Raw genomic sequence first — 71,012 nt, forward strand, 5'->3', positions numbered from 1 at the left:
TATGATCCCCTTGGAGCACTTCAGCATCACAACAAGACAAGCTAACTAGGAGCAACTGGGGACAAAGGGGCCAGTTTGGCAAGAGGTGTCCTCAAGCATTAAGGGTGCTCACCAGCAGCAGTGTGACATAAATAGTCAGATGCATGCTGAAAAGACATGTGAGCCACTGTCCAAGAATGATGCATTTCATGGCAAGAGGCTATGCTTTGCTTTCAGCCTCAGTAACTGTTTAGTGAGGCACTCCAGCAATGATCAGCCCTGGACTGGGGTCCCTGTCACATCTCTGCCAGGCTTTCTGGGGGCTCCTTCCCTTTGGTTTTCATAGCTGTGCTGTAACCAGCACCTTGGAGCTGCAGCTCCCAGTCTCAAGGTCACATCGTGGTGTTCAAAATAGCACCATTTGTACACCAGACCCCAGAGGGCCCTGTAGGCAGCTCATATAGCCTGTTGCAGGGAGCCAGGGCTGTGGAGCTCTGACCAGGCACGATGTGGCCATAAGGAAACTGCCCTTCAGCTGGCTCCTCACAGAAGCACTTTTTGTGAGTATTCACTATTTTTATCCCTTTACCTGAACAGAAGCCTACAATCACACCTCTAACCACTCATCAGAACAAATCACACTGATTCAAAGAAAGCCTTGAAGCTTGCATGATCCAGAAATGTGGACATATGATCCAGACTGGAACACAGGAATGGCTTGGCACAACACTGCTTGCTGTGGGGTACTGCTGATAAAAGGCAGGTAACCTGCAGGCCACTGCAAGCATGTGGTCTCTATTTCTGCTGTAGTTACCTGCATGCCTTCCATATATTCTCATTATGATACCTAATACACAAAATAAAATTGCAACAGAATATTCAAAAGGCTCCACAGGTATGGTCTGTATGTGTGTCCTAGGGATGGAAAAGGTAAAAATTGCTCCATATTTTGGAGTGCTTGAAGTATTGAGTAAACATCAATCAATTGGACCTTAGCAACGCTCCAGCTGGATCTTTAAACTGCAGAAAGGGTACTCCCCCTAAAGTGATGGTAAGAACATGCCCCAGGGATCCTGCATTGCCACTATGTTCAGAGAAAGTCAGCCTGAGAAAGGCAGTCAATGAGTCTTTGCTTGTAGGACTAGGTGGGGCAGACAGAATCCAAGTCCTCTGGGACAGATAAACTTTTTGCCTCTGTGTTTATGCATCATAGACAACTAAGGGAAACTGGTCTAGTCATCAAAGTAGTAATATGAAGTAGTCAGAGCTACATCATCAGGATCCACATTTATGGAGGCAGGTAATTCCCACTCCTACTTTACAGATAGGAAAACACAGGCCAAAAAAACCCCATGATTAACACAAGGTCAGAGTCAGTTCAGAGCAGGAGAAAACAACCTTGGCAGTGTTTTTTATGAACTACTGTGCCACCTTACCACCTCCTTAGTCCCCTTCTAACATTGTCACCACACACAGAGCTGCCCCAGTGTGTTCTCACAACTCACACAGCTCCAATACCTGCAGCTGAAGGCACCTTGTCCTCAGCAGTAACTTCTGTCCCTATGGCAGCTTCACTGGTAGAATTTAATACTAAAGCAGCAAAGATGTTTTCTGCCTAACAAAATGACAAGAGGCTCAGGCTGATCTGACACGCTCTCTGTTCCCTAGCAAAAAATGATTTTCCAAGGGTTTTCTGCCCATAATACTATGCCAGGTAGTGTCTCAACATGAGAGGCAGAGAAGGTGTTTCCCTGGGAACAGTAACCATGGCAAAGCCCTCACCAGTCTCTTCCCCTCTCTACTACAGGAAGAAAAAGAGCAGCAGATGCCTGAGCTCTGCCTCCAGCTCATCCACAGGCCCACAAAGCCATAAGCAACCTGATCAAACACTCAGGAAGGAACTTCAGTGAATCCACTGTCTTTTACTGGATACCAGACATTTCTGCCCTGCTGCGCTGAACTCGGAATGCCTCAGAACAAAGAGTGCAGCTGGAAATATCAGTGTTACTGAAAGGTCAGCCAAACACAACAATGCATAGGTAGGCACTGAGCCCAAAGATCAGCATGGATGCATCACCCACAGAAGCAGAGGTACAATGGACTGGCTTTGCAGTTTTCAAACCCTGACATTGTGTGTTAGAGCCCTGTTAAAGAGAGCATCTGCAAAGCCCAGTTTGTGAGCAGTGGCTGCAGCCGATACCCTGCTTCTGGCCCACCTCTTTTTCTACAGAATATTCTCGATTTACCAGATCAAATGCAACTCTCTCTGCTGAAGAGCTAATTAAATCATAATGAACAATTTAACTTCCAAGTACAATCATATTGCATGCTTTTGGGAGTCTTCATCGTGCACTAGTGAATATCTTGTAAAGTTCTAGATTTGAGATTTACTAAGTATCTATTCAAGATTACAGGGCAAATGAAAGGGGGCTCTTTGACAAATGTTTCTCTCAATGACACAGAGAAAAATTGTTCTATGATTCAGCAATCTTGCGAACAGCCTAAATTTCAACTGCATCACTCCACTTCAGAGTTAGCATGCAGTTAGCACAAATTGCTAGGTACCAGTACCTTATACTAGCAACCCACTCAGAGTGGAATACTGCCCTGTACCTGGGCTGACTCACACAGAGCATAAAAAGCTCCATTGTGCTACTTTTGAATACAGGGAAACCAAAATCTTTACAGAGAGGAAGATATTGACCTTCTACGTAGTAATTCAGGAGCACACGGTGACAGGGTCAGCTGGGTCATGACACCCACTGCTCCCGCTCTTTACATTTATTTTTAAGAAGTATTTTCCACGCACAACAGATACCTACTCCTGACATATACAGAAAACTCAGTGTCTTACCCCTGAATGAAATAAACATTTATTCAAAATGAGTCTAACATTCATTTTAACTCCTTTAGGTCAAATCACTGCAAATATCCCAGAAATATACAGCCAAGTCAAATGCTGCAGTCACACCTGAGGTAATACCCAAATCCAGCTAGTTGCCTTTAATTATCACTAACTCCTCAGAGAAAGCATTAAGAATATAATCTCTTTTTGCAAATTGCCTGGGGATGCAATGCAATTACCACTACGAGAAGATGCTATTTTGTTTAAAGATGCTACACATACCTTTCTTTGCCATGTGCTCCAGTCTAATGCATCCTCCTATAAAATCATGATAAGATTTCATTTCTCCTTCTGTTATCCGGACAGCAGTGAAAGGCAGATTCCTGGGTACCTGTTGTCCACATTTCCGACACCGAGAAGCCATTGCCACAGCTCAGGAGACTCTTGTGAGGAATTTGCTCTCTGTTTGCTGGAATCCAGCCTGATTCTTCAGCTGTCAGTCCAGCCTGGTGACTTTATCCCACTTAGTTCATTCAAGGTCACCCTCGCCAGCAGGATGTTCACCATTGCAATTGGCTAAGACTTTTATAGGCTTACTGACTGTGTTTGTTTCTCCCTCCTTGCCTTCAATATCAGTTTACTTTAATCTCTCATTCAGAATGAAAGCTGTGAACCTCAGCGCAGCCCATGCCCTGAATGGCTTCCTTATCATTAATTTAAAGCTGTCTTATAAGCAACAATGAAGAGAGAAGATCCCAGAAGCACACTGCAAGATCACAGAACGACTCTTAATGAGCATGCCAGATATGTTCACAAAGAATTTTTCTTTGAGCAAAGGTTTTTCTTCATGATTTTTGGTTCCTTTCAGGCTTATGATTTTATGATTCTTCATCTCTGAGAATGAATTTTTTTACTTCTGCATTTCAGCTTGGACGGTGCAAGGAGACTGCTCTGCAGAGCTGCTCAACCAATTACTCACACGTCTGGCAGTGGCACTGGGAGGCTGCAACTGTAGAGAAAAGCCCTCTGCTGCTGTGCACAGTCCCTGCTCATAAGATCTGATAATCGAAATGAACAGAGTAGCAAATGGAGGACAAGGGAAATAATGTTGGCAGACATGCTCTGCTAGCTGTGCTCTGCTAACCCCCCAACTAATTTTTTCAGAACAAAGAAGTTGAATCCATTAGTTAGACACCAAACTCAGATATTTGAAACATTCATTTAGAAATCCTCCTTGGAAGGAGCTGGATATTTAAGCTGACTTTTTTTTCCCCTTTTAACAATTACCATAACACAAATCACTGGTTAGAGAGCCTTATGAAGAAACTAGTTACTGGGGAATTGAGTGCAGAGAGCACTCAATCCTGATACATTGAATTAAAAAGGAGCTTTCCCCAGGGTTGGCAGGGGACTGCACAGGAGATGCATAACAGGCACAAGGCCAGCACTGGTGACAGTGCAAAGAATACAGTGAAAACCAAACTAATCAGGGCTGAGCTGCCACCCAGAGCTCAACTGCAGTGACCTGAGCACACAATGAGTTTCCTGCAAGGATCTTACACACAGACTGAGAACCTTTGAACCTTTGCCTTCCTCTGCCTCAGTCACTAACACCTGTTTGCACTTTACACAGTGCCAGAACATCTAGTGCTGCTCAGCTTGTGGCCTGCTCAGATCACAGCCGATCCCTAGATGTGGAGTGGGAAAGCAGAAGGCTAATTAATCCAAATCAGAGAATGACCTAGAGGGGACAAAGATGTCCAGAAGAAAAAAGCCTCCTACGGTGCCATTACTAAAATGCTGAATAACTGGCTGGACTGCACTGAATGCCTGTAAGCTGAAATATACAGAAGTCAACTCACCTGCCCCTACTTCTTTCCCAGTCCACAAACTTGCAGTTTCTCCCCAGCCAGCTCTGCTGCCTCATGCACACAGGGAGAGAGGTTTAACCTTCCTAACCCAGTACACACAAACTGACCACGTAGTCAAACAGCTACCAGACTTGAGAACTGAGTCTCAGAACCTCTTCTTTTGATGAAATGAAGCTATAAAGGACATTTCCACTCTTAAAGGTAAAAAATTTTACAACCCTCACCTCCAAACTTGCTGTATGGTATGAAGTTGCTCACTCTTCTGCTCTTTGCCTTTGCCAAAACCCTGCCTGCAAAGTGAGAACACTGATGTACTGAGCTGTTGAATAACCTGATTCATTAGCATTTGTAAAATATTTATTAGAGCTTCCATCGAGCAATCCCTAAAGCAGAGCAATATTTTACAGACAGGGAGACCAGTGGCACAGAAGGCAGAAATACTTTGTAGAAAACTGTCATGATGAGATAAGAAAACTAGAAACACAACCCTGCAGTTTTATCTTTAAACATTTCCTCCCTCTTTTCTTTCGTTACAAGGGTTCAAGGTGTCCTTCCTTACAGAGACAAACATGATATATCTTGGCAAATAAACTTTTCTGACAATACATTCATGTCTGACATACACAGAAAAATTGCACTTCAACCCTGCACACAGAGATAAACAGTGAGGGAGAATCCAGCATTTGTGGAAACACATTTCTGTCTGCCACCCTTCCTTGTGAATGCCGTTTCCCACCAGCATCCACATGACTTAGGAACAGGAGGATCTCTGACATGCTGCATTCCAAGGGGGAGACTTGATGCTGGAAGTGGATGCAAGAAAAAATCTGCCCTAGATGTGAGCTTTGGAAACACAGGTAGCCACACAACACACAACAGGGAAATGTTCTAAAATAATTTCCCAGTCTTTCCCTAGGAAAGCCAGATCCATTCCAATGCTAAATACAAACCTCTGCTGCCTGGGGTACCACTGCCATCACTCAGCTCCAGACACAAAAATAAGCTGGCTGCAGCTGCTACACTTTTAGCAACAAGGCACATTAGGGTCACCTCAGGGACTGAGTGCTGTGATGGATGGACAGAAGGATCTCTTTGCTCTACTGTAAGTTTCATTGCAATCCCATTCACAAGCTGGGCTAGCTTCTCCTGACACATATGGAAAATCTGACATGGGAGCACTGAGACCTGCCCTGTTTCCTACCACACAAGTGACCTCTTCTGTACTGCTTTGGCTGTCTGCACAGGAGCTGCAGTGAGGGCTGTCTTGCAGGAATTCTTCTATTCTTCTTCTGTAACATGTTACCGAACACATACTCTGTGTGGATGATGGGGAATTCACTAAGTTCCTCCATTAGCTGAAAGGTACCAGTCTATTTGAAAGAAGAAGGTTGTAGTGCAGGGAACAGGTACAGAAAATGGTAGGCATGCTTCCCTGGGTCTTCTCCATAATAACACAGAATGGAAGGGCATTACTTTCCTGCTGCTCCAAACAACCATAGCAAAATGACTGGAAAATCTAAGGAGGAGGATATTTTCTGGTCATGAATTGCCAGCATTGCCTAGCAACATAATCTGGGTTGGTCTGTGAATGAATAAGCAAGTAAATAAATGTAAGAAATTGTCACAAAAAATAAAACATTTTAAAAAACACAAAACAAAAATAAAGAAAAAAAAAACACCCACCCCACAACTCATGACCCAGATACTCTCAGATGTCATTACCCAAAACAGCTTGCAGAACTGCACTAGTTCCTAGTTTCATTAGAAATACCAGTTCACCTTGGAACTGATGCTTGCTGGAAAGTGCTTGCTGCCATGACTGTGTGACCAGAGGACGGCAACAAATTTAAAGTCAGCTCAGTTAAATCCGCTTAAGCCCTATATCTTTTCTCATGAAACAAGATGCTTCTGCCTCAAAAAGCAGTGCTGTGATGGTTGGTATCACTGTTAAGCACAAAACATGCAACAAACACGTTGGATCTCAATGATGCTGAGCCCAAGGGACATAATTTCTTGTGAAGAATCAAGATTTGAGTTTGGGAACAGCATTTATGTGTCAGAGAAAAAAGGAAGAGAAGTCTGCTTCTGCTGCATGTGTAAATGAGGCAGCTAGAAAACACTGTAAAACACTCACTGTTTGCAACTTACCCCACGCAGTCATTAAAGCAATTGAGGAGAAACAGGCGTCACTTTTCCATTGGAGCCTTGTACGAACCATTAATAAATTCAGTGTAGAAGAGACTGAAAAAATTACCTCTCTTATCCACCAATATTTTAGAGACGACAAAACATAAAAACCCAACAGCAAAAGGTGTCTTATTTATTCATGAAGACCAGCAGCTCCCCCCACCTATGTATGTAGTATTCCAATAATCTAATAAATATGTAATCTAAATCCAATGTCACTATAAAGACTGATACAAACAGAAGCTAAGAAAATAATCTATATTTCTTTCCTGAAACCCCAGCATCACATTTTCCTATTTAATTATGTTTTACCTGATGTTTGAACTAATCTTTGATAGCTATGCCGAAACACATTTTCATTTTGCATATAGTTCAATAACCTTCCCTCTGCCTCCCAGATCTTGAATCTGATAAGCTGTGAGGTATTTCAGTAGTTTGACACAAAGGTTTCTTTTCAGAGAACTCTTGGTGCAATGGTAACATCCATTCCAGTGTTCAGCTAGAAAGTAGAAACTAGTCTTTTTTATTAACTTTCATTTATTTTCTTCCAACTAATAAAAAGCAGACCAGGACTTCCTCTCCCTCCTTTTTTAATAAAGGGCTACATCCCAGCCATTGTTTTAAACCCCAAGGAGTTAAAGGGACAAACAGAGGAAAAAAACATTTCTGTTCTTGAAATTCCTTGCAGTGCACAGTACTGTTGCAATTGAAACATGCAGTTTCTGCACTGGAAGGCACTAATTCCAGTGCCATATGGCCTCAGAATCTCATTACACTGATCTGCTTAAAGTGATTTCTTAACGGACAAGCAAAACATTTTTGGTCACCTTCAGCAAAAGGAAACAACAATTCTGCCACTGTTGACGCACAAAAACTCCCACGCAAACTGCCAAAAGCAGGAGTGAGCAGTGAAGATCAAAGGACAGCCTTAGCTAAGGAACTTTTGTTGTCATCTCAAAGCTGTGAAGACATCAAGGGTATTCAAGGACCATTACCATCATTTAAAAAAAAAAAAAAAAAAAAGAAAAAAAAAAAAGAAGAGCTGAGCAAACAAATAAACAAAACTGCAGACAAAAAGAAACCACCAAGCCAATGACATCACTGCTGGATTTGACAAGATTCTCAGGAGATCAGGAGAGCAGAATCTTCACAGGCCAAGCAGTGGGCACGAACTGTTGCTGCACATGCAGAGTTTATTTTACCTGGCTCTCTTGATCTCTGCAACTAAGAGCAGATCACCAAGAACAGAAAGCATTTCTGTCCTGCTAGGCCTCTGCTTGGCAAGATAAACAAACAGATCCCAGAGTTACCAAACTGCAGCTGGCACAGGGGTAAAGAGTAGCTGGATCCAGGGTTCAGGCTTGGATGCAAAGTTATTCCCGTCTTGACAATGAAAATGGTTACAGACCTATGTGAGACCAAGAGCCTTTCTGAGCAATCTACCCAAAACATAAATGGCTCTTGGCTTAAAGTCATGGGAATAAACTGAGAGACAAGTGAATGCAAAAGAAATACATGAGTGAGACACTGGGTAATGCAGAGAAGGCTGTGATCTATAAACCAGGCTTGTCAGATACCCATTCTCCAGCTCCTAAACCCTGTCACCAGTGCACACTCTTTGTGTTATGGCCCTCCAGCAGCAGGATGGCAGCTGGAAAGGACAGACTCTGGACATTAAGAAGGGAACATGTTTTCTCCTCTCTGTACTCTGCCACTGACACACTGAGTCACCTCCAGGGCATGGTAACCCTGATCCTTGCTGTCACCCAGAGCACTGCACTGGATTCATTGCCCTATTCCTCTTTCTTTCCCCCTTCACCTTTTTCTCCCTGCAGGGAACTTCTGGAGCACTCTCAGTGCAGAACAGCTGCTGGATCCATGCAGCTAAGACCACCAGGACAGCCTCTTTCCCTGAGGAGCAGCTGTGCACATTCCCTGATGGAAACAGCTTTTTTTTCTTTTTTTTTTTTTTTTTTTTTTTTTTTTTTTTTTTTTTTTTTTTTCATACTTTTTTTTGCTTGCAATTCTTAACTTGAAACACATAAAGGAGAACCAGAAAGACACAGGGATAAAAATAGCATCTGTGAGCATCACAAGGGCTGTTGATACTCCAGGCTTTTGGACACATGCCAAATGTTAGCTGAACAGGAAGAAAGAGCTTCTCACATTACAAAGTACAGTAAAGGCCTTTCCAATGTTTTCTTGCCATCTCTCAAGCACTCAACATCAGTTACCACAAGGGGTAGGGGACTGGGCCTTGGGGACTATTGATTTTTCCCTGTTTGCCAGTGTGTGCACTGAGGTTCACTCAGTCACTCTGGGCAGTCCAAAGGAAAAATAAGCTCTTGTAGAGGCTTTCCTGGACACTGCTTCACTTGACTGGGCTCTCAGCTGCAGATACACATCAAACACACTCCTTTAACATCCCCAGGGCAGGGCTTGTGCTCATCTAGGAACTGAGGATAAAATCCATCAATTCCCTCTGCTCTGGCAATTGTGAAGTACGCCTCCTTTTTTTTCCCCAGGCCAGGACTACTGTCAGAAACCAGAGGATTGCCCTGAAGGACCTGCCCACACAGGCATTTCTCTGTGCTGAGCACCAGCAAATGAGAGGCTGGAACACTCTCCTGTGTGTGCATCCACAAGTGCAACCACACAGGGCAGCTGGGTGCTTGCACACACCCACACCCAGGTAACAGGAACTTGTCTTGCTCAGTGCATTGTACTGCAAAGCAGTTCCTTCCTCATATCCACTCACAGCCTGAACCCCTACACCATTCCCAGCCCAGTTTACCCACCCCAGCTTTGTCTCTAAGCCACCAGCTGTAACAGATTCAAAGTTCTAGAAAGATACAGTCTACGGGGTGATTTCCCAAGTTACACCAAAGCCTGGTGTGAAGCAGGAAAATACAAGTATGGATAATCTGCTAGCACATGCACTGGTGTGCACCATGTGTGCTCTTCCTTCACCTCTCCCCAGCTGCAGCACTGCATCACACACCAGGCAAGCATGGCAAGATGGTGCCACACACAACCACACCCCAGTCCTCTCCCTCTCCTCCTCAGCCAGCACAGTTATTGGGTTTTGTCTTCATACATAATCTCGAATATGTAAATAGGATAAATTTACACTAAACCAAGATTTCAATCCTTTGTCAAAACCAGGCAAGAGCTGCTAAAATTATATGGAAAAGGGCCAGCTGGGATAGAAAAAGCATGAGCATGAAAGCCTCATTTCCTTTCATACCAAGACTAAAATTATTCATGGATCTATATTAACAGGCAAGTTTGCCCACACAGTAAAAAAATACATCTGTAAGTCAGCTACAGGTGCAGAAAGAGTGAGTATAGAGCTGCACCTGAGTGAACTTTTTCTACAGGAAGCAGCACAAGGGTTTCTCTGCAACATCATACTAATGTTGTGACCTTGCCTGTCAACTCCAAGCATCCCACATGCAGCATTCGTGCTGGGGGGGGCTGAGCACTGTCTGCACAAGGTTAGACCTCCAGCCCACATGAAATAAGGACAGTGCTTTGGCTTCAAGAGCACCATGGACTTAAATTGCCTAAAGCTGAGTGGTGCAGTGTTCTGATGAGATAAGAAATTGCTCTTTAGTCTGTCAGGAAACCTCATTACAAATGCTTTCTGCTGACCAGCAAAGATTTACATAATAAAATGCATCTAAATCCTACATCCATTTATGGACCTTAGTTCCAGCACAAGTTCACTTCCTGGCACGTAGCACTAAATAATGCTTTGTACTTCTCCAGTGATTCTCAGCTGAGCGCTCTGGCACCACAGAGAAATTGTTACTGCCATGAAATAGACTATTGCCAATAAAAGGATACAGTTTAAGAAGAATATTTTCTCTTATATATATTTGAGAATGCATCTGAGAGATATTTGAAGAAAGCTTGTTGGGGAAGGAATAATTTCACCTCAAGCTTTGCCCCACAAGAGCTTAAAAATGGGGAGGAATATGCTAAAAGCACATATCCACACATCTCCCACTGGCTTAAGAGCCCTTTGAATTAGCTTAACAATAATTTCACCCTCTCTTTAACCACTTCTTTGCTGCCCCTTTGTAGCATAAATGCACATAATTCTACACAATATTTTCCTGTCTCTTGTTTAAATATACTTGCTTCAAGATTAGTAATCAATTGTAAAACAAACCAAATAAACCCAATATTTTTAGTTGTATCAGAAGCATCGTAAGAACCCACCAGTGAACTTTAAAATCTCAATACAAATAATGAAGCATAAGGAAAAAATTCTTCAGCTGGGAACTGAATCCCAAGGTATTCATACAGTTTGTCTAAGATCAATTGCAATTACTGCAGGAAAGCTAGAAAATAAAGAAATATCTACTAACATACGAAGAAATATCCCTTTCTTGAATGTAGCCTTAAGCATGGCACATAGAGCATTTCTCAATGTTATTTTATACCATTTGTAGATATCCCCATCTCTCTAACATTGAATTTAAAATAAAGTTCTGCTCATTAAGATTTTGCAGTATTATCTGTATCAGTCTAATTACTACTGCACGTGCATTCAGGGTCAGCAGGTCTCATAGTGAAGGCTGCTGAACTGAAACTGCTAAGAATGAACTAATTAGGTAAAACAAAACCAAAACGCTAACAAGTTCTATAATCAGGCTCAGTGACTGGTTCCAAATATCAGCACTGGCAGTGGACATGCCAGGTATTTTAGAGCATTTGAGCTCTATTGAAAGAGTATTTTGCATTTGGCAGCAGCATGAAGCCAGGGTCCTGAGTACACAGTCAGCCTGACCTGCCAGAGCATTCTCACTTGAGGCTTCCACCAACACACCCTCTACCCAGTGCTTCAGCTACTGCTTTTAGGAGGGTCCCCACTCCCTTTCCCTTATGCTGTGGGTGATGCTGTTTTCAGCTGCTTTCTCTTCTGTTCCTGACCTGCAGATCAGACTTGTTAGATTAATTTAGACCTGATATATTATTTGAATGTCTCCATCTTTGCTCAAGTATTGTAGGACAGCTCTCTGGGTGGGGGGAGGAGGGATGTGAGAATGAACTAACTAATGCCAGTCTTATTTTGCTGTAAGGTATGTTCCTAGGTTTTATATTTGCTGGCAGATGTTTACGACTTTTAATAACTTCTGTAGTGTTCAATCATGTTAGCAAAATCACAACATATTCTCACATTTGCTGAAAGAGAAGCTGTTAAAACATTAGGCTTTCCTATATTTTCTACAGATTAAAAAAAAAAAAATCAAAACAGATGTGTTTAGTCATAAACAGGAAAAGGGATTTTATGTGACACTTAAACTATTGTTCCTAAAAAGATCAAGAACAGCACACAGGTAGTCAAGGGAAGTCCTCCTATAGTATAACCCAGTTTGGATGAAAAGCTTAAATAGAGAACCTGGGTACCCCATTTTCAAAGGTTCAGCCCCTATCTTGATATTTATCTCTGGTGACCTCGGTTCTTTCCGAATTAGTGCAATTGGTATTTTCCATGCAGATGCTGTTGCCGCCTGAGCGGGGAGATGCTCCAGCTCTGCGGGGCTTGGGCCGGGAGCGGGTCCCTGTCGGGCCGGGAGCGGGTCCCTGTCGGATCGGGAGCGGGTCCCTGTCGGGCAGGGAGCGGGTCCCTGTCGGATCGGGAGCGGGTCCCTGTCAGGCAGGGAGCGGGGCCCTGTCGGGCCGGGAGCGGGTCCCTCTCGGGCCGGGAGCGGGTCCCTGTCAGGCAGGGAGCGGGTCCCTCTCGGGCCGGGAGCGGGTCCCCACCCCGCGCCCTCCAGCGGCTCCTCCGCAAACAGGCGGCGCTGGCAGCGCCCGCATCTCTCCAGCAACGGAGAGCAGCTCCTGGGTACCAAACCCGGCAGAGCCATCACATCTCTTGGGAAAGGGGTTTGAAGGAGAGAGGCTCCTCTGCCCAGCTCTGTAACATCTGCCTTTCAGCTGATCCGGGAAGGGCCTGGCCCTATCCCTGAGGGTCTGGAGCAGTATCAAACGGTGCTGCTGTGCCCTCTGCTGCCCTTTCCCCCTCGGGGGAGGAGGCTGCTCTGGCACAGCTTCTTAGTGGGACCAACACATGCACACACCCCTTCCCCAGGCAGCAGCCCTGCTCTGCTATCCTGCTGGGAAGAGGATTCAGGGGATAACTGCTGTGTTTCATTTCTGCTTCCCATTGCTAGACTGCAAAAACCTCGCACCGTGGTGACATCTCAGCTCTGAAGGGAGCAGTGAGGCAGGCAGTGTGTGGCCTGTACAGAGCAGCTGTTGCAGATATTGGGGTAGAATGGGCACAAAATATCACTGACAAGCTCCTCTTTGCTCTGTCCAACCACTTCTGCTCCTCACAGGGCTCTTGCTGCCAGCTCTCTGCTCCCATTCAAGATAAAATTATGCACAGGGCTCTGATCTATAGCCAGAGTGTAATTCAACATGATCCAAAATGACAATTGCACATTGCTGAAACTGCATTCTCCTCTAACTTAAAACAAAACCAGGAAGATGGATTTTTATGAGCTATCAACAAAAATTACTAAAAAGTTTACCTCAAACTGAACTGTGACTTCAAAGCCAGCTGTGAAGCCTCTCCTGGTTTCATCAGTATAGAAAGGGAAGAGATACTAGACACAGATAACAGTACAAATATCTGAGACAGATGAGATGGTGAGAATAGTTTAGAATCTCATTTTAAAAAATAGGAAGATTTTCACAGGTTTTCACAGAATAAGCTGATCACCATAACAAGGATTAATCAGGTTTTCCCAGGAACCTTCCTGCACCAACAACTGGCATGTAATTGCCACAGCTCTCTGATCAGTTATGCACCTGCTCACAGCTCAGGGTCATGCTAAGGCCACAGCTATTTCAGTTTGAAATAACCTTTTCTCTGGATATTGCAAGATCAATAGTATGGCTCCTATGTATGTCATCAGCTTTGGCTTTTATGCTGCAAACACCAATATTGATCCCTTCAAAAATTAAGCCTTGACTTCAGAGACCTCTGAACCACAGTGTAATGGATAACAGTGAACTTCAGACTCAAAGGAGGGAAATATTTATAGTCATGCTTTGTTAGGTGAAGGATTATTGATTGATAACAAGAAAGAAACTCTGCTGATAGTAATTCTAGCCACAGCAATTCGCTGAGAATATGAAATCCATATCAGACAAAAATGCATTTGAAGTATTAAAGTTGTAACATGTATGATTAACAGGCAGCATATTCAAACTTCTCACATGCAAATAATCTAATTTCAAATTATCATTGCTACTAGAGTTGCATGTGTTTGCTGTGGTTCTTTCCTCAATACCTGTCTGTCAGCATGTGCACATCCTTGGAAAGTTATAATTAAACTGGAGATATTGCAGTAATAATAACTGGAGATGCCAGTAACTGTGGGCTAATTGCCTACCTATGTATAACTAAAATTCTTATAGGTCTTGGAATTTAAAGGCAAAAGTCACTCTCCTGAAATACTGAAAGACACCCTCTCTGGGTTTAGATTTTCTTCACCTCTTCACATTGAACCTGGTTTTCTGATGTAAAATGTGAGTACAAAATCTCTGAAGCTCAAGGCATGTAAGAGGAGAGTCAGATCCTATCAGCAGCTGTTGCCAGGCAGCCCACAATGCTGTATATCAGCATTGTTTGTCTTGTATTTATGTCTCGGAACTGCAGATAACTGCTCTTGTATTTGGGGCCAGCTGTAGACAATTCATTGCCCAAGGGAAACTGGAAATCACACAGCTCCCGGTCATGCAGAGGAAGCAAGAGCTAAATGGTTTGCAGCCCCTCATATCTCGTTGCCCTGGGCAACAGTCTGCACTGTGGAAGTGGCAGATTCAGCCTTCCTCATATGAATTCCGTAATTTTTGGTGTTAATATATGGATTGATACTATGACAGCCCCTCTGTAGTACTATTGGGGTGCTCATGCATTAGGTGATACGGGTGGGTGCATAAACAGTCTCAGCATAAGAGCTGCTGGTTTCCATCCAAGATCTTTGAGACACAGATGGAGGTAACTGGAAGCACAGAGATTACAGGCTGCACTCACGGATGTGGAGAATCTGAATCCAGATCCTCTCAGCATGGCTTTCCTTGAGCTCTGACAAACTAACTCAGGATCCTCATGTGAACCCAGGACAATGCTGACAGTAGGTGCTAACTCTGTGCTGCCTCTTATACCTATTTGCAGCAGGGGCTACAGCTGGGTCAGCTACAGCTGAGTGCACTCAGACAAAAATATCTGGTCCCGTGGAGTGCTGAGTACCAGCAGTTCCCCATATCCACATAGAAATAAAGAGCTCTTTGCACCTTTCTGGATCAGAGCCACTTTGTTGTAATATTGATGACAGATCATTTCCCATCACCACTTTGCAATGTTTCAAAGGATTTTGGCTTCTGCAGAAATTTAACCTTTACTCCCATGCTTGAGTAATCCAGGTCAGGAATCAGTGCATTTTAAAATCAAAATAACATTGGACTAACATTCCAAAAAGGACCTTTGTGTCTCTGTTTAAACTTCCACAGAGTCACCTTTGCATCCACTGCACTTATTGCAACTGAGTCCTCAGAGAAGTTAATGTGTATACCTCTGGAAACAGGGAAGCTCTGCAGATAGAAGAGAGTGCTGGGCTGGCTGCCTTGAAGGGCCAAACAAGATTCTGTGTGCTCAGAGCAGGTGAGCTACTACAAGATGGTAGTACCTTACACTGGAGCCAAACCGTGGGCACAATCCACCCTTGAGACAGGCAGAGTAATGGCACTGAAATGAGTAACACTCCCCATGAAGTCATGGACTCTCAGTGCTTTGGCTGTGCTTGTTTAGCTCCTGACTGCCCAAAAGATTCAGGACTCAAAGGTCATCACAGCAATGATTTTGGAACAACACATTTTCAACAACACGCCAAACACGATGCACAGCAGGTGCAAAGCTGGTTTTGAGCAGGAGTGTGGGTGTGCGTGTATGTGTGTTGGGCTGGCAAACAAAACAGACAATCATTTCATGACAGCATGGATTATTGATCCTGGTAGTCTGTCCTTCCTCTGGAAATTTTTTTGGGAGATAATATACTGTACTGTCAGGTCCCTGCAATGGCTAGAAAAGATGGAGACAGAACACAGCAGCTTTGTAACGTAAATCCTAGGGTCCATGGAAATTTATGATTTCCATGATTTCTGTCTCAGCTCAGGACTTCATTCCATACTACAGTGCAGGAAATATTCTAATAGAAAACAGGATAAATGCAGAATTATATTCAGAATAATTCATTAATGCAAAATTATTTGCAGGCCTCTACTGAAAAGGCACCAGCTTTCTGCAGTGCTGTACTGCAAAAGACAAGAAGTAAGTGAATATAAATGCAATGTATTTCACCTTTGAATGAATGATGTTGCTTCAGATTTTACCAGCCTGAATTCACATGCTGGGCATGGCCCTCCTCCAGTACATGAGCTCAGTCATTCCTCAGAGGCAGTTATGATTTTGGACTCACAGATGTTATCTGTGTTGTGCTTACATGAAATGGAGCTTGAAAATACTGTGACCTCAACCCAATTGTCCCCTACACATCTGTCCCCATGCCAAAGGTTGCTCTCCTTTGCTCTGCTAAATTCAAGACCTTTTTACAGTGTTCCTGCTCCCTAAGCAGTACCTTCTTCCATGCCATGACTTACAGATCACTTAAGGTATTCACTACTGAAGTTTTTCCATCGATGCATGTAAGAGCTGGCTGTTTCTTCACCCTGTCTCCCTTCTGTTCCTTGGTTTCAGTTCTGGCAGCTCTGCTGCACAGGTTAGTGTGAGTCACTGATTAGCAATGATCCATGTGCCATGTTATCTCTTTCACATCGTTCTCCAGCATTTTCTCACAGGAGCAGGATCAAGCAGCTTTGCAGAGAATTTAGATTGCTCCCAGGCATTGACCCACTGACCACCTGGGGCAATGCAGATGTTACTGTGCTCAACTCTAAAGCAAGGTACAAGAAGCCTGGTCTGCCTGGCCTTTAGCCAGGCTAAAGCACAGCATTAACACAAAACATGTATACGTGTATGGTTTCTCTTCTCCCAAACACCTGAACACAAGCCCAGCTCTGAAGAACAGGAGAAATATACACACAGGACTAGTATAGTGTACCAGACACTGTGCTGTCAAAATTATTTTAGTAGTCACCTGGGCCCGATTCAGAAAAGTTCATCTGAGATCAAACATTAAGTCCAGCCTTGGGACTAAGAGAGGCCTCAAACGTGGGACAGAAGAGGGAAAAGAGTGACAGCAGTGGAACTGATTAGCTTATTTTCTACTCAATGAGATGACCTGGTGCTGCAAGTCCCTCCCAAATCCTGATCCTTTTTCCCTCAGGGAGAAGTCCTCTCAGAGGAACTCTTGGATTTAGGCACCATATGGAAGGCGAGAAAAAGGAATTAAATAAAAGATGAGGCAAGAGGTGGAAAAGGGCCCTTGTATTTAATGAGCTGCCAGACAATGTGATAGATGTCAGCTTAGTTTAATTTCCAGTGAGGCCATCTGAGCTCCCCTCTACCACAGAGATGGGGACAGGGGCTCCTCTCTGCCTCCTTTTGGTCCTATTTGCTTTTTAAGCTTGAGCCTTAGCAATGCAGAATGGTCACTACTGCCTGCCCTGTTAGCAAGCAATGATCTGCCAGCACCAGCATCTCTCATTGTGCCTGGCTCAGAGACCTCACACAGGAGGAGGTCCTGCACTTGCTTTGCCCTGGAGATTCCTCCCACTTCCTCCTTCCAGGGTTTGCCCTGCAGTGTTTAAGAGCAGGCCAGGAAGTGCCACAGTCTGTCTAGCTCGCTGAATTTTGATGTCATTTTCCCCTTGCTTTTGGCCTCATTAAGTTACCTCATCCTTTTTAAAAAGATTGTTATTTGATAGCCAACCCTTTCCCTACCCCCCAAAAATAAAAATGCGCCAAAAAACCCCCTATGACCTAACAAAAGACTACCACATAGTGTTAGCAAGAGCCTGCTGCCAAGAGAGGGCTAACAGGCCTGAAACATAGGAAGCATCAGGAAAATCATGAGAAGACCTGACCCAAACAGCAAACAGACAGACTTCCTTTCCACTGAAGCGTGTATCCTGGAATAACTCATTTGAGTCCCAACTATTTTCCAGACACTAAAAAATGAACTGCAGAAGGCAGTAGAGTTTCTAAGGATGTACAGGACCTGGTGTCTGGCAAGCACAGCTGTGGAAGGGACCATAGGAATCACCACTACTAACAGCTAAACTTGGATCCTGCCACCTGACTTTCCTTTACTAATTTCCTCATGTGTTAAACACTCCTCCATGCCAACAGACAAACACCTACAAGTCATTACTAAGGTAGATTAGAAAATAAAGGGCAGAGGGAGAGTGCTGTAGCATTAGATTTAACAGCAGCAATGCAGAGGCTTTTGAAAGAGAGAGTGACTGAGAGATTGACAGATTGGATCACGCCTCAGTTCCATCCAGCCTAGTTCCCTGCCTCCAACAGTTGCCATCACAACATGCGTGAGTAGAAAGTGTGAAAACCTTGCAGCAAGCAGATGGCGGATAGCTACTCCTATTCCCTTTTCTCCCCAACATCCTGGTCTCTTACTGGCATGACAATGAAAGCTCAGGGTGTAACAGCTAGTTTTGGGGAGGTTAATCAATAAATGAGACAACAGGGCTGTAAGCAGCCTTTCAATTCTTTGGGGCTTTGCATGGCTCTCCTTAGGGCACGCCACTCTGAAAGAAATTAGTATCACACCTGGATATTGCAAGGTTTTTCTTAAATTCTGTCAAGGATGCCAGGATCACTTCCCATACAAAAAAGTATTCACCTAAAGTAAAAGATGGGATGTAGAAGAGGGACATCTCTGAGCTGTTCTCTCCTGAAACTGGAGCAGCCTTAATGCATGCTACTGTTTCTAGGAAGCTCTTTAGTTACCTCTGTCTTTCTGACCATGAGGCCAAACTACCACATAAATATTTTGCCTTGAGACAAACTAGTACTCTGGATCCCAACTCACAGCAATTTCTTACAATCTTTATTTCTGATAATGTCTCTGCAAACCAGATTAGAATGTGGCCTTTAAACAAGTCTGTGGTACTTGCAATATTCTACATCTTGGAAAGTGCACCATGTACATCTGCACACTTTTCATGGATTTCTGTAAGAGCTTAGTTTCCACTTTTTATAGATAGAAAATTTGCAGCATTAGCAAAACACTTTAAACAGTTTTATTAAACAGTTTCTAGTGAAACAGCTGCACAGAATAGGCCATATAGAATGGGGTAAAATTAATAACCACAATCTATGAACAAAAAAGTAAACAAGTAGGTTTTTTAAGCTGTGAAACTAAAAAAGATAAATTGCTGTTATCTCTCCCACATTCTACCCTCCCACATGGAATCTCTGAGGTCTAATAGAATGAGCTTATTTCCCTTGTCTTCACTATTTTCATCTTTCTCTTCAGATACTATTTTTATACATGGCATGAATTCAATATTTTTGACCTTTATCACCTCACCAAGTTTGGTAAAAATTGGCCAACAGTTCAAAAGCTTTACTAGGGAGCAGAGATAAAGATGCAGATAACATGATCAAAGCTCAATTTTTCATAGAAGTAGGTTAATAGGGAAATTTCAACCTACCATTTCTCATAAGCATGAGATCCCAAGTAAATTTAGCAAACCCATTTCTGCAGTTTTCTACTGTCATATTTTATTGGGAATGCAGTGATAGATGCCCCTCCCATGCCTGTATATTATTTTGGGTGAGGAAATCTGGTGTGCTGTGGTCAGTGGAAAGACCACTTTCCACTTGCTGTGCACCAGAAATCCCTAAGTAGGACAGAAACACAGAATCCGTGGTTCAAAAAGAGTTCCTGAAATGCATGAATGCTCTAAAACAAAGGAAAGAATTTTATGTTGCAAAGGAATTTGATTTATTTAAGCCTTTCATAGGAGTAGCAAAGGGCCTATTTGATATAATATCTCCAAAGTTAATTTCCTAAAATATTCCTTTTTTGTGTCCTTAATGTCAACAGACACATATCAGAAACATTGCAGTTGTCTGTCCAGCTGTGACATATTAGATTATTTGTGGCTTTGTAGCATAAAGCAGATTCTTTGACTTGTGATGCTTAGCCACTGGCCTCGGACAAGTGCCAACTCGGGTTATTCCATTCTGCTGACCTAAATTCCTCTCACACAGTCAGGTGGATGCAGTATCATCCTTTGCTTCCTGTCCCAAATTGTAACACAGCTTCTCTTCACACACACAGGTATTTTACACTGCTCCTCAACTCTGGTGGTTAGCCAAGAGTGATAGGAATTGACATACCATGGTCATACCATAGGAATTTTAAGTCCAGAGATGTCAATCCTAAATTAAATTCAGTCAGTGGCTTTCCTTTTGATTTCCATAAAGTTGTTTAAATTCCTTTCTGTTTGGGATTTTTTTTTTTTTGAATTTTAAGTCCAGAGATGTCAATCCTAAATTAAATTCAGTCAGTGGCTTTCCTTTTGATTTCCATCAAGTTGTTTAAATTCCTTTCCGTTTGTTTTTTTTTTCTTTTTTTCATAAAATGAGAGACTGGGGAAATACAAGTGTGTAAAATCAGATGAAAGCTGACACAAATATATGGGGTTATTTGTTGTATGTAACATTTGTGCAATGTAGTGCTTTCTGCAAATTCACATCAGTGCCTCTCCTATCAGGGACACTGACAGTCAGCTCATCTGGGTCCAGTTAACACTCAAAGGGGAGGAACTCCTACAACTTCATTGAGAATTATGGGGAGCCTCTAACAAAACCCCATCTCCCATGTGCTGTGGAATTCTCTACTGGCAAGAGAGGAGCCAAGCTGCTGACCTTGTGAGACAGCTCACATTGGTTCTGGCAGCTCCATCCTGTCATAAAATCATTTTAAGAAAACAATCTGCAGAAAACGGGGCACTGGGTGGAGGTGCTGGTGTGCGCAGCTGTGCCCAGAACGTTGCCCACACATAGCAAAGCTGGCATCAGACTTCTGGGGGCCAACTGCCAAGTGTGGGTGGGTAGTGAGAGCACAAAAGCCTATTCCTGTGGGCTTTGCAGGCTGGAAGAGCTGTACATGTTCCCACAGGCAAACAATCCTGCTGTCAGCACCAGGCGTGTCACCCTGCAAAGCTCTTCCCTCTCCATCACAGAAGAGCTGCCACTTGCCCACCTACCCAAAGGACACGCTTTTTCCAAAATTGATGAGTGTTTCCCCAACACCTCCCAACAAACAAGTCCAATGAAAGTAGGGTAAACTAAAAAAAGACTCTTGACGCAGTTTTGGTAACAAGATTGGGTGGCGTTGCTGCTAGATCTCAGATAGTAAGCAGAAAGTCTGCTAGCATTCACAAACTACTCCTGTCCTAGGCACCTGTGGTGGCCCCATTCCCTCATCCATACCAGGACAGTCAGGAATAATCCCAGGGATGCTGGGGGAGCACAGGGCTACATAAGAGATCTAATTTGGTCCTCTGTTGTTTTACACTCTGTGACGATGTGCACGCTGGTTCTAGAAAAGTACCAAGTTAAGAGAGCTACTGCGGAGCAGGAAAATACCTTCAAAGCTTTGATTTTGACCCAGGTGAGGCAGGTACTGTATGTATGAAGTCTGTAACAGGATAAGAAGCTTTTTTTGCTAGCACATGAACTGTGTAACACAACATGAGTCAGCTAATGAGGGATGAAAGCTTTTGCCCAGGACAGATAAGCTGAGCCCCAGGCAATTAATTATGTGACACTCTTATTGACACATTAAAAATAAAGTGGTGTGTCATTTCTTCATACAGACCAAAATGATCCTATAAAGGTTTTATTGAAAATGTAAAGGTCTTTCTTTTTAACATTCCCATAAAGCTCTTGTTTGGAATTTTGCAAATTTTGTGAATAAATTTCTTCCCTCCTGCTCTTGGGTGAGCTGGGAGCTGCATTCCCAACCAAGAGCTGGCTACATTCTAGAGACTTTGAATCCCACCAGTCCAAGTGGCAATATGAGGGTGAGAGTTGTAAAAATAGTAAACACAATAAATGGCCAGGGATACCCTCAGTTTGTTAAGGCTGAGAGCCCTTTCACTTGTTTGAGCTGTAAAGATTCCCAATGAACATACAAGAGACCCCTGCAGATTCCCAGGAATTATTCTTCCAATAAGCTACTGCTGATTCAGCTAAGGTACCCCATGTTACAATAAGTGATTCATAAACACAGTGCATCATCATCATGGGTTTGGAAGAAATGTTTTTCCTTCAGCCAATAACAAATATTTTAATGTTCCTTTCTTCCAGTTTTGCACAACTGTTTTTGCCACTTACATGATTCAATAAAAAATGAACTCTGCCTACAAAAAGGCAGGCAGACTCCACAAGTAGGGTCTCATTTGTAGGTTCAAATGGCTGGGGGAATGGTGGGATTATCCTTCCCTGCTGGAAGATGATCAGCTAGGCTCCTGCCTCAGTGTGAAAAGGAGAAAACACCACAATCTGTGATCTTTGCTCCTCTCCCGAGGACTGGCCTCCAGGAAACCAATAAGACTCTCTGGCATCAGCCTCATGACCCAGAAACCTCTCTCGAATTCAGCAGAGAACAGGGGAAAGGTTCACCAACATTTCTAATGTCCAGAATGACTTCCTATTAGACAATAGTATATTACACAGTTGGTAACATAATGCTGTGTTACCTCTAACAAATCCCTTCTGATTTCATGGAGAGTCCTCAATATGGATGATGGGACCTGCATTGAATTTAACAAGAAAACCAGAAGACATACAAATCTTTTTGGGTCTCCTGAAATACTCTTAAAAAAAAAAAAAAAAAAATATGCCTCCTATTGAATTCCAAATCTTCATTAGAAAAATGTGAATTCATGTGACTTCATGTCAATCTGAATTTGCACAATTGCAAAGCAATTCATGTTGGCATTACTGGGTCAAAGAGCCTACTGCTGCAAGCTCTCCTGGCAATCATACTCTCTTCCACACCAAGCTCCTGCTGAGGTTATCCTGGAAAAGATTTTGGGGAGATGGGGCCTGGTCCTAAATATTTTATTACTTTGAATCTGCTTTTGCGTTATGTCTTTAGGCAAGATACTGATTGCATATGCTCTATTAAACTTAGTTCAGCTGCCATAGCTAATATCAAACCAAAGAACAATGTTGGTCTAAAACTTCACTTATATATTGTCTAAAAGCTAAATTTTGGTCACACTCTGTTTCATATACAGATTGAACAAAGCCAGTGACAAAGGCATTTCAGGAACCTGTACAACATCTTTGGCATTCACAGCATACAATCCATTGCAAACACTGACAGCTATAAAATTTGCTCCTATGCAATTCAACTAAAATTGTTCTCTTTATGTGATGCAACACAGCTGTAATCTGCTTTAACTCAACTCTAGGTAGCAAAAAAGGGTCACAAAGGCTTTTCTCAGCTGATATTTTAATCACCAGCATCTCATACTGTGTCAGGTTCCTCAGTTCCTGGTGATGCAGTCCCCAATGCCAGCAGGTGGGTATCCAGCTCAGATGCATAAGGATGTCAGTGCAAAGCACAAGGCCTCACCTGTATTCACTGGCATTTGAATGTTAGAAACAATAAAATCAAGCCTGACAGAGAGAAAAGCTTTTGAGATCCTGTCCCTGTCCTAGCACCTTCCAGAAATCCTAAAACAGCAAAGGCCATGAAAAGATTCTGTAAGAATGGGCTGCTACTCCAGTATCACAAGCAAATGCACAGCACATTAGCGCTGCCGTTGCTCCAGCATCCTCCCACACCCCCTTTTCTCCACCACCTCCCTGCAAGAACTGTGCTCGGGTATTTTACACAGATCACTTCACAGGTAGGGCACGCTGCTCTTACTGTTCCTGCTTTTCAGAGAAAACATGCTTGAAAAACAAATCATCAATAAAAGGCCGTGTAATTGCCCAAAGCCAGGGATTCGCAGTCTGCTGACGGCTCCTATTTCACGCACAGGTGTGATATTGTCACACAAAGGCAGCAGCACCTCCTGGGGGAACAGGGCCCCCAAAACCACACAAATGTAGTAAGAAGAATAAAGATGCCTTACCCACATGGGTGATAACCGTAGTCAGTCGCTGGGTGAGCTCCTGATGTGACATCTCTTCTTCTTTTAGCCAAAAAAGCATTTCACACAGGGAACTACACAGCATCCAAAAAAAGATGCACCCAGAGTGGGAGGCTGCACACTCACTGCCTCACTTGCACACAAAGCAAGGACCACTCCCACGGCACGGCCCTTCCAGCTCTCACATCTTCTCTCAGCTGCTCACCTCTTCCAATTTGCTGCCATCCATGCACGGACCTTGAAAAGCTCCTTCCAGACGGGGTCTTTGCACCCCTTGACGGAAGGAAGGGAGCAAGAGGTGGGAAATATAAAAGGGGGGAAAAGCAGACGAGTTGATTGCTTATGGCTTTTTTCCTCCCTTCTCCCGCGGATGAGGCAAAAGATAAAGAGACAAACCAGCAAGCAGATACCTTCCTCCAGGGAGACTTTTGGATGGTGATGCTGCGAGTCAGGGAAAAATCCTGGAGGTAGGAATGGCATCGGGAGGAGTGGAGCTGGCAGGAGAGCTCGAACAGCCGCAGCTGCTCTGCGACGCTCCCTTCACCAGCGTGCCTGGGAGCGGAGAACAACACGCACACAGCCCCCGATGCTCCCCCTCGGCCCCTGGGGCCCGAGTGCCCTGCAGGCTGTCGTTGAGTGGAACCCCGCAATGCCTGCAGAGACCCTCGTCCCACCCCCTCCGAGAAGCCCCTGCCTGCGGGGCCACCGCTTCCATGGAGGGGGAGGGGGACACTGGGCGTTCTACGTGTTGTGGCCAGAGGCTTTGTTGCTCCACCTGCACGGACAGGATCCCCGGGATCCTGACTGAGCCCGCAGGACCCTGTCCAGCTGCACGTGTACAAGAGGGTGAATTAATCAGGGTGAATTAATCAGCCGCGGGTGCTGGGCAGGGCTCACCTGCTCTCGTGGCCACGGAGCTCAGCCGTGCCCGTGGGCAGGCAGGCACAGGTGGCCTTCAGTGGCCACAGGTCTGTGGGGAGCAGCTGCCCCCGGGTGTCCACGACACAGCTGAGCCTTGCCCGGATGCGTGGCTGCCGTGGGGCAATGGGAAAGCTTCATCAACCCTGCGAGAACAGGGAGAGAAAGGCAGGCAAGGAAGCGAGAAAGGGCAGGACAAGCCAGGGACTTGTATGTCTCCATTCCATCCCTCTTTGCACCTCATCCTTGGAAGCATACCTGAAGCGACACACAAGGCAGAAAACTTATTGCACAGCTAAAATGGAAGAAACAGAGCAGGGCGCAGCTGCCTGCAAGATCTGCTCTATTCCCACAGAATTAATTCAGCTCTAAATCCAGATCCCTACCTATCCATAGAGTTTTGCTGAAGTCCACCTTTCCAAGCACGCCAAAGAACCTGACAATATGTATGCCCAAAGCTGGGGCAGTACCCCTGTGGCCTTGTCAGATCTCACAGCACAGTTAGTGAGGCTGTCCTGGTGTTGCAAAAGGGTTTACCTCTGTGAAGAGAAAATCCTATAATCAGCTGGCTGACCTAAAAGCCAGTCTGAGTACCTGTGCTATTGTCCTCATTTTTGGGTGACTGACCAACTGTGCCAAGAGGTTCCTTGCATGCTTCTAGTTCAGTTAGTTTAACATCAAATCTGTCTGAAAACATGAGGAGAATGACTCAGAGCCACCCACCAGGCAACATTTTGGGATTAAAGCAAAAGCCTTTTGTTTTTTTTGAGATCCAATTTTACTGCCTATCTAGGCAATAAAGGTCAAAATGCAAAGACCTTGACTAATGTTAAAAGGATTCCCCCAACCAGGGAAGAGATGGCGTCATTGAGGGAAAAAATGTATGTGTGAAACAGACTGACATCTAGCCATAATTTTTTGAGGGATTTGAAAGGTCTGGGATGCTTTATTTTTTTCTTGAAGGGTCACAGATGGCAGGTAGGATCATGGCACTAAAAAAGTTATCATGTTTCCAGACACTTAAAAGATTTTTTTCTTTTTTTCTTTTTTTTTTTTTTTTTCCCCTGCAGGCACAGCCACTGTATAAGCCCATTCATAAAGTAAATACACTGAAAAGCAGAGGAGATGATTTGCTCTCACTACTCCTACAGCAAGGCTGTTCAAGAACATCAAGGATAACTAAGAGCCTTTGTCTAATTTCTGGCTAGATTAATTCTCAGCTATTTTAATACCATATGCTCTTATACCAACATTGTTATTCAGCATCAGTAACTGCAGACTTGTGGATATTTGCTATTTTAAGATCCCTTTTCTCTTATTATTTGTTCTTGCTACGTTAATCTGCTTTCTAGCTTTCCAACACACCTTCAATAGCTTTTGAACCTGCCGGTCAATTGCAATCTGGTTCAGGAGAGAGGAATTCTCACAGGTTCACTGAAACTCAGCCAGGTGGACAAAGTCTGAAAGGGGGAAGGATGCAGTAGGGACTCACTAATTAATCCTAGCTGCTCCCTGCCCAGCTTAAACTGCGGGGTGGGTTACATGGGATCAGTCCAAGGCTAAATGGGATTCAGTCCAAGTTATGGTGCTGTCCCTTCCTTATGATGTGAGTGACAACAAACAAAAAGGGGGAATTTTGGTGGGAAGGTTTGGACAGCAGGACACAGCCACGGGATAGCAAACTCCATTAGTTTTACCAGTTATGGGATGATTTCTTTACACTGCCAAGATTCAGTGGTGCCTGCATTAGAAAAAGGCTACTGTTCATTGTGCATATTGCCATTACAAATTCCCAAATGGAAGAGCCACTGGATGGAAGTCAAAAATATTGCAAAAGCACGGGTGAGCCACAAACCCAAGTTGAGAAAGGGAAAAAACAGAAGCCTAGATTATAGGGATCTCTTGGAGACACAGAGAAATGAATGCCCTGTATCTGTCACTTGAGGAATGGTTGAAAGTTGCTGAAGTAACTTAGTCTATCACTGGGATGGTAACAATTTCCAGTGCTGGGAATTTTTTTTGTGAAATTGAGCCAGTACTTTTACAACAAATACTGACTTCCCCTTGGAAGGATAAAAGCCCTTGCTGATAAACATGTTGTAGAGGTACAGAGGATTATGATTTACATTCCAGGCAGGGATCTCACTGAAAACAGAATCAGGAGCTGTGAAAACACCATAGTTCCACTGCTAAGATGATGGCCAACAGGCAAACCAATTTGATTTTTCCACAGAGTGACAGCCTGACAAATCACCAGCTCTTTATTAGATCCTGAATCAAACATCTGAGGCCAAAGCATTGTAAGCAATTTTAGTAAGCAGTAAATTGCACACTGCTAACAAAAAAGTGTATAAGGCTCTATGGCCTGACCAGTATAAGGGGAAATTCTCAAAGGGGGGAAAAATTATCTTTTCTCCTTTTTCATCTTATATACCTATATATGTTCCTTCTGTCACTAAAAAACACTTAGCCACTGAGCCTGAAGAGCCATTAAGAATCAAAATTAGATCCATCCCTGAAACTAGCCTATCTTCCTCACTGTCTTGATTATTTCCATTTTCCCAGTCCTACATAACCTTTACAAACTCACCCATCTTTTAGTTTTTCATTAAAATTTCCTTCCAGAACAAGATTACAACCTGCTGGTGTACAGACTGCATCTGAAGACATTTCCATAGCAGAAAAATAGGCAGGCTGATGGAATAAGAGAGAAGTTTAGAATGCCTTTACCAAGTTTCTTCCTTTGAAAACTTTGGTACTACTTTGATATCATACCCCTTCTCCCTTTGTCTCTAGACTGGCAGGTCCCTGTCAAAAGCTGTGGGTCTGTTACTTGCTGGGAAGAACTAGAACACTTTTGGCACAACTGAGAAAGGTAATTACACTGTCACCACTTCTGAATGGCTATGGCAGTGCCTCAGAACCACAGCACATTTCTGTTAGTAGAAGAAACTGTTAAGTGAGTCAGATACTTCTTTGATTCACACAAAAAGAAGGCACCCAGAGTGCTGTTTCCTTTCTGGAACAGCAGTCACAGAGTAAAGGAAAATAGCACTCCATATTTTAAGTGTTCTTACTTTTATTCTCTTTGGAACACTTCAGCCAACAGTACTTTTGCTTGGCTCTTAAGAAAGTCACAGTGCTGGTGCTTCTTTGCTGTTCTCGGCTTTCCACTGACCTCTTGGTCAGCTCCTGTGACAAATCTGGGCTTCTCTGCCAAAACTTGCAGGAACACTTTTCTCCACACACAGCTCTCCTGGCAATGCCTGAGGCTTTACCCTCACACTTAGCCTCTCACCTAAGCTCTGCAAAGCCTGACCTGCTTTGCCTCAGATGCTGTTTCAGCTACTTAAAAAGGAGCATGTCTCCTTGTAAAATCTATTCTAAACAAAAAGAGGCCACTGAAAACACAACACTAGTTTTAGCAAAATTCTCTGCTCCTCTCCTCTTCCTTCTCAATCATAAACCTTTTTGTCAACATCATTTACATCAATCATTCATTTTCTGTGCTCCAGAACAACTGCAGTGACACAGGCTGGGGCAGTGGCCCATCTGTGAGCAGGACCATTAATATACCCTCAGGAAAGAGTGCATGAAACAGGCCACTTAATGAGATTTTCTCTCCCCAGTATTTCCCCGTCAGATTGCAGTGATCTCTGGTTCAGGGACTTTCTGAACTTAAGTCTGCATATGACTGATAATATTTAATACTCTATTTCTTCAGGAATCTGTCTAGATATTTTTTAATCTACTTATAATTTTAATGGCCATAAAGCTTGATAGTAACAAGACTTGCAATTTAAATGTGCATTGTGTGAAAAAAGCTACTTCTTTTGGTTTTAAATCTGAAGCTTGATAGTTCAGTTTCAGGACTCTGATTCCTGCATCTTGAGAAGGAATTGATAACTTTCCTATTTGCAGTATCCACCTTAGCCATGACTTTTTATGCAGTGATCATATCCCACAGTTACCTGAAGTGAGCTGAGACAAATGCTGTTCTAGTTCTTATATCTAAGGGGGGAGAAAAAAGAAGCCCATTGATACCTTTTTGCCACGTTGCTTTGAACCTTCTCTTGTTTATGCAGCTTGGACAGTGAAAACCTCCAGTGCCAGTCTGCTCTGTGTTGCTTACATAATTCTGGTGGATGTCTTCCAATGCTAAGAGTTAGGAGATAAATGTTTGCTGTTAAATTTTTATAAAAATCCATATGCCTATTTTTATTGCATTCATTTATTTCAACTCTTTCCTCTTTTAAAACAAAGCCTGGATTTCAGACAAAGCTGTTGAACAGAAGTGGTTCTGTAATTTTTAGGCCCAGCTTATTTTTATGAACTCTATGTAGTTTATTTTAAGGAAGCCACTTGTCTACTTTCAGCATCATAAAAATCCCTGAGCTGATCTCCTAGGAAGCTTTCATGTCAGCTGACTGGAGGTCTAGATTGATGGAGGCATGGGGAGGTCTCCAGGGCAGCAGGCAGAGTAACTTATAAAGACAAATGTCCTCCCCCTAATCAATTCTCCTGCCCTGCTATTGTCACTAGCCCCTGACACATTGGTTTTCTGTCAGATGAGCTCTTGAACCTTCATATGGCTCACATAAGACTGGTGTCCTGATTTCAGCTGGGATAGATTTGGTTTTCTTCTTAGAAGCTGGTACAATGCTTGTTTTGGATTCAGTGTGAGAATAATGCTGATAGGAAACTGATGATGTGGTTGTAGCCAAGCAGTGCTTACCCAAAGTCAATGACTTTACATTGTCCCATGTTCTGCTAATGAGGGAGGGCACAAAAATCTGGGAGGGAGCATGGCTGGGACAGCTGACCTGAACTGGCCAAAGGGATATTCCATGCCACAGAATGTTTTGCTGTGTATAAACAGGGGGAGTTGGCCAGGAGGGGCTGATCACTGCTCAGGGATGGGCTGGGCACCGGCCAGCTTTGTGTGAATCACTTATCTGGGGGTTTTATTTCTCATTCTTTCCTTTACATTGCAATTATTACTGCTAGTTTTCTTGTTATCTTCAGTATTATATTTTACTTTGTTTCAGTCATTAAACTGTTCTTTTATCAACCCACATGCTTTACTTTTTTTTTTTTTTTTTTTTTTTTTTCCCTGATTCTCCTCCCCATCCCATCAGATGGACAGGAGAAGTATGTAAGGACTGCATGGATTTAGTTACTGGTTGAGGTTAAGCCACAGCAACTAGGAAAGGTCTCCATTTAGGTCAGCTCAAGGAGCACTGACCAGGCTGGTGTAAAAAACAATCTTTCCATGGAAAATGCCAGACAGAAGCAAATGAGAGCACATGGTAATGGAGTTTGATCTGTTGGACCTTAAGATGGTGAGTGAATGCAATTCAACAGAATAGAGGAAGCATAATTTTCAGTCCTTATATATATGATGGAGAGAGAAAAAAAAAAAACCAAAACAGGGAGAAAGAGAGATAAGCTTGGGCTTCATTATTCCTTTCTGGAATTTTAAACTTTTCTTAAGGTAATGAAATTAAAGTTGTGTTATGAAGTTCAGTTAATGTAGCAGAAGGTAAATTCCACTGCTGAATTGAATCTCAGGCTCATCCAGAGCTGACAAAATGAGAAATGCAAGGTACATTTGAGGTGGCCCCATTAAGGAGAGTGGATTGAATAGAGACCAGTAAATAGAACAAAGCTTCAAAAAGACAGCAAAGCTTTATACAGTTGCAGAAAGAAACTGATTTCAGAAATCATTTGCTACCATGAATTGGAAGTACCAAATATAATCACAGTAGGAAAAAAAAAATAAATTGCATTTTCATCTAGAACAAAACAACTTCAGTAATTATATGTGTGGGCATTTCTTGCTAAGACTACAATCTGGATTTCATTCTTCAATAGAAGAATGCCAGATGAAAGGAAACAACTTATTTAAAATTGCCCAGACAAGAATTACAGGTTTGACTCACTGACAGATTTATGTATTTTCAGCCTACATTTTTTCCTATATCTCTTTTTCGAAAGGCTGTTCTTCTGTTGCCATAGAGACCATTTCTTTTCACTTCCACAGGGTCTGTTCTGGAGGATCACTACTGCAGCTTCCCAGGCCACTCTGCCCGTGTCTTGTGCCCAGGAGTAGCCAAGGGAAAACAGTAAAGCAGAACATCTGCAGCCACACAATGCAGTTCTGCTGGTAGCAGAAATACTTCCATTTTTTTACCCACAAAGCTGGTGTGTAATTGGAAGGATGAGCTACAGCCACCCACCACATGGAAATGTGGGCGTTCATCACGACTGCCACATCTACCAGGATGTTTTCTCGTCATTTAAAGGGATCTGTCACATCAATCACACTCCTGAATTCACTTTTTCCCTGGCTCAGCTGTGATGGATGTCATTAGGAATAATGGGAAAACACAAAGGATTGACTTTCGCTTGACTCCATCACCAATAACCTGAGCCTGCACACCCGGGGGAGCTGTTCGCCCGGCAGCAGCGAGGGCCGGAGCAGGTTTGAGCATAAAGGCCATGAAGGAAATGTCTGTCCCAGGACAGGCCCTGGCCAGCCTCGGGCTCTCCTGGGTTTCACTTCACTTCAGTCGGGGGCGCTTCCAGAGCCGTCAGGAGAAGGGAGCAGGCCCTGTCTCAGGACCGCAGCAGGTCCCAGTGCACACAGAGACCCCCTCATCCGCTTACTCTTGCGCAGCCCTTCTTTTAGGGGGGGTCTTTTTGTCCTTCTTTTCACGCCCGGGGGAGGGGCGTTTGTGAGACCGCCCTCAGGGGCCGCCCTCAGGGGCCGCCCGCCCGCTTCGCGCCCGCGGCGCGCGCTGCCCCCCTCACCCCCGCCCCTTCAGGTACAGGAGCGCGCGCAGCGTGACGTCAGTGCCCGCCCCCCTCCACGGCTGCGCCGCCGCACTCTGTGATTGGCTCTCTGCGGGCGGAAGCGGCTCCGCCTCCGTGCGCGGGCGGGTTGGCGGGAAAGGCCGGCGGGGCCTGAGGGGTCTGTGGCTGACGGGACCGTGAGGGGCCCGGCCCGGTACAGCCCGGCACGGCCCGGCACGGCCCGGTACAGCCCGGCACAGCCCGGCACAGCCCGGCACAGCCATGCAGGCCTTCCTCAAGGGCCCGGCCTCTATCAGCACCAAGCCCGTCGCTGCCAAGGAAAAGAGCGCGGCTGGGAGCAGCGGGGAGGGCAAGAGGACCAAACCCATCCCCTGGGTGGAGAAATAGTAAGGGATGCTCTGGGGCAGTGGGGCGCTGGCCGTGAGGGGAGAGGTTGGCTCCGGAGGGTGTAGAGAGGTACTTGGTGCATGGCAAAAGGGGGTCGCAGGTGTGGGTGTCCCCAGCAGGGAGAAGAGCTTAACTTTCCCTGCTAAGGGGGAACTCCAGGACTGGGAGGGGCTGTAAGTGCCCTTTGTGGCCGGTACCGAGCGGGAATCTTCAAGGGGTGCTGTTGCATCGCTGTGTTTTGGTGCATGGGTGCATTTAATGCTTTGGTTTTTTGAGAAGTCTTTATCACAGAGTGGTAAAATATTGCAGTTCTGCTTTTAAAACCATCTCAGGTGTTTACAACAGAAAAAGGCAAACAGCTTCCTGAGGAATTAGATCACTAGTGGAGACCAGAGGCATTAGACTTCCTGTTGTGATTTTGATTTCAGCTACAAAATTCACTGTAATTCTTCAGTGCCTGATGTAATCAGAAGAATTAATTTTTTTCTCAATTTCAGCTTCTCTCTGAAACTTTGTTAGCTAATAAATTTTATTTAATGTCTTTTTATTTAGTCGTCCCAAAAATGTGGATGAAGTTGCATTCCAGGATGAAGTTGTAGCTGTGCTGAAGAAGTCCCTGGAAGGTGCTGATGTGAGTGTAATGACAACATCTACCTAATCAGCATTTTTAGAGAGACACTGGAGTCCGTGGTAACAAAAATTTCTCTTTTTCCCACTGAGCAATGATTGTTTTTACACTAGTACTTCATGAACAGGCTAAGTGACTTCCCCATGACATATCCTGTGTGATATCCTGTTGTGGTACATGTGTAAAGCCTCTTGTATTCCTAATCCTCTGAACACTGTAGAATTGTAAGTTCCATGATGCACTTTGGAATTTTTCTAGAATAGCTCAAATAGTAAACTTCTTGTTAATAGTTTCAAACCTGGAAAAGCTTTTGTTGTCTCCACTCTGCTACTCCACTAGCACTTGTGACGTCATTATTTAAGACAAGAGGAGAAAGTTTTTCTTTCATAGACAAGTCGGAATTGCCAGTTACTCTTAAACATTTCTAGTGATCTGTCAGTGATTCTGTGGAACTGCTGAACACTAAAAATTTTGGTTGATGAGAGAAATTTAATTTATAAGTGCCAGATCTACTGCTTGGATAGTGATTCCCAAACTTTTTAGGTTAAAGTTTCCAAGTGAGTCTCTTTGGCTTTAAAAAGGTAAATATGACAGTTGCAGGGTTGGCCTGTGTGTCCTAAGAGAGTAGATGAGCAGAGCCTTTGTAGTTGCATTTGTTTACTTGCATGTGCTTTTGGGTAAAAATGTAGTAAATATTTGGTATGTTTGATGGTTATTTCTTCCAAAGCAGCTGATGTGGACGTGAAGGGGCTGAAGGGAGAAATAAAGTACCTAGCCAAGAGATGGCTCTGCTTTTTTCCAAATCTGAACAATTCCTTCTTTTGTACATACTGAGACTTTCTTTCCTCCTCACCCAGGACAATCCCACTTGTGCTTCAAGAGCTCTCTGTTTTCATAGGCTGCAGTTTTGCTTTGCTCTGCAGTGATAAGAGTCTGTCTATCTCTGAAAATAATAATTTAATCAAAGCTTGCAAAACACTTACCTTATTTGTCTGAGCACATGAAGCCAAAATCAATCAGGTACATCACAACTGCAAAAGATTTGTGCTTCTTTCTTTAGCTCCTTTCTCCCTTCAGTTTGCTTTGAGAATGCTCTTGTAACGTGACCTTGTCTGGTAATGTTGTACCCCAGAAATCTGTGTTTCAGCAGCAATGCTGCTGGATCACAGTATTTATAGAGTTGAGGTAATTAGGAAGGAACTGTTAACAGCAAAGGAGAAATGAGCTGCTGCCACCTATTCTGTCTGGACATATCAGTTGTGTAACATTGCTTAGGTGATGGGTTGGGAAGTTCTATTTTGAGCAACAGTTATTTAAAACCCTACAGCTTTTGGATCAGCAGTGTTTCTTGGATTCTGAGCCTAGTGCACTTGTGTTGACTTTTGGCCTCCTGAGCTGGAAAGGCAAATTATAATTCCTCCTTATGGTTAGAGGCTCTGTATTTCACCATAGCTACCCAAACTCAGCAAGGCATTTGAGAACAAAATCATGCAAGTACTTTAAATTATTTTTTAATTTAGGCATTTTTATTAGTTTCTTGAAAGGACTCATTCTGTCAAACAGGCAGAAGTGTAATTGAACTCTGAGGTGGCTCGTACTTACTGCAGTAAGTACACATCAGTGCAGAGGTTCTTACTGAGTTTGGTGATCCAGTGAGATCAAAGAAACAGCTGTGACAATGCTGTAGGGCTGGGTAATGTGCTTTATTTAAACCACAATGTTGGAAATGCAAAGTCAGTCCTCTGTTGATTGGCCTGCGTTTGTGGGCCTTGATTTGGGAGCTGCTAAATGGAGCAGGACTTGTAACTCCCTATAACCAATACAGGACTTGTAACTCCCTGTAGCCAATATACCTCCATCTGTAAGAGCACACATCATCCTGTTATAAACTGGGGACAGCAGAGTCCAAGGGAGTTTGAACTGGAGAAATTGATTTCTGTCTGCAAGGAGTGTTGATTTGTTGTTTTTGGCAAAGAAACTGAAATCGGTCATGGTATTCTTTAGTTTTCATTTGCTTCATGATACCCTAATAAATGAAAAGAGAGCGTGGGATTATCATTGCAATTTACATCTTCACTTGTACTGAAACTTCTGGAAAAGCATCTGAGATTTGCACTATATGAGGTAGCTTTCCCAGGAGCAGAGTGATGCCTGCAGGTATCCTGCTTGGTCCTGGCAAGCATGGAAAAACGGATAACCAGATCAGGTTGCAGTTTATTTTAAAATACTGCCACAGTTACATTAAGGATTAGGTTGTGCTTGGTGAAAAGTGGTGTAAATACTTCAGTGAGAAACCAGCATAAATGAGGTGGAAACAGAAACAGTGATAAAGTTGTGGTGTAATGGAATTAGGAAACATTCTAATTAAAACCTTTTACTTGCTTACGTCTTTTTTGAGGACAGTAGTGTGTGAATTAGCACAGAGGCATGAAATTATGAATCTCCTCACAAACATCTACCCTTGCAATGTGCCAGCCTAGCACAGAGATTGGTGAATTTTCAGCTGTCATTCAGTACACTTTTCATCCCTCTGGCTGTCACAAAAGAGGGGGATAATATTATTGTGGTATCTAAACTTGAAAAGGTGTTTGTTAGTAGGGGGTGCTGTTTGCTTATTAGTAATTAGAGAAATGAGCAACAATTGATTGGCAGAAAGAGCAGGCAAAACTTGAAATTCATTTATTTACTGGAAATTGATTGAAAATTGAAATTCTTCTATCTCCACTTTTGGGTACATACACAGTTGAGTCTGTGCACTGTGTCTTGTCTTAGTTGTTAAAATAGAACGTTTGTTACCAAACTGATTGTCTCTGTTTCATTTTCTGATTATGGGTTGTGTATTCCTGCATTTTCCTCTGCTCTTTGAATGGTTTTGGTTTTGCTGTTCCCATTCTGTCTGCATTACATGCTATATTCAGCATAGAGTTCTCTAATCTAATTTTAGTTGACTCTTTAAAAATAGAATGCTTATTAAGGGCTAGAAATCAAGTCAGACTGAGAGGTTTGTCTTTTTGCTATTGGTTGGAGGGAACTTTTGGATTCTTGTTATAAGAATGTAGAAGTGGAACATCCCCTATTGTCAAAAACAGCAGTTTTAAAGCGATAGTTTATAAAAGTGATTGCTTGAAGTAGTAATATAGAAAACTATCACTCCTATGTCAGCTGGAAAGCTTCTTGATTTTAGCCAAAATTCAGTCATGGCTTATACAAATTTTGTTTATGCCAGCTTTGTTCTTTGTGTTGCTCAGGTGTATTTATGAAGATCAGTCATACTCCCTCTCACCTTTTGTTTTGCTGAGCTAACTAAATCAAACTCTTCTAAATCAAGCTCTTCAAAAAGTCACTTCTCATAAGATAGGCTTTTCACTTCTTTAATCACTTCTCCCAGTTTGGGTTCATTATCCTTGTCTAAGGATGACTTGAACTGTGTGCAGCTCATTACCTGTTAGTATTAATAATTTACATCTGCATTAAAAGTGCACAGTTCAGACCACCATGTTACACAGGCTTATATTGCTCCTCTGACAGACAAAACAAAACCAGCTGATGTTTCATTCCACCTAATGAATTTCTGATATTTAGCAGATACTTTGTCATGTTCTCAAATTGAGAGATATTTTTGCTTTGTGCTGCTAAATGTCATCCTAAAATTATTGCTGCAGTCTTTGCTGTGCTCCTCTGATCTTCCTGTGTCAGCATATCTCCTTAATGCAATTGTATTTTTCATGCTGAGGTCGTTAATTAAATTTTTTGAAAGATCAATTAACCTAATTTCTTTGTGAAATGCCAGTGCTCTCCTTTGAAAGCTCCTTGGATGGGTGCAGGAGTTTGCCAGGGCTGTGCAGGGAGTTGGTGGCACTGTCCCCGTGGTCGCTGTGGGGCAGCTGGTGGCAGCACAGAGCCCTCAGCCCGGCTGGACAAGGCAGGCTGAGGAGCTGAGACAGCAAAGGATGCTTTCATCTGCACTGCTGCTATTACCCAGGCTGTTTAAGGCCATTCTTGGATAGATCTGGGTGTCACTGCAATCAGAACAGTAGCTCTGTAGGCTGTAGTGATCTCAGACATGCCCTGGAGTGTGTATATAAAAATAAATATGGATTGGAATATCAGTTTGGAGAGAACATGGGATGGTGCCACCAAATAACACTTGTTCATGTTGTGCTATAAATGGCAATTGTTTGTCCTCCTTTAAAGACCAGAAGAGAAAGGCTTGCCATTATTTACTGTGAGGAATAGTTTCTGTTCTGTTAGGTGCTCAGATTATCAGTAGGTTTTCCTGTTAGTGGATTTTTTTTTTATTTCCTTTTCTAACAAATGATGTGTTGCTGTTTCAGCTTCCCAATCTGTTGTTCTATGGCCCACCTGGAACTGGAAAGACTTCCACTATTTTAGCAGCTGCTAGAGAACTGTTTGGGTAAGCTGGAATCAAGTAATCAACTGTCACATGTCTCCTAATCCTGTGATGAAGTGCCTCTGGTCATAGCCTGCTCTTAGGTAGTTCCCAGCACTTTTTCAGCAATATCTTCATATTCTAATTCAATTCTAACATAAGATTTCTTTCTCATTTGTCACATCACAAGTCACCAATTCCTATTAAGTATGGACTCCAGACTGGCAGCCATGTAACCCCCTAGCAAAGACTATGGAAGAAATATGGTTTGCATATGATTTACTGAACTCTGTAAAGGAATTTTTGTGGTTTATTTAGTAAGTTGTTATCAATTCCTATTAAGTACGGACTCCAGACTGGAGCCATGTAACCCCCTAACAAAGATTATGGAAGAAATATGGTTTGCATATGATTTACTGAACTCTGTAAAGGAATTTTTGTGGTTTATTTAGTAAGTTGTTAGCTACACATAGATCTCAAAGTGCTTCATAAAATGTCTGACTTTTAATCTCTCTGTTATGCACCATTGAATTGTGTCTGGAAAGTAGTGTTGGGACTCAGACTAAAATTCAGCTTGTATACATTAATTAACTCAGTTGTAACACTTGAGAGTTTTTGAATAGCAAATTCAGTGATCTGTAAGCAAAAGATGGATGAGAAGGTGTTTTGATGTTTTGATCAAATGTAATGCTGAATTTAATACCTCCCCCATCCCATTTGTCATTTTTAATCTTTGACTCACTGTTTTTTCGGAGAGAACCACTTCTGCTTTAGTAGGAGGAAGACAACTCCACATTGTGAGTCCATTTTAATTCCCAGGATTTAAAATCCAGTGTATTAATTGTTGGTTTGTTTCTTTAAATGGACTACAGTGCTGCAGTTCAATACTGCATGTCTTCTACTTTCTGGATATTTCATTCTGCCAGTACTTCTAATGAGTGTATTGTGGCATTTTAATTGCTATTTCACATTGCTCACGGGCTGTAAGAAAAAGGCATATAACATAGTGCTCTGAACATATGAAGCCAACTTCCTACTTTTTTCTTTTTTCCTGGTTAACTGATATAATTTTATACTTCATTGTTTTCAGTAGCCCGGGAGGAGATTCTAAAAATATCTAATGGAAATTCATACTTTATGATCTCAACATAAGTATCTTTTAACAATGTTATTTAGTAATGCTGATAAAAATAAACCCTGCCGTTCAAAGCAGCCAGAAGGGTTGTTGTTACATTTTATAACACATCATTACAAGGGTTAGCAGCTAACGTGTTGCAATAAAAATTTTGCAGGCCTGATTTACTCCGGCAGAGAGTCCTTGAGTTAAATGCTTCTGATGAGCGTGGGATACAAGTGATTCGGGAAAAAGTGAAGGCTTTTGCTCAGCTAACGGCGTCTGGAAGCCGTTCAGAGTAAGTGCTGGGTCAAACCCCTCCTGCTTAGGACAAAGCATGTGGTTGTTTTTGTTTCTAATATAAATGATGGGTCAGCACTGCCCAGAAATTGGCAACACACAGTGCTTTGGCTGAGCTTTTACTTAGTGGAATTTCACATTGGGAGTTTAAATACCCAGGAGGATTTTTACTGTTGCTGTTAGCATTGGAGGCAGACGGCAAAAACTCCACAAGGCCAAGACTTCTGGGTTTGGGCACATCTTGTTGCCTTTGCTGATGTTGTCTGACTACCACAGAAAAATTTCTTTGGGTAAATTGTGCCAGAAGTTACTTCCCTAGTCCTTCTAATCTGCAGGAATTTCTACAGCATCGGGTTGGTTTCGAAAAGGATTCTGGTGTGAGGTGATGGGAAGCTCAGTGCAGGTCAAGCCATGTGTATGGACTGTGGAAAGCAGCAGGAAGAAACTGCATGCCAAGACAGCCTGACTGGTTCCAGTACAATATTGTGTACTGGAATCAGCCTGTTGAGTAGTCTTGGGAGTTTAGGGAATTAGGAAGCCTGTTAAAAGAAGAGCTACATAAGGTGTTAAAAGAAGCATCTTGCAGTAAGAGTATGTGTTTTAGAGGACTTCTGCAGTATTCAAGTGTTGGTCTTTTTATGGGAACTCAGTCCCTGCCTTTATTACAAATATTAGTCTTTTATCTAAAAATAATTTTTAAAAATATTGAACCTCTGAATCTGTCCTATTTTTCAAAGATACATGCTTAAGTAAAATATTACTTGATATTTGCGGTGATTTTTCTGTGTATGTTTTTCATTTTTTCCCCCTTTGTCTGTACATTTCATGTCTGCTGAATAACAGATTTCTAATTTTCAGTGGTAAAATGTGTCCTCCTTTTAAAATTGTGATCCTGGATGAAGCAGACTCCATGACTTCAGCAGCCCAGGCAGCCTTAAGACGCACAATGGAAAAAGAATCTAAAACAACACGTTTCTGTCTTATTTGTAACTACATCAGCAGGTATACCTGGAATTTGTTGCTTATTTGGATTTGCTCTCTGGTCTGTAGTCTCTTTTTTATTTTCCCTGCTTAAAAGTTGATATCTAATTTTTCTAGTTTTCAGTTAATAGAGAGGTCACTATATGCATGCAAGCCTGAAACAATATTTAGATTTCACTTTTAATTTTCATAATGTTGCAGTTTTAGGGTTATTTAAACCATAAGGTTTTCTGCCTTTGTTAGCTTTTTCTGTGAGAACTTGACCAATGCATTTATTTACCCCTGTCCTTCCTTTCTTTCAGAATAATTGAACCTTTAACATCTCGATGCTCCAAATTCCGCTTCAAGCCTTTGTCTGACAGCATCCAACAGCAGAGGCTGTTGGATGTTTCTGAGAAGGAACATGTGAAAATCAGTAATGAGGTAACTTTTTGGTTGCCATGTAATTTTACTGCTTTATCCAGTGCATAATTGCATGGCAGCGAAAGAGGCCAAGTCAGCATACTTTTCCAGGCTGCTCAGTTGTATGAAATAAAATATATAAACTCATTTATTCTCCTTCTATAGATGGGATGAATTTTAAGTCATCCTAAAACCAGAGAAATATCCACCAGAGAAAACTGAAGCCAAACTGCAGGGCTTTTTGTTCTCTGCTGAGTGTACTGGCAGAGAACCATGCTTCTTTCTCAAACTGCCAGCACACATTTGTGTTAATAGAGAAGTTGTTTTGTAACTTCTGTGTTGTGCTTGGCTCTGACAATCTGCTTTATGCACTACTTGGTGTTTTAAAGTAACTGCTGAAAAAGTGTATTAGATTTTAATGAGCAGTGAACATTTAACTTAGCATTTTCTGACATTATTTTTCAGGCAGTATCATACCTGGTGAAAGTGTCAGAAGGGGATTTAAGAAAAGCAATTACTTTTCTTCAAAGTGCCACTCGCCTAATGGGTGGGAAGGAGATCACAGAGAAGATAATCACTGAAATTGCTGGGGTAAGCTGTGCCTTACAGTTTCTCCTGGAATTACTCTGAAAAGCATTTTTCCTACCTCTATCTGCCATTGCTCAAAGTTTGGTTAAAAAATAGTTGTATACTCACTAGTATTGCAGCATAGTAATGATGCTCTATCTACCAGAATTTTAAAGACTGCCTGATTCTGTACACTTATTACATAGCAGGTTTCTAATAACTTCTTCTGTAAATCATGGAAAACTGTAATACAGTCTTATAGTTCAAACTGAAGTTGAAATAATCTGCCCATAAGTGCAAACTCTGGGGTGTTTTTTTGTGAGAGAGTAGATTAGAACATTGGTGCTTTTCTGTGTGTGTGTGTGTGTAAGTACAGATAATTGCAGTACTGGTTTGGAAGCACAGGGAAATGACTTTCAGTAGCAGCTCATTTTCAGCTTAATGTTCACAGTGACAGTGACAAGGATCTGCCTGGATCCTGCTTTTTAATGAAACAGCACTGATTTGTTCTAGAATGACATGGGTAATACTGAGAGGCACAGGAGAAACCTGAGAGAAAATGTGTTTAATAAAACTTGTGTGAAGGTGTTCCTATAGCAACACAGCACCCCTGAAGAAGGGAGAGGGAGATTAGGACTTGAGGAGCTGAAAAATAGATGGGCTTTAATGATGGACACACTTCCCATGAAGGTGCTGCCATCGTAGCTCATTGTAGGGGGTTGGGAGGTTTTGACTTTGATGAAACCAGAGGCAATTGCTGCTGTGCAGTTTACAGAACAATTTTAAACAATTTTGACAGTGAAGTCACTGTTCAGTTTTGTGTATCTGTAAACCAGCAGGTATCTGAACAGATATCAGACATCTGAAACCTGGCAGAAATTGACTGTGACAATAAGAAAGAGAAGCATGGCATTCCATTGTTGAATGAATAATGCTTGTATAAGCAAGGGAACCCAACTTTACATCTTCATAAACACTTGAAGTTCTTGGTCATTCACAACTTTCATGACCCTGGAGTGATCTTAGTACAAAAGCTTCATAAAGAAGCTTTGAAACCAAACTGTCCAGGCACTCAACTGACAGGAAAGACAATGAGGGAAGGGGCAGCTCTTCTCTGCACAGAGTGACAGAATGACATCTGTCAACTCTTTTCTTCTGATTTATTGTCTGATCTTGTTGCATTGGGCATTTTTTGGATTCTGTTGGTTTGTCACTGGAAATAAAACCCATTTGCTGTGTTGTTTAGATGTAGAATGGTACAGAAACCATTGGCTGATCTAACTGTTGAAGAATGTTCTCCTCTTAGTCAGTGTCCTGAATAAGCAGTTGGATTTAGGAAGGTGACTTTGACAGTCTACTGTTGTGATATGGTTTTTGTTTTACTATTACCAGTAAAGGACAAATATCACAGCCTAGTTTTCACTTTTAAAATTTATTTAGTCTGTCACACATACTTGTTAGAAGTGGATGGGTGTGTAGAGGAATGAAATCCTGAAATGCCCTCTGCCATGAACAGTTTGTTACTGTAAGCATCAACACCAATTTTAAGTTTACAAAGTTGAAATTAACGTCACTTCTTGTTACAGGTCATCCCTAAAGAAACAATTGATGAACTGCTATTGGGCTGCCAGAGTGGTTCCTTTGAGAAACTGGAAAAACTGGCAAAGGTAAAGTTCTCTTAGTGCTAAGCCTGGGTATTTCTCTCAGTCAAGGCCCTGTGAATCCTTTGTTCCCAGGCTACTGCTGAGGAACATTTGGCCTCAGTCAGCTTGTGTGCACATTTGGGAAGTGTCTTTTACCAGTCAGGACTCCCAGTCTTTCCCTTCTGAGGAAGGGCTGTCAAAGTTGCAAATGAATTTCCCTAGCATTGTGGCTCTGGCTTTCTCCTGGGTTAAACTGATGTAGATCTGTTCAGCTGAACAGAAAAATAAGGATGCACCAACGCTGTTTCTATTTTCATAAATTCTCTCTCCCTAAATAGCTTCACTGACCATTGTTCTCAATACTTGACATTTTTGTAATGGACACTACTTTTTTTTTTTTTTTTTTTTCCTTAAGCTGTCTTTAGTTGCTGTGGGTTTTATTTTATTAAAAAAGCTTTGGTCTTAAAGATCTCTCAATTCCTGAGACTAGCAATGACCACATGAAGAAAATCCTAGAGTAGGTGGCCCTTTAAAATGTGCAGGCTGTGAAACTGCCATCTGACGCTGTGGATTCCAAGCCCTCCTAATTTTAGAATAGGATTGGACAGGTTCAGTGGAGGTTGTTAAATGTTTTAAATATCTCATTTAATTTCTGAGATGTAAATTGTCAGGAGCTGGAAGAATGTTTGGACAGAACTGCTTCTCTGTGCCTGCCTTGCTCTGCAGCCTGTCACTGTCGGGCTGGGTGCAGGGCAGGGCTGTGCACAGGCTGAGTTGTCCTCTACAATGCACAAGTTCCATACTGAATTGCAGTGCAGTCTCTCAGTTCAGACAGAATTTTTCAAGATTATCTTTCCAGTTTGTGGTGTTTCTGCTGCTGAATTACTTCCATTTTCCTCTCTCCCTGTGCAGAATCTCATCAATGAGGGGTTTGCTGTTGCTCAGCTTGTAAACCAGCTGCATGACACCATTGTGGAGAGCGAAGATTACAGCGACAAGCAGAAATCTGCCATGGTTGAGAAACTTGCAGTAAGTCTAGCTTGAGTAAAAAAACCCAAAACACATTAATCTCTCTACAGGTTGATTTTTGTTTGCACAGTCCCTCCCAAGAAGTGCATGGTGAGTTTTTGTTCTGACTGTTTCTTGGTTGAATGTGAACTTCTGTCCTGAGAAATTTCATGAGAAGGAATTGAAATCTAGTTAAGTGAATTATTATCCATATTATGTTGTTCCAGTGGATTCCATCAAGAGGTTTGTGGGTTTGGTTGTTTTGGGGTTTTTTAATATAGTGTGGAAGGGAAAAATTAAGATGAGAATAAGTCAGCACTTTAAAAAAACTTAGGAGCTGCAAAATGGAAGTTTTTGTTCTGGTGAATAAAATATTCCTTTCCAAAAAAAGAGAAGATTCATTAACTTTCTCCATTTTTGATGAAGAAGGCAAGCCAGCTGGGTGGAGGTTTTACCTAAATCACTGCAGCCAGGCCGGTGGTGTGGATGCCCTGCAGCGATGCTCCTGGCTTGCAGGGCCAGTGCCACACCCTTTGTGTACGGAGCTTTGTGTGGTGGCCTCCTTTAGAGGGAGAGCTCATGGTTCCATTGAGAGGGGGATGTGATGTGGCTGCCAGAGAATCTGTGCTGATTAAGAGAACAGCTGGCAACCTTCTTGTTCTCCACTGTACCCCAAGACACAGCTGCCTTGAGCACGGCCATTTTTAGAGGGTTTCCCTTCTCTGTTCCCTCTGCAGGAAGTGGACAAATGCCTGGCAGATGGTGCTGATGAATTCCTGCAGCTGATGAGTCTCTGTGCCCTTGTGATGCAGCAGCTCACACAGAACATCTGACTCCTCCAGCAGCCCTTTGTTCCAGGGCTGCCTGGGGCTCTCGGAGCAGGGACCTGTGTACTTTTGTACTGGTTTTTTGGGGTTTTTTTGCAATAAAAGGACTGCACTGCAGTTGGAAAACCTGAGGCTGTAATTTTTCATTCCATTTTTTACACTGGGTAAAGAGCACTGGGGTCTGTAATACTCGTACTGTGTAGTTCCTTGTTGCACACTTACACATCCAAACAAATTATTGGAAGTGAGCACATCCATGCTAAAGTCTTCATCAGCTGCAAGCAGACAGGATTAGTCCTTGTAGCCTACATTGGCTTAGCAAAATGATCACATCCCTACAGAACACAGCTTCAGGCTGCACAGCCCACCCCTCCACCATCTTGAATCTGATCCTTTAAACATAGCAAAAAATCACTTTACTGGCAAACATTGCAACTTTTATTCCACTCAAGCACTCCAAGAAAAAAACATGCAGCAAAGGGTAGGTCATGTTCTGAAGGTGTCACTTAGGCTTTCCTGTTCCCTCACTCTATTCTTGCTCACAAGCCATTTTAAAGCTGTGACCTGGGCAAGTATCTTTGGGACATACTCTTTCAGAGATGCTGTTTTGACCACCGGTCCCTCCTTCCTGACTGGGTTGGGGAAAAAAAACCACCCTTGACAGGTATTAAGCATAAATGATGCAGTGCAGCTTTTTCATCAAGCCAGCACCAATTATTAAGTGAGCCATTTTCTACCCTGATGAAAGGGTGTTTCAGTTTTGAGGACACACGTGCAGCACCCCACAGCTTGCTCACTGGGGCCACACTGGCACTTGAACCACCCCTGCAATTAGTGACAAGGTACCGGAGCTGTGGCACAAAAGGACACACGTGCAGCACCCCGCAGCTTGCTCACTGAGGCCACACTGGCACTTGAACCTCAGCTGCTCCAGAGTCCAGAACCACCCCTGCAATTAGTGACAAGGTACCGGAGCTGTGGCACAAGGCTGCAGCAGCTGCCACCTTCAGCTCCCAGCCTCAGACAGTGCAGGGTGCTGTAACCCTCCCCTCAACCCAAGAAGCGACCATTTACAATTTAAGTGAATATAGAAGTATTTTATTGAACATTCAAACTTCATTAAGACATGTGCAATATGGCAAAATTTACTGGGTTTAACCCTAACTAAGACAATAGTATGATTGCTTGCTTGCTGGGGCTTAGCAACAGGGTCCAGATCACACTTACCACTAATTAAATACTTTATTGAATAAATACATATGAAACAAAAATGCATTTTAATGCTCTTATAAAAGTTTAGAGATTTTGAAAGGCCTTTCCAATTTAATCTGAGGTGTAAGTACATACAATAAAGGAAGGTAGGCTAGTTTAACATAATTGGCTGACTTTATACAGCACTTATATCTTTTAGTCCATAAGTAAATTATTAAATGATAAAGAACATCTAATACAACCACTTCTATGGAACTAGGAAATAAATTTCTAATAAAGAAAAAATTTACAGACCCCATGACTTTCCACCCAACCCCAACAGTCTAACCCTAAAGTGGACAAAGCCAATGGCCTTCCCCACAAGAGCTCACGACAGAAAGTCGCTTCTCTTATCAAAAATCTGTATTTCTGATCCGTAATGAGCATTGAGACAAGATTCAATGTATCCCCGAAGAAAGAAGCACAATGCGCGTTGTGAACCGCCTATTCAGCAACAGCGAGCACTGGATTCACAACCGCCTCATCCCGGGGACTAAATGAGATCAGCCACATTCATCGGCATCTCCTCCACTGTGGTATTGTAGAAAGTCTCAATGTCTCGCAGGATCCTCTTGTCCTCTTCAGTGACAAAATTGATAGCCACGCCTTTTCTGCCAAAACGGCCACCCCGACCAATTCTGCACAAAAAGGAAACACATTTACACTCAAGTTAACCTCACCCATCCGCTTTACATGTCTGCAAAATCCATTCTTGACTGCTGCTCTTATCTGCCACTGGCCAGTCTATGGTGCCTTAAGAGGGCCAGCTGCCACCCAAGTCACATCTGGTCAGGAAAACCAGCAGCTGGTGCCAGCAGCACAGCAGGTCCATCCCGTGGCAGGCAGCAGAGCACAGTTACTCTTTGGCTGAAAAGTAAGATCTTCATTTAATGCCTGGTGCTGTGTTCTGAAGTCCCAGGTCAGTCTCTCCCCTCTGTTCAACTATGCACCCACCCTCATGCATTCACTCCCAAGCACAGAGCACACGCTGTGGCTTAACAATCAGACTGTTACCAAGTTAATCCAGTAACGTGGAACAGCGCACTGAATTTCAGAATTTCAATTCAACCTAACTGTTTCCAGTGGGAAAACTTAGGGTTTGTTTTTTTTGCTTTAGAGACTAAAATCCAAGCTCAACATTTGTGTTTAAGCCCGTATCAGTCACTGACACATCAGTGCATGCGGTTTAGTTACACCCACCATGAGCTCCACCTTCCTACAGACTGCACAATAGAGCACCTTGCCAGCACGAGCTAAATACACAGAAAGGGCTCACAAAACTTAGGGGATAATCATGACAAAATAAATGAATAAATACCAACTCGCTCTTTATTCAAACTGTGCCGCTTACGAATCCACGTCCTAAATTACGTCAACGTCGTTTCTGAGCACCATCTTGTGTCATCAACTGCTGCTATCGACTCCTGTATTTTTTTATATCAAGTAACAAAGCACAGTTTACTTAATTTAGGGACAGTCACTAGAAGCAGTTAACTAAACCTAGGGAAATAAACTGAAATTGCTACCAGAAGACACACCACAGAGAAGAATCCCGCTAAGGAGCCACCAAGAGCAAACATGGCACACACAGCATGGACACAGCTGAACCTCCTCAAGCAGCCCTACAAGCCAGGAGTGAGGGTCTGTCTTGTCACTGAGCAGCGACAACTCCACATCAGCCAGAAGCCAGACTGGGCTGACCCTGCTGTCAAGATGCTGCACCACTAACAGTGTCACACTTGTATGTCACAGCCTACATGACAAGGGGCAGCTCAGTTGCTGGCACTTTCCCCACAACTCCACGGCTCATCAATCACTGAACCTGTTACATATCTAAGTTTTCCCACTGCTTTAAGTGTTCAAAAGTTTGGCTTCTCCCTTGTTTCAGAACCACTGCTGTGCAAGGCAGGGCTTTTTTAAAGCCAATCCCCAAGTGGTTGTACTCCCTGCTAGCTCTGAGAAGCAGTTTATGCATGGATGCTGACACCTCTGGTCTGGTGAGGAAGGTGTGTGCCAGTGCCCATCCAGCACAGCACAGGGACTGACGGGGGCAGAGCCAACTGACCTGTGAATGTAATTCTCACGATTGGTCGGCAGGTCGTAATTGATAACCAGGGACACTTGCTGCACATCAATGCCACGAGCCTGCAAAGCAACACCAAGTCTTTAATATGAGTTAGGGGCTATTTTCAAATTTATCTACATCAGGCTTTTGTCAACCACATCATTAGTTATGAACTACAACTGCGTAGTCCATAGTGGAGCGTGGTCTTTGCTGTTCCAAAAAGCTTCCAACAGTTCAGGTTACAAAAACCATCACTCAATTAAGAAGCTTTTGGGACAAGGCTGTAACAGGAACATGTTCAATGAAAGACAATGCTCACCAGCAAGTCAGTGGTGATCAGGACACGGCTGGACCCTGATCTAAACTCTCTCATGATAACATCCCGTTCCTTCTGGTCCATGTCACCATGCTGGAGAGTGAAAACAAAACGCTGCAATTAGTACAATTCCAATGCTCCAAACCAGAATGTTCTTCAAGGAGCAAACGCATGTATGAATCCCAGCGTCCCCACCTGCTGTGGCAACTAAGCAGGTAGGGATAGAAAGGAAACATTTTACTTTAAGCAGGGGGAACGATAATACAGCACTGCACAGCTATATTATAACTTTCCTGCTTCTCACTGATATCCCCTCCTCACCATTTCTTCTCCAGTAAATACACAGCACTTCAGAAGTGATTTGGAGCAGCAATTCTTACCAGAGCTGAGACTGTGAAGTCCCTGGCATGCATTTTCTCCGTAAGCCAGTCTACTTTTCTCCTTGTATTCAGGAAAATAACAGCCTGTGTAATGGTCAGTGTCTCATACAAATCACAGAGAGTATCCAGCTTCCATTCCTGAGCGGAACAAAGATCATCAGGAAACACATCATGACACAGCTCAGTACATAACACGAACTTGAAACAAGGAACTGAACTCAAATACAACAACCTTAGATTAAGCCTGCTTTGTCACACAACTACATTCAGTATAACCTGGAAATTAAGTCAAGTTTTTGCATCAATTGTTGCACCAAATCTTCAGACACAGGACACTGGACATTAAGAAAGAGGTCCACCCTAGTCCTTTTTGATCTAGTGCATAGTTTTTCTTCTTCTTGCATTTACTCTACTAGCATTATTGCAGAAACTAAAGCTCAGCCTTGGTTTCCGCAATTTTAGCACAGTGCTTTAACAAGAAGGTAAGAGAACCCAACTCCTCCTGCCAGAGCACGTGTAACCAGTACCAACCTCTCTCTCAACATTAATGTAGAACTGCTTGATACCCTCCAGAGTCAGTTCTTCCTTCTTCACCAAAATACGGATGGGATCTCTCATGAACTTTTTGGTCACTTCCAACACATCCATCGGCATTGTAGCTGACAGCAACACAACCTAAAATACATTACTGCATGTTAGCGCATCGCACGAGAATTTTCATTGGTGCAATTCAGTTCTCAGCCACACCATAACCAAATCTGCATGCATCACTTCACCGTGTGAAAGCTTTTTTACCTGGATGTTTGTGCTTAGTTTTTGAAAGATCTCATAAATTTGATCCTTAAATCCACGGCTCAACATTTCATCAGCTTCATCCAGAACAAACATTTTGATCCATTTTGGTGCTATTGGAAAAAGAGAAGCATCTCATGAAGTTCCAGAAATACACAATCCTTTAAGAACACCATGCTTCTGTACTACTAAGCTTCCCAGCACAACTCTCTACAGCTCTTGGTGGGTTTGAGGCTTTCACTGGAAATCTATCAGCAAGGGCACAATGAGGTTGATACTTACAAAGATAGCGCCGGTTCAGCATATCAAACACACGGCCTGGAGTTCCCACCACGATGTGGGGAGCCTCAGCCTGCAGTTTCTGCATTTCATTGCGCACATTTGTGCCACCAATGCAAGCGTGGCATGTTGCTCCCATGTAGTCTCCAAGGGCCAGGATTACCTTCTGAATCTAAAATAGAACCTTCCATTAGTAGCTCACAGGACAATAAAGCTTAAGCCCCTTTATCAGTAGCTTTTATGGGCTTTGGAAGCCTAGACACCAAATAGGGATTGTGGAGCTCTTGGAACTGAGAGCTGTTAGAAAGACTGCCCAATTTCACATAACTCCAGTTGCTAACTAGAAACCAGAAGGCAGAGCACAGTTAGGTTACATTTTTGTTTTTGCTGGCTGAACTTGCTGACTGAGTGACTGCCACGAGACAATTACTAAGCTGAGAGCAGAGGCACCAGAAGTGAACTCAAGCTCTCAGGTGCTCAGGCCTGCATGTTAAGCACTCAGACACTCTGCAGCAAACTCTCCCCAATGGCATCACTACAAGCCAGATTTCAAAACAAATCTCACCTCAACACCTTTAGAGTAGAACAAAGGCTTAACATTCTAATAAAAGGGCCCTTCATCAATTCCTTTTGTTTTCTGTCTGATTTAGTATTTTTAGCTTTACGGTGAAGAATTGTCACATAGCACTGACATTTTAGTATAGTCCAGTTGAAAATGACAGTAAGTTTTTTACTTTAGAGTTGGTTCAACATTGCATTTGAAGACCCCTTATTACTGACAGTTATCCTAAATATTCAAGTATTCTTGAAGTTATTACCACACCCCCACTTAGCATAACAGAATACCCATGCAATTACATTGTCAGGAAAACATACAATGATACAAAACCATTTAAGTAACCAAACGTGTACTGCAGTTTTCATGTTGCACAACTGCGTAAGTTCAAACAGCTTCCACACAAAAGTATTTGTTTCCACTCAGAATGCTGTGCTTTACAAGATGCTCCCTCCACTTTTACAGAGCACAGCAGCTGCCTCCTGCACCCCTGCCCCAGCACTCCCTCCATGTTTATTAATTCAGCTCTTCAAGGAGCCAGAGGACTTGTGGGACAGAAGCCAGTTTGTATCCCCCATTATTTGACACACAAAGGGTTCCGAATGGATATTTATTACAGCCCCAGAAGAAGCCTGGTCATGTCTCACAGTTGTGAAACCTGAAAACTATGCAACACACAAGGTTTTTTTGGTTTTTTTTTAAACTACTCTATCAATACCTGTTGAGCCAGTTCTCTGGTAGGGGCCAATACTAGTGCCTGGGACTCCTTGAGATCAATCTCCAACTGCTGCAGGATGGAAATAGCAAATGTGGCTGTCTTGCCAGTACCTGACTGAGCTTGAGCAATCACATCATACCCTAAAAAAAGTAGGATACACATTTACTGCTCCCACATGGGTCAATCATGTTAGTTTTACTTAATTCCCCTTGAAGTAAGTGATCAGTACTAAAGAGGTCTCTCCATTTCAGGTCAGTCCCGAAAGATGGTGTACCATCATATCACTTGTTCAATGAAAATTTAAATTAGTTATAACTGCATACTAATGAAACAACATAAGCATTTCACAATGCTTTCCTAATTATCCGATGTTGATATTAATGAATCTACTGCATACCTTTGATGCATGGAATAATAGCTCTCTGCTGAATAGCTGAAGGCTTCTCAAAACCATAAGCATAAATGCCCCTTAGAAGGGATTCTTTTAAATTCATATCATCGAAATTGTCAACAATCTCATTCCAATTGCTCTGTAATAAAGAAAGAATTAAAAAAAATAAATCCAATACCCCTGTCCACCAGCGATTAAATTCTCAGGTCAGGTCGTAAGTGCTCACCTCGATGACACCATCGGGCTCCATTCCCTCTGGGCCGCCATGGTCTCTGCCATGAGAGAGAACACGTTGTTAGCACGGCAGCCGCCACCACGCGGAAGCGAGCTGACACGTCGGCTAAGACAGCGGCGGGACCCGCGACAGATCATTCCAGCAGGTGCTCCGAGCTCCCGCCAGTGCGGAACTCCCACCCCTGTTGCTCAGCGGCCCGGGTGCCACCGCATCCCGTGCCCGTCTCCCGGGGCCGGGCCCGGCGGCCATGGGCGCACCGGGCACGCGCTCCCGCGGCGGCGCGCGGGAGGGGGGCGGGCGCGCTCCCGGCGCTGCAGCGGATCCCCCCGCCCCGCCCCGCCGGGCAACTCTCGCGAGAGCTCCACCCATGGGATTGCGCAAACCGAGCGCTGCGGGCGGACGGCGCCGGGTGATCGCCCGGGGGGGGGGGGCCTCCCCCTCCCCCCGCAAAAAAATTATAATGGTCTCGCCCTCAGCGCGGCCCGAAAACCCGGGGCGAACCAAAGGCACGAGGGAGAGTAGAATGTAAAAAAAAAAAAATATCCACAGAAAGGCGTTTAAATACTTAAGCTACAACACAGCTATATACGAATTAATTTCCAATAAATCTTTTTTAGGGCTGACTGGATTGCTAAGAAAGTCAGTAACGAAAATCTAGCCCCGAGGACTAGAGCTAAACCGTTTCTGAACCGCGAGCAAGGGGAGCGCAGGGACCGAAACGTCTAGAACGGGAGGGGCCAGGGCGCAGGGCTGACTGACCACGGCTCCCTGCCTCCCCCGGGGCGCTCCGGCTCCCGCCCCTCCACCTCTTTCGACTTCTCCTCTCTCCCTGGCCGCCCTCGCATAACCCACGAAGCCCCCGAATGTGGAAAAAGCCCAGGCCCCCGCCATACCTGCTATAATCCGCGGAGCCCCCTGACATGTTCCGATCACCAGCTCTGTCCTCAACTGAAAAGGCAAGCCCTCCGCGGCGCCCGCCTTATATACCCGCCCTGCTGCCGGACTCGTTGCGCTCTGCTCTGCGCATGGATATATACCTTACACCACGCTCAAAAAACCAAGAATCCCTCCAGTTTAAGCCCTATGTCCCAACAGATTCCCGTTACGCGACCTTTTCAGTTAGTCCGAAGGTTGTGTGTGAATCTCTGGGGTCTAGGAGGCTACGTGGAAGATAGAACTACTTTTTTTTGTCCGATCGCGGAAGGATATTGCACCATTGAGTGCGTCACAGCGCCCCACTCCTTCCTCCCTCTGCCTCCCCTTCCCCCCCGCGCGCACGGGGTTTCCCGTCCGGTCCCTGCTGCAGCGCGGGGCGGGAGCGGGAATGGCGGCGCCGGCTCGGCCGGGCTGAGGGGACAGTGAGCGGCCCTGCGGCAGCGGCTGGGGCGGCACAGCGGCCCCGTTTCGTGACCGCGTGTTCCCCGCCGTGTTGGTTGTTTTTAAAGCCCCGGAGTCGGGGGGTGATAGGAGAGAGAAAGAGGCTTCCTCGGGCGGGGGCCGGCGGCCGCGCATCCGCCCCATCCGCACACAGAAATGGCTCCCGCCTCCTCCTCCTCCCTGGCAGGCGAAACACACCCCGAGCTCTCCCGCTGCGTTCGCGGAGCCGGGGCAGCGTTGGTCATGAGGGGGCAGCGCTGGGAGCTCACGGACAGGCCCTGAGGCGAGGGGGGCCGGTGGAGGCGGCTGTGAGGGCTGCCCGGCCCCTCGGCCCCGCGCTCACCCCAGTGCAGGCCGGCGGGCCCGTGGCTGAATCCCGCAAACTTGTCCCGAGGCGCTGAGGGGCTGAGGGTAGATCGTTCGTGAAGGGGATGCAGGAGTATTTGTAGGAGACAGGTTAGGTGGTTCTCGGCGTGCTGCCGAAAGCACGGTCCTGTGATGTGCTGCAGATCGCAGTACAGGAAAAAAAAAAAAAAGCCTGCCAAGAATGATTTAAAGGTTAGTGCAGTCCAAAATAAAGCACTAAGAGAACTGTTACTGTGCAAACCGATTGCATGATCGTGCCCAACGCTTTCTACTGTGGTAGAAAAAGTATCGATCATTTTAATGCTCGTGTCAGGTTTCACAATAATCTAATCTATTCATCAGTATTTCTTATGGAGGCAAGTAATATCAATTACAAGCAGTAATTTTGTACCACCTTTGTATGGTTTATGTGTATCACTTTGCAATCTGTTTCCATAGTGATTATATATGAAGAAATGGAGGCAATGCTTGAAAAACTCAACCCTTTACTTGTCTAGAATATTGTAAATTGTCTAGAACCATCTAGAATATCCATAAAGGGAACCTCTGAAAGACTGAGTATATCTTAAATCTTCCTATGGTAGCATCTGCTGGGGCAATGTTATCTGTAGAAATTGTACAACCTACCACTATCCCAGCAAAATTATATAAATGCAGCTGCACTGTCAGCCTATCCTAATGCTCTCAAGTTTTTTCTGTCCACCCCTGCTGGGTAGAAAATATTGAAGATATTTCTTGTCTTTGCAGTTCAGCTAGACACACAACAATAGCCAGAGGCCTTTTAAATGAATTATGCCAGTTTGTGTGGACTATTAACCTCTGGTTGAAAAACAAACAGGATGGAGTGAAGAAAGAATGTGAGCACAGTTTTGGGCTAGCACAGTTAGATTTCCCACTGCATTAAAACTGATTTGAGTCTAAATGGGGAAATAGCACTACTGAATATTTGTTAAGGATCTTGAATATTTATTAGGAAAGCTGTTGAATTTGATTAGATGGATATTTTTATTCAAGCACTGCATTTAAATCTTAGTAAATTTGCAAATCTGAGAGGAAAAGATTTCCAGACATGTGGGAATTTCAGGAAGGTAAGCCACCATTCTTCGCAGACCTGGAATGGCATCTCAGAAACAAGTATCTGCTTTATCTTTTCCAGTAAAGAAATCAGTGTCATTTCAGATTACCCAGGTATTCAGATCACTTTGAGTTTTCAGATTAGACAACAGTTTTCTAGTGACAAGGCTTTCCTGGCTGTCTTTAAGGAGAAATTGTTCTCATTGCTCTAGCTTGCAGCAAATCTTGCTTTACAACACTTGGTCAAACTTCATTCTACTAAAAAAATAAAAAAAAACCCTTGAAATTAAAAAAAATTATTATCTTATATCAAGAGGGACAATTTTTAAAGTTGGTGTTGTAATTTACTGGCTAAAATAGTGGGGGGGTCTTTGCCAAGATTTCTTGGCATTAGGAAACTACAGAGCCAAGCAGATCCCCCTGAGCTCCTGATCACTGGTCTTTATGGAGGAGCGTGAAATATCCCCGTGGCTGAGGATTTTGTTTGTTTCTGATTCACCTAATGCTTAAATATAAAGAAAAGCCTATGAGCAGGCTGGTTTCTGCTGTCACGTGGTCGTGGCAGAGTTTGGCAGTATTTGATCAAATTATTTGATCATGTTATTTGCTGTGGTTCGTGTTGCTTTAATGCAGTGGCACTCCTCAGTCCAGTGGCCCCTTGGCAGATGCTCTATTTGTCTCAAGTGTTGTAAGACTGGAACAATGAAATTATGATTTAAGAAACAAATCATCAGTTCCCACGTGAAAGGCATTTATTATATGGATATTGCACATCCATATGGTATATTAAGGTATATGAGAAAAGGAACCCAGTGTTTCCTCCAGTGGAAATCATTGACTTCTTTCACCAAATGAAAAGATTAAAAAAATTTTGTTTCATAAACTTCAAGTAAATGATTGAAAACACAGAATCAGTCCTCTCTTTTTATGAAACAAGATATCCAGGCTTCTTGTATTAGCAATGACCCCTAACTGCACTAGAGGAAAAAATCCTACTTTTTATACCCTTTAAAACCTCTGTACAATATTTGAGAAATATGTCTTCAGTTACAGAAATGCAAACAGCCTTTTCATGTGTGTTCATATCTACTTTGTGTATTTTTGGGCCAGTGTTAGCCATACTCAACCTGGAATTATTTGTGTTCTGAACAGGAGACATCAAACTGAGAGGTACCAAAAGGTCAGATTTTGTCACTAACAAAAATCTTGTAATGACACTGGGATTTATTGGTGTCCCTGGCTTTAAATCTGACTGTGCTTTTTAGAGAAGCCTCAACTGAAAACTTGCTCCCCAAGGACCGGTTTCATGTTATCTTCAGACAGAAGGAATGCCAAGAAGACACTAAATAATATGTCTGTGCTGCTAAAGATAGGATCCACAGCCACATATACATGTACACCTAATATACTTGTGTAGATGTTTCCCAAAAAGACAATCCCTGTGAATCATGAGCTCTTTAGTGAGAGTGAACATAATAATGCATTTATTGACAGGGGCAACAGATGGACTAGCTGGTTTAGCAGCTGGGTTTCCAGTGATTATTCATGCAGACTGAAGTAAGCAGTGACGTATTCAAAGAAAGCAGTAGGAGCTGACACCTCCTGAAACTGAGCTCCAGTTGAGCAATCCCTGCTCACCAATATCCTGGCAAAGGCAATGGTACAGTTTGCATTAGGAAATCTCAGAAATCTCCTTTTAATAATCTCATGGCATGATTTGAATTTGCCATGAAACTTCCAGGTACTTCATAGGAAACCTGCAAGATCCCAGAATTCTTTTCCTGCATGTTTAAGTCTTGTGCTAGGGTTCAGACTGTCTATTATTTGATTGCCATGACTGGCAGGGCAAGGAAGGTAATGGTAAACAGACAGAGTTTGCTCACAGTAAATTGCATTAAGGATCTAGATGATTTGTTAGGGTGTTGCTAGCAAGAAGTGATATTTTCAGTTCATCAATCCCAAAGGATCCTGCCTAAACAAAAGCGTGCTTCCTCAGATGTAAGAGTTGATGTGTTCTGGAAAACCTCCAGAGGAGAAAGAAAGTCCAAATTCCTGGAGTCCCATGCTTGTTATATAAATGCAGTCAGGGTGTCATTAATGCTAACAGGTATTTTTGGTTACTCCATTGAAATTAGAATCTAAAAAAGCTGAACAATAAGAATGTATAAGATACAGTGTTTTTAATGGATTGAGAATGTTGGCTTTGTATTCTGTAGTACCTCAGTGTAATCTGAAATGCACATTATCATGACTTTAGTACGTTGGGTTGTTAGGCTTGCTGTGTCATCCTTTTTTAAAGTTATTTTACAACTTTGTTATGTTGTGACAGATATTTCTAGTCTTTGTAACTGTAGTTGAATGTGTTGTGAAATCTCAGTGATGTCCCTGTTGAGTGATTTGAAAGTACATCCAGAATTTCCTCTCTGTCCAAGTTCTGTCTCACTGAATAGTTGTGCACTGGGCCAATAAGGAACGTATCCAAAGATGCTTAAATTATTTAGGTGCCAAGCACTATGGAAAGGCAGTGGGATTTGAACTGCTTTGGTTGATTTAATTGCCCCACATGCTCAGCCCACTCAAGAGATTCAGGCTTGTGCAGAGGATGTGGGGTGCACGGGGCCTTTTGCTGGCCAGCTGACTCACTTGTCTGAAATGTTTGTGGGGTGGTTTACGGCTTGTGCTTCCTAATTGCTTGGAGCACACATCTCCAAGGAGTGATCCTGCTTCAGTTGTGCAGAATTTTGTTTCTCAGCAGAAATTCTCTTATTCCCAGTTAGATTTTTTCCTTAATTATAAAAATTTGTTAAGCTATTTAAGACTAACTTACTTGGGTGGTTTTTAAAAAAATCAGCAAAGTTGTGTGAATTTAATCTTTCAGGTTATTCATCCATTAATTCATCTCCTCTTAGAGTTTGGAGTTTAAACTCAGACTCGTAGTGGCCCTCCCACCTTTGGGGATTTGTAGTTATTTATTACTTATTTCTTAATCTGGAATGATGAAGTTCTTGCTGAATTTTTAAGAAAGATGGTGTTTGTTTTATACAGTGGGACAGCTCTTGTAAACTGCTGCTGAAAAGGAAGTAGCAGAGGTGCTCTGGGCCCTCAGAGGAACCTTGGTTTCTCAGCCCTCTCCCAGGGGGTCAAAAAATCTAAAGAACTAAGGGAAGTTAATTACTACTTATTTTTATAGTGAGTATAATTTCATCCAAAACTTTAAATTTGTGAAAAATTTCCCTTCTACTTTGGTTAGGATTTGGTTGGTCTGCTAGTAAAAAACTATGGTTAGCTCTAGAAAGTCAGTATTCAATTTCTTAGTATGTAAAGTATGGAAGTATGTAAATTACTGTTAATTCTTTAAATGAGTATAACATAAGAAAACTGTCATATGGAATCACTTATGGTGGTCTTGTAATTTTAGTAACGATTCTGGTAATAAGAGGAATGTTGGCACAATAAAATCTTAACCCAAATACTTGAAACAGAAGTATGCTTTTCTTTCTGTGATTTTTGTAGTCATCCAGGCCTCTGCATGCTATAAAACTGAATAATTACAGTTTTACGTCTTGAGTGTTCTTCTTGATTGAGCACTTAGATTCTTTGTTTCCAAATTTTCAAGGTTTGTAGTCAAGCCCAGGACATGAAATCAGCTTAGTTCTGTTCCTCTGTTGTGTTAAGGACTCCTAGTGTGACCACAGACCGGAATTTTAGCACTGGAATTGAGCAGATGATATTTATTAGACTTGCCATTGACTTTTATTGCAATGAGAGCTCTCTTTGCACTTCAGTTTTCTTCTCTGTAATGTGGGGGTGATATTAGTCTCAGAGGTTATGCTTGGGCAAATCTTTGAAGAATGTTGGGATCAGTAATGGAAGGAGGCTTAGAAATCTTTGATAGAAGTTGCAGGCTACTTTCAGGGTAGAGTTTGTTCTTTATATTACAAAAGTAAATAGAGCTGAGAGATGAACCAGGTGGCAGATGATAACATCCTGCCACAGTTGTGGTTGCATTTATTTTTTAAGCCATGAAATACAATATGTCATATATTTCTGTGAGACAATCAGCAAAGAGTATTTTTTCCAGTTCTGAGAGAAAGGTAAATATAAGCCTGTGTGTTATTTTGAAGAAAACTGTTTTCCTTCTGCTGTTGGTTAACCATCTCTGCACATTGTTCTCATGATTATACAAATCTGCAATTCACTGGCATTGCTTGAGTTTTTTAGTTGCTGTTTTCAGCTGGTTAAGTTTTGGAACAACCACTACAGGCACACCTTTGTCTGTATTTAATTTGAGTACTTTTCCTTGTTGGTAAAAACCTTGAGTGTTATGTGCTTAGTAGGAGGATGTAACGCATGGGAACCAAACCCAAGATGAAAACACCAAAAAGGCCAAGCAGTTCTTTGACTTTTACAGGGTAAAACAGAGATTAAAAGTACTAATCTCTAATGTATGCTATAGATATGTGTACCTTGATAGATGGCCTGTGTCCTGACTGGTGACAGCAATGAGCCATGTGACTCTGGCTGTCCCCATCCCAATCACACTTTTGGACATCAGAACAAACACAGTGTGCTTTCCAGAGTGTGCGTGCAGCACTGTGAGGTATGAGGGCCTATCTCAAATTAGTGACAACAAAATGTCTGGTGTTATCAGCTGATACAGCACTGCACAGAGAGCTTTGCTTTGAGTGTATTACAGGCTGTAATACACTGTATTTATTGTCAGAATATTTCAAATGTGTACATCTCTAAGCAGTAAGACATCACAGAAATAATTTCATTTTTCCTTAACAGAAGCTCTTTCTGTCCATATCCAGCATTGCACAATAATTGAATTCTCTTGTTTCTTTTCTATCTGAGTATTTTAACCTTCACAACAGTATTTTGCAGTTTATAGAGCTTGTTGTAACATATATAAGTTAACTATAGAGCTAAATACTTTGCCATTAACAAAGCAAGCTATGTGATCAGAAGTATTGGCCTTAAGGTAAATCTTAATTTCTATAAACTGAAAGTTTCCTATTGAGCTTTACTTTTCATAAGAAAACTGAGACTGTTCATTTCTTCAGGTAACAATAGCTCAGATTCCCCAAGTTTTGTTTCTGTCACTGACACTGGTGCAATGTGAAACCATAGATGAGTAGTTTCAGCTTCGTGCCCTTCTTTCATCTCTTGTAAAATGGAAATTATTATCTCTCTTTGAAGAACCTCTTTTTGTAAATTGTGAATTTGTAAATTGTAAAGCTGGGACTGATTGCTTTGCAAGTGTGCTTGAACCTGCAAAGCAGCCAGCTCAGGGTGGGGAAAAGTTTAAAAAAGTTTTAAAAAAGTTTTAAAATTAATCAAGATCAACATTATGACTTGTTTAATCATTTTATTTGTTTGGTTTCTTAATCCTTCTGAGATTTTTTGGATGAAAAATAACTATTCCAAGACTTTTTAACAGTGTTAGAGATGGATGTTCTTCATGTGGCTGAGTCTCAGTTGTGTGCCCATGAAGTGCCAAGTGAGCTGCTAAATGTAACCGCTCTGGTTTTTGGGGCTTCTGTTTGCTGCTAGGAAGCCTCTGCAGGCCAGTTCTTAGCCCCAGCTGTTTGTGCTTCAACCCATCCCAGAACACTATTTGGTGTTATTTGGTATGCCAACTGAATATTGCCAGATGAGACAAAAAGGAACATATGAGGTGCTGGATTAGTAAGGAATTCCATGTTTTCCTCTCAGGTTGTGCCCAGGAACACCTGCCCCTGTTTTCCACATTTTCCAGCACGTGTGGCCATGGGCTGATGCAAGCACAGACAGGATGCAGGCGATCCCTTCAGCCAGGAGTAACTGTGGTGTTGCTCGTGCCAGCTGGGGACATGCACTTTAACACTTCTGTCACAGCAATTGGCAGTGGCCAGAAACCTTTGTTCTTTACACTGCAGGAGAGAGAAATGCAAGTTCATGCTGAATTGCAGGACTATATTGATTCATTTATTTTGTGCATGTGATAAAAGTGATTAGATTATAAAATACTGGCAGTTGCTTGCAGTCTATAGAGAGAATGTATGTGCGGCTATTCAAAGTATTTTTATCTTGTGCTTTGATTTAAAAGCTTCTGCCAATAATTGTTTCTGAGTCTTAAGTAGTTGGGGGTTTTTTTGCTGTCATATTCAGCATTTATTTGTAGCTCATTGTTTCTGATTAATTTAGAAGCAACAAAGAAAGAAATCAGGAAAATCCTGATTTTGAAGCAGGCAGATGCTATAGTACTCAGTAACTACCCAATTACCGGTATTTTTCTTTTGTCGCTTTTTGTTCTTTAAGGTTTGTGTTACAATTTCTAAATGTATTCTGGTATATACTTTTCCATGGGTTACAAGACTACAAGATTTTGTATGCTGTTATTACCTTTATTTCAGCAGAATTTTAACAAAAAAAATCACTGATTTAATTCATGTGCTAATAACAAATAAAGACTCCATCAAACAATGACAAATTCTTAGAGGACTTTATTTGAATGTAATACTGTGTATATCTTAAGCTCGGAATTCTTTTTTCACCTTTCTTTCCAAGAAAGCTGAGTTATCACAAAGATGATTTTATAGTTAATTACCCAAAAGAATTTCTGTAATTTCCTTTTAATATTATTCATTTGCATTGCTAATATTCATCTCTTCTGGGAATACAACTTTGTACCCCCTGGAACACACTGATTTTCTGAAATAATTGTGGAATTGTGTTTACCAATTTACATCACATCAGAATTGTCATTGCTGATTTCCTGGGCTAACAGGCTGTGTATCTTTATGCAGAAGAAAGGAGAATGAAGTGAGAACTGTAGAGGACTGCTGCCTCAGAACTGCTGTTGCCATAGAGCTGCTAACGAGGAAAAAAAAACTGCAGCTTGGATTTCTTGTGCTGCTGAAGGTAAGATGAGGGCACAGCAAAGACTGTAGGAGGGGGAGGGGAGGCGAGGCAGAGGGAGGGAGAAGAGGAAGAAAGTCTGCGTCCTTGCTGTCTAAAAAAGGAAATTCAGTGTCAGTGTTCATGAGCAGAACTGCTGGTGCAGAAGAACAAAGCTCTCTCAGTTGTTTAGGGTAGCAGGAGTGATGAGCAAGCAAGCACACTCCCATGCTTTCAGGAGGAAATGCTGCAAAGAAAGGAGGGAGAAGAGTGACTTTTTCCTTTAGAAAATACTCACTGCTGCTTCAAGGTAGCTGCTTTTTGATACTACTTGGGCATTAACGTTATTACCCTGGGTAAAGACAGCCATGAAAAAACTCAGTAGGGAGATAAACAAGAAGAAACAATGGTGGTAAAAAATTCAGCATAATCTTGAGCTGATGAATATAGTTTATGTGTATTAAAATGTCTCAGTTGTTACATTCAGCTGTGCAGTGCTGTGAAACCTTTCAAAATGCAAGTGAAATTAAGTTTTTTGTGGTAAGATTGTTGTGATATGCTGGTGGGTTATCAACCTCTAATCAATGATATTTTGTCTTCTGTTATCTAAGTAGATGTCTTTTGAGTGGAAATGTATAATAAATAAATAAAAATTAATATTAGATACTCAAGCATACTGACTATAGAACCAATATCAGACATGCTTTCTGTGGGATCACTTTAATGGGGTGAGCTTTGTGGTAGTTTAAGACTTGAATATCATCACAGAATTATCTGCAACACATTCATGCAAAAGCTGCTGCTGCTGTTCCTACATCTGCTGCTGCTGTTTCTTCATTCTACATATTTTTGCTATCCTTCACCTGCTCCTTCTCCCAGTCACTAGGATGTTTCTGAGGTGTCGGGACCCACGTGCCCTGCACAGCAAACCCAGCACACCTGCCATGTTTGCACAGTGGAGCCTTGAGGAGAATAAAACAAACTGTGGAGGCAGCGATAACACTGTATTAGCTATGTTGATACTGCTGTGTTGATATTGCTTAACCATCTGTTTGCTGTGTTATTGAGTGTGCTTGGGTAGATCAGCCCTTTCTCACAATTTCTTGTTTTGCTCTTTATCACCATTTATCAAATAGTATTTGATTGTTCTCCTGTAGTCTGTTTGCAGTTTGGGTCAGAGTGAATTTTTTTTCTATAGCAGCCTGGTAGTAAGACTGAGTAATTCAGACTGTAAATGATAGGGATTCAGATTTTTATTTTTAGTATTACCATCTCTCTCTGTGAAATTGTTATTCTTTGAGTGTATGGAGTTTAGCTCATACATTTCCCAGTCATGAAAGGCACTGGCAAGATCTACCAATCATGAATACATAAGTTTCCATTTCCAAAGTTTGTCATGTGGAATTGGATGTTCAAGTGTATTTTTACTAGCCAGGCTAATTTTTGATTCAGACTAATTTTGTCAAACTTGTAAGCTACAGAAAGTTCTCCTGCATTCTTTAGAACCATTCTTTTGATTTACTTTGTTCCCCAGTGCACTCATGGTTGATAATATCCTGTTAAGGTTTGTGGGGGTCCTCTGAGCAACTGCATGTGAAGTTCAAGTCTCAGTCCATGACTGAGCCATCCCCTGGCAGTACAAATGATGGTAATTTAGTTCAGTGTCAGCAAGAGGTTTTCTCTGAACAGCTGATAGTGCCTTGCTGAGGGTGTTAGGACTGATTTCCACAGAGCATTAGGGGCTACATTTCAGAAGAGATCACTGAACTTCTGTGTCAAATCAGTTTGGGTTCTTCAGAGACATGGGGTGATTATTCAAACAAGTATGACTGTATGATAAACACCTCTTTGTAGAATAAGTGCTAAACAAGGAATGGATGGGCCCTATCCAGACAAAAGTTTAGTTACCTTATATAAATATTTATAGTGGATGGTTAGTGTTGCAGTCTAAGATCAATGTAATAGTTTTTCATTGGCAGAGGGGTGGGTAGAAGCACAATGTTACTAAATGACAAGCTAATATCATAAATTTCCAAATAGTATGAATATTTATCTATTCCAGTTGATGGATTGATGGTGGCTAGTATGTATTTACAGTGAATAAGAGCAGAGCTACAGTAGTGCTGATACAGAAATGTCTTGAGTGGAGTGCACCCACGCTATAACCTTCATATTGCTGCTGTTCCTATGCCAAAGTGTCAGCTACAACCCACAGATCTATCAATTTGAGTCAAAGTTTCAGAGGCATCTTGGTTGATAGAAAAGCAACTTAATGAAGCTAAACAAGACAGAGGAGTTGTTTGTAAATCTTCTAATCTGTCCACATGTTTGTACTGAATTCTGAAGAAAGAGGTGATCTTGTAGTTTATGCTTGGCTTGCCTGTTCTTCCACCTGGTTTATATTGTGGGAGTGATAAAGAGAAAAAGGAAATATGGCAAACATTGCCCAGAACGCTCTAATCTCTGTGTCCTGGCCAGGAAAAAAGCTGTTAAGCCACTAGTGCTGCTGTGGTTAATGCCACGGCTCTCACCAATTCCCAAAACACTGTAAAATAGAAAAGCTACTTTGATGGCTAATGCTGCCCATAATTACCTTTTTGAGGTGTTGCACTGCCAATTTCCATCTCAACCACTACAGGTAATGTTGGCTTTCCACACTATGGGCTTTGGCTGAGTGGTCTGAGTTTTGGAATGCTGAGTGCCCATAATGCTATTTAGGGTTATCAATTTCCATCTCAACCACTCCAGGTAATGTTGGCTTTCCACATGATGGGCTTTGGCTGAGTGGTCCAAGGCCTGAGTTTTGGAATGCTGAGTGCCCATAATGCTATTTAGGGTTAATGGGAGCACAGACTTCTCAGCAAAATGTAAAATCAGGCTTCTGCACTCAAACAGGAGATTTAAGTTTAGCAGTCACAAGACTACTTAAATGATCAATCTGAATTCTGGATTCCTTCTGGAACTGATTTTTTTTTCTTTTGCAGAGCCTGAGTTACGTCCCATTATACCCCTTTGTTTTTACTCATTTTCTGAGCATTACTACTCTTTTAGTCAGTATACAGCTAGTAGAACAATTGACACATAAAAGGAAGAGAATTCTGTTATAGCAGATTTACTTCTTCATAATATTTTATCGCATTAGTCTTTTTTTCTATTGGATTAAATGGCAAGAAATTAACTTCTGCTGACATGCTTAAGAGTTAGAATAAGAAATAAAACAATGTTCCTTTACATGTGTCTGGTGGATTTTTCAAGGCACTGAACTATAGCGTTTTGGGCATGTAGGACAAAGTCTTTCTTTAAACATGCTCTTATTCATATTCTGTTCATAAGCATTATGTTCCCCAACTTGAAATCAATAATCCTCAATTCTTGTCTAGCCCAACTCTTTGAGTTTTCTTATATTAATCTAAGTTTCAGTTAAAAATACATCCTTGTTCATTCTCTGCCTTAGTCAGACTTGTTTTGTTCCCTTGTTTTTCACTGAAACTATAGTATTTCTTTTGTTTCAAGCCAGGTGATCTGTTGGATCTTGTGATAAGTGCATCCAGTGGAAGGTGGAGAGGCATCCACCAAATTCATACAAGGCATCTCATAAATATATTTTGTCTTTTCATTTTTAAAACAAATATATTCCTTTGGCTTGACTCTGGATTCTGCAAGGCATTCTGATTTTCTGTGGCTTAATTTGAGTAAGGTAAGTTTTTTAATGCCTGATCTTCAACCCACAGATTAGCTTTATCTGTAGTCATGGCAGAAGAGAAAAGAATCTATGTGGTTTCTAATCCCTGTTACTTCTTAGTGATAGGAGTTACTCCTTTGAAGGTTATGGTTGAGTTTTCAGTGGGCAGCAGATTGAAACCATTGCAGGAGCTGCAGTATTAGGAGTATTCATTGCAGCAAGATGCCTTACCCAACTAGAAAAACCTTCACTCTTTACTCCTTAACACACTCTTCCTCTTATTTTAGAATGCAGTGGAAACATTGTGTTATTAATTACATTTTCCTAAATGAACTTGCACATAAAGCTTCATTAAAACTGTGGGAACTGCATTACACTAATGTGGTCTTGTAAACACAACAGAATTAGGAATTGTGGGTGAGTAGCTGGTTACAGAATTGAAAATATCTATCCCCATTGTTATTTTTAAAGAATATATGAGGAATTTGTACACTGGATTTGGTACACTCTGTCTACATTACAATGGCCGTGTAGTAGTTTTCTAATTCTGTAGCCACTTAGACTTATTTATCCTCAGAGCTGTTATTCCTAAATTGGGAGCAATTATCTTGCTGGCTGAGAGACCTGAGAAAACAAGGAAAGAAATGGGTTCTTACATCCTATCAAATAGCAGTGTTCATCATTAATGCTCTACATGTTCTGATGTCAGGTGTTTGCACAGCTCTCTCCTGTGGCTTACACTGTGTGAACATAGCACTGGAGGATGATTGAAACTGCTGAGTGTGATGAAAAAGTCATGTCTGAATTATGGCAAAAATCCAATAGTCCATCCATAGTAAAGCTGAGGAATTTTTCATATGGTCAGTTAAAATATGTGTTTTGTCCCATTGTCACAGATGGAATGAACAGGGGAGGGAGAACATTAAATTCAGACAGCTGCAGAATGGCCATCGTGTGGCTCTGGATGTCAGCAGTATGAGTAAACAGAGGTTTAATTCAGACATATTTTCATACCCCAGACTCCTCGTTCCGATTATCTGTATCAGTAAGAATGCAATTTTTCTGGTGCGGGAGTAGCCCTTATTTTTCATGTTCATGGAATTACATTTAGAGTGTTATTTATATGCTTTGCTTATAGTAAGTAACTGCCAGGCATCGAAGCTCTATTGCTAGAGCTTAATATTTAAAACAGATTGCACAGATGGGGTGTTTTTAGCTACAGTGTTACTCACCCAGAAGAAACGCTGAGTGTTAAGCCTACTAAACCATTCCTGGCAATGACAAACCTGACAAAATTTGGCGATCGTGAACCCTGTGACAAAAGTTGTGCCATCTGCCGGCCAAGGAGGAAAGTGCTCGTTAGGCGCTGCGGCCCTGGGTCGAGAGCTCCGACGTGATTCCAGCAGGAGGAGAAGCTGAGAGTTTTGCAGAGCTCTTCAGCAGCTGAGCAGAACAGGCCTGGGCAGGAGTTTTCTCACAGCAGCTTCTTCCATCCGAAAGTGCTGTTTTGTGATAATTGAAACTTTCTGTGGGAGCGTGTCAATGAGAAATGGAAATGTTCTGTTCTAAAAATATACTAACATTCTGTTTCAGAATTTTTTGCACATGGAACACTGATTTTTATTCCAGAATGATTTTTTTAAAAAGTAATTACTTTTGTAAATTATAGAAACAAATTGAAATTGTCGTCTTTGTGTTAAGCAATAATGGAACCTCGCATCATCGCTATAGCACGTGGTAAATGACCACTCAGTCCTGTGTCTCACTACTCATGGTTGTGTATGTGCTCTGTGGGGAGAATACATCAAGAGTGGGACGTTCCTTTCATTCACATCAGGGAGACTGCAAATGGGAAGATAACTTCGTTTTTCTTATATTTGCATCTTTATGTTTTTACTGTAATTTTGCATTAATTATTAAATTGCTACTGTAATTTAAAGAAAAACTGTTTTGAGCTTATACTCCTGTTAGTAATTCAGTATACACAAAGAGTTTCCAGTTACAGCCAAAATCATACCAATCAAATACTCAGAAGGAAAGAAGCAGAGAACTAAAGATAACTCTCAAGGCTTTCATTGGCATAGCTTTGTAAGTTTAGTTCTTGTCAAAACAAGAAGATAGCCTTTGCATATTATGCTGCAAGGAAATGAATAAATTAAAAAGGCTGGATTTGATTAGTGATGGATCCAGGTGTTATTATAACTGCATCTTTCTTTAAAATTGGGCTCCAGAAAATTTTTATGACTTCTGAATTATTATTTTCAGAAAGAAAGGAAGTATAATGGTTCTGATACCATCAGTCATGACAGATATCTGTCTGTCTGTCTCCATCCACACCTATGTGGCAGCCAATTACAGTGTTAAAAAACGTTCAGATGCACACAACCATGCTGAATTTATATTCACAGGCACTGTTTCTAATTTTAGATTTCCTTACTTTTTCAATACATTCTAATGAATTTTCTAATGCAATTAGAAAAAAAGGAACCAGGTCTTGAAAACGGGAGGTGTGCCTACACTGTCAGGAAATACTTAGATTCAGGCATTATGAGTTCTGTTCTGTGACGTGTTGGGGACTCTCCTGCACAATCAGAGAGACCCCTCTCTTGCTTTTTATTTTTGTTCTTACCCCCCTTCTTGAGTTCCTGTCTTTTATAGCCCCTTGACGGTTGTACCTTCACCCACTTTTCCATCCCATTCACTCTGTTTCAGTTTTTACCACTAATTTGCTGTTTTCTTCTCACCCCAGCCATGTTATGCCACCCTGCCTCTGTTCTTTCCACTTCTGTATCTTCTGACCTTTCTTGGTAGCTATCTCATCTCTGCAGATCATCCTTTGTCTGTTATGCCGAGGCCTCCTGATCCTGTTCCCATCTCTTTCGCATTCTCTGAGTAGACTTCCCCTTCCTCCTCACTGACTGTAGAAGCACAGCACACAAAAGCACCCATTCCCAGCTATTGAGTATAAAGTCTTGATGCCACAGCAATCCTAGCAGCTGGGAGGAGCAGAACTGCAGCTGTGGCGGAGGGCATTTCCACTGTGGTTTCACGTAATGTGGTCTTTAACAACAAAATCAGTGAAGTGTTATCATTTGTAGGACCTCACCCTGTCACTGACCCTTTACAGGATGGAGTAGCATTTCAAACTGGTGAACTGATCTGGCATTGAAGTATTTATTTATTTATTGTTTTGTATTTTTGGGGTTTTTTTTTCAGCTGAATAAGTTATCACATCCATACGGAGGGAAAACATATTTTATTTTGCAAGAAATATTTGGTGCTTTTTAGCTAATGCATTGCACCAAAAACTCAACCTTTGGAAGATAACCAGAACAGAAAAATCTGTCCAGTCTCAAAATGATGCACAGCCTAATAATGGAAGAAGGCACACAAATTTTAGCTGTCTCAAGAGTTTGTAATTTTGTCTTGTGATCTGTAGTATTTGTTCATCTCTGCTGAATGAAAATCTGGCAATCAATGTGCTTCGCTGGGTAGTTATCATAATATGTATGGGGAATAATAAATCTGCTTTATTTAGGATTCTCTCAGCTGGCCCTGTTATCTCATCCAACAGAACAACCACTAGTGATAGACTGGTAGCAATATTGATTTGTTTAAAGAAACTAACAGGTAAAAAGGTTTCTTTGTTTTATTTTGTTCTTTAAATGATCCACTCCAGTAAATTAATGAAAAAATATTTCACATATCTAAGAGAGGCTCCCTTGTTCTATATTGGCTTGTTTACCCATATTTGGTTGAGATTCTTCTTGTAATCTGCAAAATTATTTCTGCCATTGTTTTAAATATAATACAGTAAGATTTGATGCAGTGATTCAGTTTGTGCTTATAGAAAATTGAGGCAGATGAGTTACACAGATTTACATATTTGCAAATATATGCAAATACCCAGTATTGCCATATGGTCTTAGGTCCCCAGAAGTGCTGGTGACCTACTTGAGTATTTCAGTTAACAGAATATAAGCTTTTGCCTCTTCATGTTTTATACATTTCAAAAGGCAGTATTCTTCTTATTTTCTATGTAACATTTCTGAAAAGGATCCTGCAATGTTTGAATTATGCTAAAGCATCTCTGAGATCAAAGTCTTCCTCGTTGTTTTCTGTAGCTGGATTGCTGTTTTCTGCTGCAGAAGGCAAGAGATCCTCATTTGTGAATTCTCTGGGAAAGCTAGGAGGGGCTGGAAAGCCCAAAAGTTGTTTCCATGGTTTTCCAGGACATCTGGGGCGAGGAGATTCTGGGCGATCTGGCAACTCATTAAATAAAGAAGTGTCAGGAACAATTAGTGGCTCTGTAGGTCTACTGGTTTCCTCCCTTGCAACCCCTGTACTAACCAGCTCCAGTGCAGTTTCAGCACTTGATGATGGGAGGGTTTCATTTTGATTAAAACCCCTTTCATTTAACTCCTCAGAAGATTTGAGGTTTGGATGTTTATGTTTATTCTTTTTATTGTGTTTTTTATGCCCACACCCATGGCCACTTCTGCGCCCGTAACCAATGTCATGCCTATGCCTTTTGTCACTGTCATGATCCTTTTGAACTCCATGCCTGTGCTTATGCCTGTGTTTGTGCCTGTGTTTGTGCTCAGGTTCACCTTCGCCTTCTGGTTCCTGTCCATTGTCTTTCCTCGTTTCTGTGCTAGGGCTTTGACTTTCTTCTTCATTTTTATCAGCATGTGAAACTGCATGTGGCTGGCTTAGCATCCCAGTGCTTCGGAAAGGTGTGAATCCAGGAGGCCTTCTTGCAAAGAACACCTAAAAAACATTGCAATAGTAGCCACATTTGTTATGTGAAACAGAACAATTGCTTCAGATGTGGGAAGTTCAGAAGCTGGCTCATTGCAGTGCCTGAATCATTTAAAACTAACATCTAAACTAAACAAGTCTCTCTTCTGAGATAAGCATACAAACATGAACATCCTCCCAAATAATTCAGGAGTATTTTAGCAACTGTATGTGTAAAAGAAAAATTTCTGAAGTTTTCTGATTATCACCGAAGTTTTGTCAGTGTAAGAGAGGAATTATGCTACAGAGAGTAAAACAACTGTACTGGTTTTAATTTATGAACAAGACAGTTGGATTCTAGGGAAATGTCCCAGCACTTGTTAGAGTGTTACACTCCCATGTATAGCACCAATTTATGCTGAAAGTTAACACATCTCTGAATAGCATCAATGGCAGGATATACAGAAGATATGTGTAATTTTGTTCTATCAAATGGAACTATTCAATTTTTTACTTCTAGATTTGACATATGCACTTCAGAATACTGCCTGGAAATAACACACAGAGATTGAAGCTGATAATATCAAACATTCTGTTGTTATTGAGTCATCTGTACTCCCTCATCAGTGTTCAACTGGAAGACAAAGACTGTGAATACGTGGTGTACAATCACTGTACAACACGAGTTTCATTTCTCTCCACCAAAGTCTCTGATCATTATCTAGCTGCAAATCAGAGTTATTTGGGTTGAAGCTAAATTGGAAAGTTGACATGGATAAAATATTGTAGTGAAAATAGAGAGGAGAGACATTAGTCGATACATAACAAATGACTATGTAGTTATGAAGGTTCTGAGCACAGTGAAGTTATTAGTTACAAGGGTAGGGTAATCTGTCTTTATTCATTATCACAATGGAGTCTCTGCAATCCTCAGAAATATCTGATAATAAAAATATATTTGTATCCCATTGTGAGATTTTCAAATGACTCGTATTCAGGGCTAGTTCATCGTGGAACTGAGTAGGAAGAAATTGGAAGATCCTTGTGCAGAGACTGACAGCTGTGGCAGGCACCACTCGACTAATATGGAAAGGTTCACAGATGCTTTGGAAAGCTGTGGAGTATAATTACTGAGCCAGCAAATACATTTTCATTTAAACTTTTAAACCTAGTATGAGTAGCAATTTGAGGGATTTGATGGGGCTTGATACTCCAGAGCTTAACTGAGAATGCAGAGGAGCAGCCAACAGGCAGAACTTCTCCTTGTCCCAGTGTCTTTGTTTCTGTGATCGCCTTGTTGGTGATTGTCTCACCTTCTGGTGAAACTGCTTTGATGTAACAGGTTGTTGAGGTTAGAGGGTGAGAGAAAGTATGACAGTATGACATTAATGAGGCTGTTAAAAGAACTGTGTTCCTTTATTTTTGGTATAAAATTTGGAATGGATAAAGAATTTGTTGACTGCCTTTGTCCTACACTCTGCTTAATAGGATGAATAATGAAGAAGAATCTTACCACTTGCTGCTCTTCAGAGCAGTTCACCTGGGGATAAATTTTATTCTGCCATGGGATCACGTGAATTTGTGCATTGCATGACAGTGATGCCTGTTAACAAAACAAAAACCAACACATTAAAGCAACAAAACTTCAGATACAAAGGAAGAGACTTGGGCCTGAAAAAGAAATGTTGGGTTTTTTTTTAATAATACTTTAAAATCCTTGGAACTTTAACCAAGTGTTTATTAAATCTGTCTTAGTGATGGATACTTCTGTATTGGGACACATCACAGCTTAGATTTTCAAGGTTGTAGTATGCCTGTGTGAACACTTTAATTCAACTTTGGATTTCAGATTAAATCTTGAAAATTGGATTTTTCATCTCCATCACTTTTGGAGCACTAACTGCATAATCTTCATGATATTCCT

General features: G+C 42.2%; 3 protein-coding genes and 3 non-coding genes across 7 annotated transcripts in view; 1 reads left to right on the top strand and 5 right to left on the bottom strand.

Annotated features, from left to right (window-relative positions):
• Nucleotides 1–31,838: 31,838 nt before the first annotated feature.
• RFC4 (replication factor C subunit 4) lies at nt 31,839–44,106 on the top strand. 2 transcript variants are annotated; one of them, XM_041405817.1, is made up of 11 exons: nt 31,839–31,923; nt 31,954–32,123; nt 32,677–32,755; nt 37,087–37,166; nt 38,435–38,554; nt 39,415–39,558; nt 39,840–39,960; nt 40,405–40,530; nt 42,093–42,173; nt 43,062–43,178; nt 43,895–44,106. In XM_041405817.1, the coding sequence occupies exons 2-11, from the start codon at nt 31,999–32,001 to the stop codon at nt 43,988–43,990; spliced, it is 1,089 nt and encodes a 362-aa protein (XP_041261751.1). In that variant the 5' UTR covers nt 31,839–31,923; nt 31,954–31,998; the 3' UTR covers nt 43,991–44,106. The 2 variants fall into 2 exon arrangements, with proteins under 2 accessions (XP_041261751.1, XP_041261750.1); XM_041405816.1 differs by having other exon boundaries at nt 31,849–32,123.
• A 960-nt stretch (nt 44,107–45,066) lies between these two features.
• EIF4A2 (eukaryotic translation initiation factor 4A2) lies at nt 45,067–52,007 on the bottom strand. The gene is made up of 11 exons (XM_041405914.1): nt 51,861–52,007; nt 50,959–51,004; nt 50,739–50,871; nt 50,342–50,481; nt 49,071–49,239; nt 48,792–48,901; nt 48,528–48,671; nt 47,997–48,134; nt 47,620–47,709; nt 47,301–47,380; nt 45,067–45,873 (listed from the first exon to the last, which is right to left on the bottom strand). The coding sequence occupies exons 1-11, from the start codon at nt 51,887–51,889 to the stop codon at nt 45,729–45,731; spliced, it is 1,224 nt and encodes a 407-aa protein (XP_041261848.1). The 5' UTR covers nt 51,890–52,007; the 3' UTR covers nt 45,067–45,728.
• LOC121336719 lies at nt 47,788–47,915 on the bottom strand. Its single transcript, XR_005952806.1, has one exon. It is a non-coding gene; the product is annotated as a small nucleolar RNA SNORA63 (small nucleolar RNA).
• LOC121336720 lies at nt 48,300–48,480 on the bottom strand. The gene has a single exon (XR_005952807.1). It is a non-coding gene; the product is annotated as a small nucleolar RNA SNORA81 (small nucleolar RNA).
• On the bottom strand, nt 50,558–50,628 carry LOC121336722. Its single transcript, XR_005952809.1, has one exon. It is a non-coding gene; the product is annotated as a small nucleolar RNA SNORD2 (small nucleolar RNA).
• Nucleotides 52,008–68,422: 16,415 nt separating the features above from the next.
• Nucleotides 68,423–71,012, bottom strand: part of KNG1 (kininogen 1) — a 16,270-nt gene continuing 13,680 nt past the window's right edge. Inside the window, exons 9-10 of the mRNA XM_041405957.1 lie at nt 70,602–70,691; nt 68,423–69,118 (exon numbers count right to left, since the gene is read on the bottom strand). Of these exons, the coding sequence (XP_041261891.1) occupies nt 68,423–69,118; nt 70,602–70,691 (786 nt within the window). The remainder of the gene's footprint in view (nt 69,119–70,601; nt 70,692–71,012) is intronic.

Source organism: Onychostruthus taczanowskii, unplaced genomic scaffold, assembly GCF_017590055.1.
Source record: "Onychostruthus taczanowskii isolate IOZ18803 unplaced genomic scaffold, ASM1759005v1 scaffold24, whole genome shotgun sequence".
NCBI lineage: Eukaryota > Metazoa > Chordata > Aves > Passeriformes > Passeridae > Onychostruthus > Onychostruthus taczanowskii.

What these genes read in the sequence shown, in the direction of transcription:
- RFC4 (XM_041405817.1), top strand. Translation starts at nt 31,999, where the DNA reads ATGCAGGCCTTCCTCAAGGGCCCGGCCTCTATCAGCACCAAGCCCGTC. An exon ending in ATCCCCTGGGTGGAGAAATA is followed by an intron (nt 32,124 to 32,676) that starts GTAAGGGATGCT and finishes CTTTTTATTTAG; the next exon opens with TCGTCCCAAAAATGTGGATG. An exon ending in AACTGGAAAAACTGGCAAAG is followed by an intron (nt 42,174 to 43,061) that starts GTAAAGTTCTCT and finishes CTCCCTGTGCAG; the next exon opens with AATCTCATCAATGAGGGGTT.
- EIF4A2 (XM_041405914.1), bottom strand. Translation starts at nt 51,889, where the DNA reads ATGTCAGGGGGCTCCGCGGATTATAGCAG. An exon ending in AGCCCGATGGTGTCATCGAG is followed by an intron (nt 50,872 to 50,958) that starts GTGAGCACTTAC and finishes TCTTTATTACAG; the next exon opens with AGCAATTGGAATGAGATTGT. An exon ending in CGTGAGAATTACATTCACAG is followed by an intron (nt 45,874 to 47,300) that starts GTCAGTTGGCTC and finishes CTTTTTGTGCAG; the next exon opens with AATTGGTCGGGGTGGCCGTT.